Source organism: Spinacia oleracea, chromosome 1 (genome assembly GCF_020520425.1).
Source record: "Spinacia oleracea cultivar Varoflay chromosome 1, BTI_SOV_V1, whole genome shotgun sequence".
In the NCBI taxonomy this organism is placed as follows: domain Eukaryota; kingdom Viridiplantae; phylum Streptophyta; class Magnoliopsida; order Caryophyllales; family Amaranthaceae; genus Spinacia; species Spinacia oleracea.
This window is the reverse complement of record NC_079487.1, coordinates 83,297,872-83,369,960: the sequence shown is the minus strand read 5'-3', so window position 1 is coordinate 83,369,960 and position 72,089 is coordinate 83,297,872. Positions and strand designations below refer to the sequence as shown.

The following is a 72,089-nucleotide window of genomic DNA, read 5'->3' as shown; positions in this document are numbered from 1 at the left end:
ATGTGTTCATTTTGAAATATGTTGGGGGTGAAGTTGGTTTTGTGTTCATCGATGATTTCTTTGCTTAGGGACAAGCAAAGATCTAGCTTGGGGGAGTTTGATATGTGCGTTTTGTATAATATTTTCACCCCCGTCCCTTAGTACTTTTATGCGTCAAATGAGCTCCTAGGAGCCATTTTAGTACTAATCTGTGTATTTTAGTGTGCCGTGAGTTTCAGGAATACTTAGTGAGAAATTGGTCTTTTTAGGCCCGTTTCTTGATGATTTAGGCCACTACAGGATCCCGAGGGAGTTCGGGACGACTTTTGTCGACTTACGGGAACCCTAGATGTTCATGATCGAGCCCCGGAAGTTAGACTCGGTGTTGTAGACGAAGGGCGGATCACTTAGCCCTCCGCCCGGTGGATTGCCCCTCGCCCATCGGGCGAGCAAGCAGAGGAACAGTTCGTCCGAGGGCGCCCGACGGGCGGAGTTTCGCCCGGTGCCCACCGGGCGCCCATCAGAAGCAGCAGTAGCAGAAATCGCTCTCCGCCCGACGGGCGAGAGCCGCCCGACCGGGCGCGCGGAGAAGGTTTCCAGAAAGTTGCCCTACGCCCGTCGGGCAGCCCTGCGCCCGTCGGGCGGACTTCGAGCTTCTCGCCCGTCGGGCGGAGAACCGCCCGACCGGGCGACGACAACCCAAGGCGCTGTGCGCGCGCGTCCTTCTTTACTTTTTTCCGGTTTTTCCTTATGTTTTTAGGCTAAACTATAAATATAGCCTTTGTTAATTTAGTGGGGGACTTCATTATCTCACATCCTAGTATTAGCCACTTAGTTTTATCTCTCTAAGCTTAATTTTTCTCTCTAATTTTGTCCTAAACACTTAGTTTATTTTCAATCAAAAATTGAAGCTTTCATTTACCATTTTTCTTCAATTAGGTATTATTCCTTATTTCAATTCTTTGTTTAAGCTTTAATTATGTTTTCAATCATGCCAATTGCTTTGCTTATTGTTAATATGCTTGAGTAGTCTAATTTCTAGGGTTTGGGGATCCATGAATAACATGAAGGGACATTGAATAATTGTGATTGTTGGCATTGAAATTAATTCCTATTGATTGGTTATTATTACTATACAATTAGATTTGCGCAGGTTTAATTGTGGTAGTTTGGCAATATCAAGTTAAGATTCGAGAGATGCAATTTGATGTTTAGGCTTGTGTCAATAGGTGGAATTAGGATTAATACGTAGCGAGAGCCCGTTAATTCTAAGTCTATGATTAGTATCGATTCGAGAGAGCATGCTAGTCTAATTGATTGTTTTGTTGATTATTGTGATTGTTTATCGTCTTGGATTGTCATTTGTTGGTGAACCTATGCCCTAGATCCTTTAATTCCTGAATTCTTAATTGTGTAATTATCGTTCGTAGTCTTAGCATACAAACCAACCAATTCTTGTTTCCCAATAGTCTAATTTAGTTGATTAATAGTAGAAAAGAACATTGTTTCCCTGTGGATTCGATCCTGACTTCCCTTGCTACCTAGCTAGTGGACCTTAGGTTATTTTTGATTAGGTAATACGACTTTAGCCTGTCAGCGTACGCAACATCCGGGCGTGTACATATCATAGCATACATTATTGAACCAATCAATGATGCATACGGTATCCCATTCATTCGTCTACGCTCATCAAGTGTTTTTGGGCACTGAGTCTTGTTTAGAGTAATTCCATGAGACATGGGTAGGTAGCCTCGCTTGGAGTCTGCCATCTTGAACCTATCAAGTACTTTATTGATATAAGTGCTTTGACTAAGTCCAATCATTTTTTTTTTAGATCTATCTCTGTAAATCTTGATGCCCAATATGTACTATGCTTCTCCTAGATCCTTCATCGAAAAACATTTCCCAAGCCAAATCTTGACAGAGGTCAACATAGGAATGTCATTTCCGATAAGTAATATGTCATCGACATATAATACTAGGAAAGCAATTTTGCTCCCACTGACCTTCTTGTACACACAAGATTCGTCTGCGTTCTTGATGAAACCAAAGTCACTGACTGCTTCATCAAAACGTATATTCCAGCTCCTGGATGCCTGCTTCAATCCGTAGATTGATTTCTTTAGCTTGCATACCTTTTTAGATTCTTTGGATCCTCAAAACCTTCAGGCTGTGTCATAAACACAGTTTCTGTTAAAACGCCGTTTGAGAAAGCGGTTTTGACATCCATCTGCCATATTTCGTAATCGTAATATGCAGCGATTGCTAACATTATCCGAATAGACTTTAGCATTGCAACTGGTGAAAAGGTTTCATCGTAATCCACACCGTGGACTTGCCTGTAACCTTTTGCAACCAATCTAGCTTTGAAAACTTCAAGTTTCCCATCCTTGTCCTTTTTCAGTTTGAAAACCCATTTGCTTCCAATGGCTTGGTAGCCATCTGGCAAATCGACCAAATCCCATACTTGGTTTTCAGACATGGAGTCTAATTCAGATTGCATGGCTTCTTGCCGTTGCTTGGAGCTAGGGCTCGTCATAGCTTGCTTGTAAGTCGTAGGTTCATCACTTTCATGTAATAGAACATCATAGCTCTCGTTCGTCAAAATATCTAAGTACCTTTCCGTTTGAGATCTATATCTCTGCGATCTACGCGGGGTTACATCTCTAGATTGACCATGATTCTCACCAGATACTTCTAAAGATCTCTGAGTTTCATCTTGAATGTCATCTTGAGCATTCTCTAGAGTTTGTTGTTCGACTCGAATTTCTTCGAGGTCTACTTTTCTCCCACTTGTCATTTTGGAAATGTGATTCCTTTCCAAAAAGATACCATCTCGAGTAACAAACACTTTGTTCTCAGATGTATTGTAGAAGTAATACCCCTTTGTTTCCTTTGGATAGCCCACAAGGATACATTTGTCAGATTTTGGATGAAGTTTGTCTGAAATTAATCGCTTGACGTATACTTCACATCCCCAAATCTTAAGAAAAGACACATTTGGAGGCTTTCCAAACCATAACTCATATGGAGTCTTTTCAACAGCTTTAGACGGAGCTCTATTTATAGTGAGTGCAGCTGTATTTAGTGCATGTCCCCAAAATTCTATTGGAAGTTCGGCCTGACCCATCATTGACCTAACCATGTCTAGCAAGGTTCTGTTCCTCCGTTCCGACACACCGTTCCATTGTGGTGTTCCAGGAGGAGTTAATTCTGATAGAATTCCACATTCTTTCAGATGGTCATCAAATTTATAGCTCAGATATTCACCGCCTCTATCAGACCGCAGTGCTTTAATCTTCTTGCCTAATTGATTCTCTACTTCACTCTGAAATTCCTTGAATTCGTCAAAGGATTCAGACTTATGCTTCATTAGGTAGACATAACCATATCTACTGAAGTCATCAGTAAAAGTGATAAAGTAGCTGAAACCACCCCTAGCATTTGTACTCATTGGTCCACATACATCTGTATGGATTAAACCCAATAGTTCAGTTGCTCTTTCTCCAACTTTAGAGAAAGGTTACTTTGTCATTTTGCCAAGTAAACATGATTCGCACTTACCATAATCCTCTAAGTCAAATGGTTCTAGAATTCCTTCCTTTTGAAGTCTTTCCATGCGTTTCAAGTTAATATGGCCTAATCGACAATGCCACAGATAGGTGAGATCTGAATCATCCTTTTTGGCCTTTTTGGTATTTATGTTATAAACTTGTTTGTCGTGATCTAATAAATAAAGTCCATTGACTAATCTAGCAGATCCATAAAACATCTCTTTAAAATAAAACGAACAACTATTGTCTTTTATTAAAAAAGAAAATCCCTTAGCATCTAAGCAAGAAACAGAAATGATGTTTTTAGTAAGACTTGGAACATGGAAACACTCTTCCAGTTCCAAAACTAGCCCAGAGGGCAACGACAAATAATAAGTTCCTACAGCTAATGCAGCAATCCGTGCTCCATTTCCCACTGGTAGGTCGACTTCACCCTTGCTTAACTTTCTACTTCTTCTTAGTCCCTGTGGATTGGAACATAAGTGTGAGCCACAACCTGTATCTAATACCCAAGAAGTTGAATTAGCAAGTATACAGTCTATAACGAAAATACCTGAAGATGGAACGGATGTTCCATTCTTCTGATCTTCCTTAAGCTTTGGACATAAATGGCCTATTCCATCACAATAAAGACATCTTGATGTGGACTTGTCCTGCTTTGATTTAGCATTGCCCTTGGACTTTCCACTTTTCTTGAACGGTCTCCCTTTAGCCTTGAGTAAATCTTTGGCTTCGCAGTCCAGTATTATCTCAGCCTTTCTGACAAGGTGAACAAATTCTGCAACTGTTTCTTCTCTTGGTTCACTTAGGTATAGTTGCTTGAAGCGACCAAACCCACTGTGCAGTGAATTGAGCAAGATAGAGACTGCCATCCTTTCGCTTATTGGTGTTCCTAGCAGACTTAGGCGATCGAAATATGAAAGCATAAGATCCACATGGAACCTTAGTGGGACGCATACCCTTTGTTTAGTGCGAAGGAGCTGAACATGTGTTTCTTGGACCTCCACCGTATAACACCTGTTGGGAGAACTGACCTTTAGACCAGACATTGATTCAATCAAGTCATGGACGTTCAGGTCCCTGTCCTCCGTGCTTCCACGACAGATATCCCTCAGATTCTTGATGAGCGTAAAAGGTTCATAAGCTACAAACCTTCTAGCCCATTCATCAGGGATATTGTTCAGCATGAGACTCATAACCTTTTTGAGATCCGCATCCCAGGCGGAAAATCTTTCAGGGGTCATGTCTCTTGCATAGTATCTTGGCATGGGATGTAACAGTACATACTCAAGTCCATTGAGTCTGACTATTTCAACTAGCTTAGCTTCCCATTCAAGAAAATTTGTTAGGTTCAGCTTGACCATAAGCTTAGAACCCATGATGATGTTTGATTGTTGTTTTCCATAGTTAAAACTACAATTGAAAAGAATAAACAAATAAATAACCATTCACAGTTTCTCTTAATAAACTTAAATTCTAGCATACATGCATAATTCAATGTTCATTAAGCATTTTATTCAAGTTATGTGTTTCGGCAGGTGTGAATAAAATAATTCCAATACCCTAAAATCCATTGAAAAATTAAGCACATTACGTATTTAGACTCAATTCTAAAATCTTTTAGGTAAGCAAAAGCCTTTTGCTAATAGTCTAGAAACTACTCTTGGTGAAGGAAATAATGCCCTTGGTCCAAGTATGCATTCTATGTTAAGTCTAATAAATGCGGTTCAGTATTAATTAACAAGTTAATAATTCAGTGAGATCAAGTGAGCTGAATGCCTAGCTAGAGGCCGCTTCAGTTCAAGTGGAATTAATAATATTAATCCACAGCTTACTCTTGACTGAACCCGTAGGGTCACACAAATAGTACGTAAATGGATCAAGTATTTAATGGCATTAGATTCTCCATCTATGGATATTCGGAATCGACGGATCTTGGTTTCAGTGGGAGCTGAGATCGTCACAGGCAAGAAATGAATACTCCGGAAACGATGATATTGCCGGAAACGGAAATATGGATCGTATCGGAAATATAAATATTATCCAAGTCGTAGATGTTGCCGGAAACGGAAACATGGTACGTATCGGAAATGGAAATATTACCAGAATCGGAAATATTGCCGGAAACGGAAATATTGTCAGAATCGGAAATATTATCGGAATCGGAAATTGATTCCGGAATCGGAAATATTAAATATTGTTCGTATCGGAAATGAATTCCGGAACCGGGAATTTAATCGGAAGCGTATCGTACGAATTAGCATCGGACGAGGCCTGCCGGACGAAGGCCCCGCACGAAGTCGGGCCATCGCCCAGCAAGCCAAACGCGCGCCCAGCCAAGGCAGCGCCCAGGCCCACCGCAAGGCAGGCCCAGCGCGCCCCTAAGGCCATGGGCCTCGCTGCGTGGGCTGCTGCTCGCACGCACGCATGGGCGGCCCTCGTGGCTGCCGTGTGTGTGTGTGAGTTTGTGTTCATGCACGATTCCTAAAACTATTAGAATTAGTATATGATTAAATTCCTATTCCTAAAAGGATAAATTAATTAATTAGAGTTCTTATAGGATTCTAAGTTTAATTAATTCGTATCCTACTAGGATTCCAATTCCCTTTCCATAACTCTATAAATACGTGCCTAGGGTCACATATTTTCAGAGATCAATTCAAGTATTCAAAGTGAGTTTTGAGAGAAAAATTCAGCCACATTCCTTGCTCAATAGTGCCGAAAATTCTAGTACCTTAAGGGCGATTCTAGTTGGTCAATCTTAAGGCGGATCCGGACGTGCTGTGGACTATCTACGGAGGGACGACACTTGGAGTCCTAAAGACTTGTTCTTGTTCGGTTCGGGCGCAGCTAGGGAAGGCACGCAACAAAGAGTATGCATCTAAATTATGCTATATGATTATGTGTAAATAATATGTATTTCTGGCTAAATGGTTGTTTCCGCATGATTTATGAATTGTCATATGTATCATAACCTCACAGTGGTATCACGAGCCCCTTATTATTTTCATAATCTAAATTGCATGAACATGGTTAAATATTACAAATTTGCATGAATTAAAAGGGGTGATTAATTTTCGTAATTGTTAATTAATTGCAAATTGCGTTTATTTAATTATACGTACGCAGTTTTTCGGCAGATTCTTCGTTACTCATCCAAATCGAGTGATTTTTGTGTCAATTCCGCATGTAAAAGGCATTCTAAAATTTTGACAAAAATAGTTTTTTTCTGCCGAACCCAGAATTCTCAAATTCGAAGCCTAACTATGACTTTTCGAAGGTTTTAGTTTTTCGAATGCAAAATTTCGTAAATTTAAGATGTTAAATTAAATATTTGCGATTCTAGTTGATAAATCTTGAATTTTTGATTGACCTACTGTATATGTTTAACAAGTTTGAATGCCTAGCCTTGTTAATTATGCAATCTAATTTGTAATTATGATTAATTTGTTGAAAATTAGAATAATTTAGAATTAATTTGATTTTCATAATTAATTATAATTTAATTAGAAACCTATGATTAAAAACCACCATAAAAATTGTAAATTTATGATAAATTTTAAATTTTTATGACCTAGACTTGAATCCAAAACAATCGGAAATCAATTGAATAATAAATTTTTGATTTTTCGCCCTAAAATTATGAAATTAATATTATTTATTAATTTGTCATTAATTTTAAATATAAATTTTAAATTTTTATGCGATTCGTTCATATAACTTGCACGCACAAAGCAATGGACGCTTCGTGTTACCCTTAAGGGGTGTTGTATAGTGCGGGCATGCGACGACGAGCAAGGGAGCTCGTCGCCCGTGCGGCACGAATGCAATGAGCAAGGCATGGTGCACGAGCACAAGGCAGCAGCCCTGCCTTGTGTCGTGGGCCATGAGCTATGGACGAATGGGCATGGGCGAAAGGCGAGCCATGGCAGTCGCGTGTGGGCAGCAAGCGAGCTGCGCCACGACGCGCACTGCCTCGCGCAAGAGCGCGCAGCGAGCGCAAGCTCGCGTGCCACGAGCGCTGCGCCCAACGTTGATCGCGCGCGATGGCTTGCGCGCACAGCGAGCGATGTCGCGCGCACAGCGAGCAATGGCTCGCGCGCACAGCGAGCGATGTCGCGCGCACAGCGAGCGATGTCGCGCGCACAGCGAGCGATGTCGCGCGCACAGCGAGCGATGTCGCGCGCACAGCGAGCGATGTCGCGCGCACAGCGAGCGATGTCGCGCGCACATCGAGCAATGGCTCGCGCGTACAGCGAGCGATGTCGCGCGCACAGCGAGCAATGGATCGCGCGCACAGCGAGCGATGTCGCGCGCACAGCGAGCAATGGCTCGCGCGCACAGCGAGCGATGTCGCGCGCACAGCGAGCAATGGCTCGCGCGCACAGCAAGCAATGGCTCGCGCGCACAGCGAGCGAGGTCGCGCGCACAGCGAGCAATGGCTCGCGCGCACAGCGAGCAATGGCTCGCGCGCACAGCGAGCGATGGAGCGCGCGCAGCAAGCACCAAAGCGTGCGATGGCTTGCGATGGTAGATGCAGCAACTATGCGACGAGCGCATGGGCTGCGCGCACATGGCCAGCGATGGCTGTGTGCATGCGGCCCATGGGCGTGCGATGCGTAGGGTGTTTGCGTTACGATTAGGTCGTTTTGAATGTTTAATTTGAAAATTTTCAGTTTACGTAATTAATTTTAAAATTAATAATTTAAATTATTTTCTAGGATTTTAATTTTGAATATTGTAATTATAATAAATTTTATTTATTCTAATTATTTTACTAAAATTAAAATCATGAATTAATTTAAATACGACTGAAATTAAATTAAACTTTTTGGATTCAATTATAAATTTATATGAGCTTTAAATTTTAATTAAATTTGTATGTTTCCGGTTAGACTTGAAATACATTTTTATGTTTAAAATTAGTAAAGCATATGAATTTATTGGTTTAAGTGGGAGCCCTTTTAGTCATAAAACTCTTGATTAGGTCTACAAATCCTTAAGGTTAAAACAACTTGATTAGAATTAATAAGGACTGAATAATTGGTAGATTATTGGTGCCCTTGATTAATTGCTGCAAATGTTTACGTGATGCATAATGTGTTTTACTAACCAGCTATGTGGGCCATTCATGATAATGAATGGGTGAATGGTATATATTGTATATGTACTGTTTTGCAGGTTATGAAGTGACTAGTATGGCCCAAATAGGATAGAAAATATGGTCTGCGTACCATTAATTTGAATGTAATTGGTCTTAAGTACCAAAGTTATTTTTCAATTCAAATATGGTCTGCGTACCATCAAATAGTTGTAATTAGTTATAGCTTATCCTATTTGAAGAAAATGTGCCTCCCACGGAGATTTTCAAGACGGACTTTGAAGTCAAAGCTTCAAGATGAAGTCGGGCCATACTAGATCACATTTATCTTATGCATGTTTTAAGTTATTTATTGCTTTTAAATATGTCTTAAAATGCATGAGATCAAAAGCTTGATTATGTTGCATGATTAAGGATTTTAGTTCACTTAAAATCTAACCAACATAGTAAGAGCCTTAAGTTCCAAACTTAAAAATTGAGTTAAAAGGTGCCATGCCAAAATATACACTTGCTTGGATATCCTTTACATCAATCTAGTAATAGTTTTCGCTCAGCGAGGTGTTACTTATTGGTCCTAAAGGGGCAAGGTACACAAATAATTGTGAGTACATGTTAGTTTTGGTGAAACTCAACGATATAAGTAAGGAGTCCTTTTATGTCGTGGCAAAATCGATAGGTTTACCTAATAAGTTCTTAGACGTACCTATCAACCAAGAATAGTTTCTAGACTATTAGCAAAAGGCTTTTGCTTACCTAAGATATTCTAAGATTAAGTCGACAAACTGTGCTTAGTTCTTCAATGATTTTAGTATCTTGGAATCATTTTATTCACACCTTCCGGAACACATAACTTGAATAAAATGCTTAATAAACATTGAATTATGCATGTATGCTAGAATTTAAGTTTATTAAGAGAAACTGTGAATGGTTATTTATTTGTTTATTCTTTTCAATTGTAGTTTTAATATGGCAACCAACAATCAAAACATCATCATGGGTTCTGAGCTTATGGTCAAGCTGAACCTGGCAAATTTTCTTGAATGGGAAGCTAAGCTAGTTGAAATAGTCAAACTCAATGGACTTGAGTATGTACTGTCACATCCCATGCCAAGCTACTATGCCAGAGACATGACCCCTGAGAGATTTTACGCCTGGGATGCGGATCTCAAAAAGGTTATGAGTCTCATGCTGAACAATATCCCTGATGATTGGGCTAAAAGGTTTGTAGCTTATGAACCTTTTACGCTCATCAAGAATCTGAGGGATATCTGTCGTGGAAGTACGGAGGACAGGGACCTGAACGTCCATGAGTTGATTGAATCAACGTCTGGTCTAAAGGTTGGTTCTCCCAACAGGTGTTATAGGATGGAGGTCCAAGAAACACATGTTCAGCTCCTTCGCACTAAACAGAGGGTAGGCGTCCCACTGAGGTTCCATGTGGATCTTATGTGTTCATACTTTGATCGCCTAAGTCTACTAGGAACACCAATAAACGAAAGGATGGCAGTCTCTATCTTGCTCAATTCACTACAGAGTGGGTTTGGTCGCTTCAAGCAACTATACCTAAGTGAACCAAGAGAAGAAACAGTTGCAGAATTTGTTCACCTTGTCAGAAAGGCTGAAATAATACTGGACTGTGAAGCCAAAGATTTACTCAAGGCTAGAAGGAGACCGTTCAAGAAAGGTGGAAAGTCCAAGGGCAATGCTAAATCAAAGCAGGACAAGTCCACATCAAGCTGTCTTTATTGTGATGGAATAGGCCATTACAAAAGAGAATGTCCAAAGCTAAAGGAAGATCAGAAGATCGGAACAGTCGTTCCATCTTCAGGTATTTTCGTTATAGACTGTATACTTGCTAATTCAACTTCTTGGGTATTAGATACAGGTTGTGGCTCACACTTATGTTCCAATCCACAGGGACTAAGAAGAAGTAGAAAGTTAAGCAAGGGTGAAGTCGACCTACGAGTGGGAAATGGAGCACGGATTGCTGCATTAGCTGTAGGAACTTACTATTTGTCGTTGCCCTCCGGGCTAGTTTTGGAACTGGAAGAATGTTTCCATGTTCCAAGTCTTACTAAAAACATCATTTCAGTTTCTTGCTTAGATGCTAAGGGATTTTCCTTTTTAATAAAAGACAATAGTTGTTCGTTTTATTTTAAAGAGATGTTTTATGGATCTGCTAGATTAGTCAATGGACTTTATTTATTAGATCACGACAAACAAGTATATAACATAAATACCAAAAAGGCCAAAAAGGATGATTCAGATCTCACCTATCTGTGGCATTGTCGATTAGTCCATATAAACTTGAAACGCTTAGAAAGACTTCAAAAGGAAGGAATTCTAGAACCATTTGACTTAGAGGATTATGGTAAATGCGAATCATGTTTACTTGGCAAAATGACAAAGCAACCTTTCTCTAAAGTTGGAGAAAGAGCAAATGAACTATTGGGATTAATCCATACAGATGTATGTGGACCAATGAGTACAAATGCTAGAGGTGGTTTCAGCTACTTTGTCACTTTCACTGATGACTTCAGTAGGTATGGTTATGTCTACCTAATGAAGCATAAGTCTGAATCCTTTGACAAATTCAAGGAAATTCAGAGTGAAGTAGAGAATCAATTAGGCAAGAAGATTAAAGCACTGCGGTCTGATAGAGGCGGTGAATATCTGAGCTATGAATTTGATGAACATCTGAAAGAATGTGGAATTCTATCAGAATTGACTCCTCCTAGAACACCACAATGGAACGGTGTGTCGGAACAGAGGAACAGAACCTTGCTAGACATGGTCAGGTCAATGATGGGTCAGGCCGAACTTCCATTAGAATTTTGGGGACATGCACTAAATACAGCTGCACTCACTATAAATAGAGCTCCGTCTAAAGCTGTCGAAAAGACTCCATACGAATTATGGTTTGGAAAGCCTCCAAATGTGTCTTTTCTTAAGATTTGGGGATGTGAAGTATACGTCAAACGATTAATTTCAGACAAACTTAATCCAAAATCTGACAAATGTATCCTTGTGGGCTATCCAAAGGAAAAAAAGGGGTATTACTTCTACAATACATCTGAGAACAAAGTGTTTGTTGCTCGAGATGGTGTCTTTTTGGAGAAAGATCACATTTCCAAAATGACAAGTGGGAGAAAAGTAGACCTCGAAGAAATTCGAGTCGAACAACAAACTCTAGAGAATGCTCAAGATGACATTCAGGATGAAACTCAGAGATCTTTAGAAGAATCTGGTGAGAATCATGGTCAATCTAGAAATGTTACCCCGCGTAGATCGCAAAGATATAGATCTCAACCGGAAAGGTACTTAGGTATTTTGACGAACGAGAGCTATGACGTTCTATTACTTGAAAGTGATGAACCTGCGACTTACAAACAAGCTATGACGAGCCCTAGCTCCAAGCAATGGCAAGAAGCCATGCAATCTGAATTAGACTCCATGTCTGAAAACCAAGTATGGGATTTGGTCGATTTGCCAGATGGCTACCAAGCCATTGGAAGCAAATGGGTTTTCAAACTGAAAAAGGACAAGGATGGGAAACTTGAAGTTTTCAAAGCTAGATTGGTTGCAAAAGGTTACAGGCAAGTCCACGGTGTGGATTACGATGAAACCTTTTCACCAGTTGCAATGCTAAAATCTATTCGGATAATGTTAGCAATCGCTGCATATTACGATTACGAAATATGGCAGATGGATGTCAAAACTGCTTTCTTAAACGGCGTTTTAACAGAAACTGTGTTTATGACACAGCCTGAAGGTTTTGAGGATCCAAAGAATGCTAAAAAGGTATGCAAGCTAAAGAAATCAATCTACGGATTGAAGCAGGCATCCAGGAGCTGGAATATACGTTTTGATGAAGCAGTCAAGGACTTTGGTTTCATCAAGAACGCAGACGAATCTTGTGTATACAAGAAGGTCAGTGGGAGCAAAATTGCTTTCCTAGTATTATATGTCGACGACATATTGCTTATCGGAAATGACATTCCTATGTTGAACTCTGTCAAGATTTGGCTTGGGAAATGTTTTTCGATGAAGGATCTAGGAGAAGCACAGTACATATTGGGCATCAAGATTTACAGAGATAGATCTAAAAAGATGATTGGACTTAGTCAAAGCACTTATATCAATAAGGTGCTTGATAGGTTCAAGATGGCGGACTCCAAGCGAGGCTACCTACCCATGTCTCATGGAATGACTCTAAGCAAGACTCAGTGCCCAAAAACACTTGATGAGCGTAGACGAATGAATGGGATTCCATATGCATCATTGATTGGTTCAATAATGTATGCTATGATATGTACACGCCCGGATGTTGCGTACGCACTCAGTGCTACGAGCAGATACCAGTCAGACCCAGGAGAGGCGCATTGGACTGCTGCCAAGAACATTTTGAAGTACCTGAAAAGACACAAAGATGACTTCCTGGTCTATGGTGGAGATGATGAATTAATTGTTAAAAGCTATACGGACGCAAGTTTCCAAACCGACAAAGATGATTTCAGATCACAGTATGGGTTTGTCTTCTGCCTCAACGGAGGAGCAGTAAGCTGGAAAAGTGCTAAGCAAAGCACCATTGCGGATTCTACAACTGAAGCGGAGTACATTGCTGCACATGAAGCAGCAAAGGAAGCTATATGGCTAAGGAAGTTCATAGGTGAACTTGGTGTAGTCCCCTCCATTAAAGGACCAATAGCCCTATATTGTGATAATAACGGAGCTATTGCACAGGCAAAAGAGCAAAATTGGAACTGATGACAACATATCAGATCCATTAACTAAACCTCTGCCGCAGGCGAAGCACAACTCGCACACTGCAGCTTTGGGAATCAAGCATATTGGAGAATGGCTTTGATGTCTCTGTCTAATGTTTTAAAGTTTTAGAGTTTAAATCTTTGTAAAACATTATTGGTTAATCATTCACAATAAATGAAAAGAATTCATTTTTCCATTTAATTTGTGGTTTATTAAATGATGAGTCCCTTCAATTTGACGATATATTCAAGATAGACTGTCAGGACCAGTCCTGTGACTAAGAAATGTCTATCAAGTGAACTTGAATGTCAAAGGTTGAAAATGGTCCCTAGTCGGAGTTTTCTATAAAATTGGACGCATAGAAAACGTTAGACAACTAGAATGCAAGATGACTAGTAGTTCTGTTTCTTGAACTATGTGGACATGGCAATGTCATAATCATTTGCATAGATACTTACTTTGGGAAGACTAGTATCGGACAAGACCTATGAAACTTTACTGTAAGAGATGAAACTCTGTCATAAGTAAATTTCATTAAATTATTAGACACTAAATCCTCAATACCTGAGTGATTTGAGATTACTTGTTTGAGAACTGGTTGCTTTGACGTTGACCAACCGTCGCACCGTAAAAGGAGGCTATAAAGGCAACGCTCAGGTAATCACCTATCAAACGAAGTCTAATCTCAAGATCGCAAGATTGGGATTGTCCTCCCATAAATCGGGATGAGATGCTTAAAAGTTGTACAAGGCCACTCGGAGAGCTAGAAACTGTGAAATGCATGGCCGTGCTCGGATGAATCATAGGCTATGATTATCTGTTTATTTGATCAGTTGAACTCTGAAACCGAGGAACACCTCTGGACATAATAAGGATGACAACTCTTACCTTATGTTCAAGAGCAAGCATCGAGCGACAAAGGAATTAGGAAATGCACACTTGTCCCTAAGGACAAGTGGGAGACTGAAGGAAATAATGCCCTTGGTCCAAGTATGCATTCTATGTTAAGTCTAATAAATGTGGTTCAGTATTAATTAACAAGTTAATAATTCAGTGAGATCAAGTGAGCTGAATGCCTAGCTAGAGGCCGCTTCAGTTCAAGTGGAATTAATAATATTAATCCACAGCTTACTCTTGACTGAACCCGTAGGGTCACACAAATAGTACGTAAACGGATCAAGTATTTAATGGCATTAGATACTCAATCTATGGATATTCGGAATCGACGGATCTTGGTTTCAGTGGGAGCTGAGATCGTCACAGGCAAGAAATGAATACTCCGGAAACGATGATATTGCCGGAAACGGAAATATGGATCGTATCGGAAATATAAATATTATCCAAGTCGTAGATGTTGCCGGAAACGGAAACATGGTACGTATCGGAAAATATTATCGGAAATGGAAATATTACCAGAATCGGAAATATTGCCGGAAACGGAAATATTGTCAGAATCGGAAATATTATCGGAATCGGAAATTGATTCTGGAATCGGAAATATTAAATATTGTTCGTATCGGAAATGAATTCCGGAACCGGGAATTTAATCGGAAGCGTATCGTACGAATTAGCATCGGACGAGGCCTGCCGGACGAAGGCCCAGCACGAAGTCGGGCCATCGCCCAGCAAGCCAAATGCGCGCCCAGCCAAGGCAGCGCCCAGGCCCACCGCAAGGCAGGCCCAGTGCGCGCCTAAGGCCATGGGCCTCGCTGCGTGGGCTGCTGCTCGCACGCACGCATGGGCGACCCTCGTGGCTGCCGTGTGTGTGTGTGAGTTTGTGTTCATGCACGATTCCTAAAACTATTAGAATTAGTATATGATTAAATTCCTATTCCTAAAAGGATAAATTAATTAATTAGAGTTCTTATAGGATTCTAAATTTAATTAATTCGTATCCTACTAGGATTCCAATTCCCTTTCCATAACTCTATAAATACGTGCCTAGGGTCACATATTTTCAGAGATCAATTCAAGTATTCAAAGTTAGTTTTGAGAGAAAAATTCAGCCACATTCCTTGCTCAATAGTGCCGAAAATTCTAGTACCTTAAGGGCGATTCTAGTTGGTCAATCTTAAGGCGGATCCGGACGTGCTGTGGACTATCTACGGAGGGACGACACTTGGAGTCCTAAAGACTTGTTCTTGTTCGGTTCGGGCGCAGCTAGGGAAGGCACGCAACAAAGAGTATGCATCTAAATTATGCTATATGATTATGTGTAAATAATATGTATTCCTGGCTAAATGGTTGTTTCCGCATGATTTATGAATTGTCATATGTATCATAACCTCACACTTGGTTGATAGGTACGTCTAAGAACTTATTAGGTAAACCTATCGATTTTGCCACGACATAAAAGGACTCCTTACTTATATCGTTGAGTTTCACCAAAACTAACATGTAATCACAATTTATTTGTGTACCTTACCCCTTTAGGCCCAATAAGTAACACCTCGCTGAGCGAAAACTATTACTAGATTGATGTAAAGGATATCCAAGCAAGTGTTTATTTTGGCATGGCACCTTTTAACTCAATTTTTAAGTTTGGAACTTAAGGCTCTTACTATGTTGGTTAGATTTTAAGTGAACTAAAATCCTTAATCATGCAACATAATCAAGCCACAATCTCATGCATAATTAAGACATATTTAAAGCAATAAATAACTTAAAGCATGCATAAGATAAATGTGATCTAGTATGGCTCGACTTCATCTTGAAGCTTCAACTTCAAAGTCCGTCTGGAAAATGGTAACTTCGTCTTGAATTTCACCGTGGGAGGCGCCATTTTCTTCAAATAGGATAAGCTATAATTAAACTAATTACAACTATTTGATGGTACGCAGACCATATTTAAATTGAAAAACTAATTTGGTGCATTAGACCAATTACATTCAAATTAATGGTACGCAGGCCATATTTTCTATCCTATTTGGGCCATACTAGTCACTCCATAACCTGCAAAACAGTACATATACAATATATACCATTCACCCATTCATTATCATGAATGGCCCACATAGTTGGTTAGTAAAACACGTTATGCATCACATAAATATTTGCAGCAATTAATTAAGGGCACCAATAATCTACCAATTATTCAGTCCTTATTAATTCTAATCAAGTTGTTTAACCTTAAAAGATTTGTAGACCTAATCAAGAGTTTATGACTAAAAATGCTCCCACATAAACCAATAAATTCATATGCTTTACTAATTTTAAACATAAAAATGTATTTCTAGTCTAACCGGAAACATACAAATTTAATTAAAATTTAAAGCTCATATAAATTTATAATCGAATCCATTAATTTAATTTATTTCAGTTGAATTAAACGAATTTAAATTAATTCAAGATTTAATTTTAGTAAAATAATTAGTATAAATAAAATTTATAATAGTTATAATATTCAAAATTTAAATCCAAGAAAACAATTTAAATTACGATTTTTTTAAAAATTAATTAAAATCGTTTCCGAACTGAAAATTAAAAATTAAATTCAAAACCCATCAATCGGGTCAAGACGAGGCCATGGGCTTGCGCCCATGCCCCGTCGAGACCACGAGGCAGCATCGCCCCTCACGAGTGATCGCACAGCAAGGCACGAGCAGCTGCCACGCGCAAACGCAGCAAGCCGAGCCACGCTTGCGCGCAGCATCGCTCGCTGCTTCGTAGCGCAGCAGTTGCTTGGCGAGGCTGGGCGAGGCAGCGCTCGTTGCTGCGAGGCACCCCTCGCTGCCCGCGCGCGCACCTGCCTTACTCGCTCGGCTTGCTTCTTCGCCCATCCGCCCATGCATCATTGAGCACTCGACGCAAGGCAGGGCTGCTGCCTTGTGCTCGCGTGCTACTCGCCTTGCTGGCTGCATTCGTACCGCATGGGCGACGAGCTCCCTTGCTCGTCGTCGCATGCCCGCACTATACAACACCCCTTAAGGGTAACACGTAGCGTCCATTGCATTGTGCGTGCAAGTTTTATGAGCGAATTGCATAAAAATTAAAACTTTTATTTCCAAAATTAATGACAAATTAGTAAATCATATTAATTTCATAATTTTAGGGCGAAAAATCGAAAATTTATTAATTAATTAATTTCCGATAACATTGATTCAAATCTAGGTCATAAAAATTTAAAATTCAACACAAATTAACAATTTTTATAGTGGTTTTTAATCATTGGTACGTAATTAAATTATTAATTAATTATGAAAATCAAATTAATTCTAAATTATTCGAATTTCAACAAATTAATCATAATTAGAAATTAGGTTGTATAATTAACAAGGCTAGGCATTCAAACTTGTTAAACATATACTGTAGGTCAATCAAAAATTCAAGATTTATCAACAAGAATCGCAAATACTTAATTTAACATCTTAAATTTACAAACTTTTGCGTTCGAAAAACTAAAACCTCCGAAAAGTCATAGTTAGGCTTCGAATTTGGGAATTTTGGGTTCGGCCGAAAAAAAAAATTGTCAAAATTTCAGAATGCCTTTTACATGCGGAATTGACACAAAAATTACTCGATTTGGATGAGTAACGAAGAAACTGCCGAAAAACTGGGTACATATAATTAAATAAACGCAATTTGCAATTAATTAACAATTACGAAAATTAATCACCCCTTTTGCAAATTTGTAAAATTTAACCATGTTTATGCAATTTAGATTATGAAAATAATAAGAGGCTCGTGATACCACTGTTAGGTTATGATACATATGACAAAACATAAATCATGCGGAAAAACCATAAAGCCAGGAAGCATATTATTTACACATAATCATTTAGCATTGTTTAGATGCATACACTTTGTTGCGTGCCCTCCCTAGCTGCGCCCGAACCGAACAAGAACAAGTCTTTAGGACTCAAGTGTCGTCCCTCCGTAGATAGTCCACAGCACGTCCGGATCCGCCTTAAGCTTGACCAACTAGAATCGCCCTTAAGGTTGCTTAGGAATTTCGGCTATTTAGGTGCAAGTGTATGGCTGATTTTTCTTCAAAATCTTACCTTTAGAATACTTCAATTGTTTTTATAAATTATGACCCTATGCACCTATTTATAGAGGTATGGAAAAGGAATTATAATCCTACTAGGATTTGGATTTATTAATTAGAATCCAACTTGAACTCTAAATAATAAATTAATCTATAGGGATTAGGATTTAATCCGAATTCCGGTAGGATTAGGATTCGTTACGAACATGAGCATCGTATGGCCACGAACATCGCACCACCCGCGCAGGCCTTGCGGCCCACACGAGCAGTCGTTGCTCGCAGCCCAACAGCACGCTCAGCGTGCGCGTGCCAAGGCCTTGCTGGGCCTGGCCTTGCGCTGGGCCTGGCGAGGCTGTGGCAGCTCCATGTTGGGCGCTCGGCTTGCTGGGCGCGGGCCTGGCTTCGTGCTGGGCCTTCGTCTAGCAAGCCTCGTCCGATGCTAATGCGTACGATGCGCTTCCGATTAAATTCCCGGTTCTGGAATTCATTTCCGATACGAACAATATCTAATATTTCCGATTCCGGAATTAATTTCCGTTTCGAACAAATATTTAATATTTCCGTTTCCGGAATTATTTTCCGATTCCGATAATATTTCCGATTCTGACAATATTTCCGTTTCCGGCAATATTTCCGATTCCGGTAATATTTCAATTTCCAATAATATTTTCCGATACGTACCATGTTTCCATTTCCGGCAACATCTACGACTTGGATAATATTTATATTTCCGATACGATCCATATTTCCGTTTCCGGCAATATCATCGTTTCCGGAGTATTCATTTCTTGCTTGTGACGATCTTAGCTCCCACTGAAACCAAGATCCGTCGATTCCGAATATCCATAGATGGAGTATTTAATGCCATTAAATACTTGATCCGTTTACGTACTATTTGTGTGACCCTACGGGTTCAGTCAAGAGTAAGCTGTGGATTAATATCATTAATTCCACTTGAACTGAAGCGGCCTCTAGCTAGGCATTCAGCTCACTTGATCTCACTGAATTATTAACTTGTTAATTAATACTGAACCGCATTTATTAGACTTAATATTATATGCATACTTGGACCAAGGGCATTATTTCCTTCACAAAATCCCTGTCAGTTATTTTTTAAGATTAAAAGAAATGCATAACTCAAGTTGTAGCTTGTAAGTATTTCAAGAATGCATCAAACGATTTATTTGTCGATCTGTAGAATTTCAAGCAATGAATTTGGACAATTTTGCGCGCAATGGTAAAGCTTGCATATCCATAAAATAAAATATGGTTGTTGCGTTCAGGGGAAGGGGCCGGAGTTTTTAAACAGTAGACAAATAACAGTGCCGGCCTGGTCCAACCAAGTCTAGGCCCTGCTCAAATTGATTGTCTGGGCTAAAGGTCAAGGAAGCACCTGCTTATGGCTGAAAGCAAGAGTGATGAACAAAGCACAAGCTACAAGCTACCAGCTACCAACTCTCTACTGGAAATAATAGCAACAACAACTCCAATAGTGAGACCAGTCAAAACTACAAATTTAGCATTAAAATGATGACAAGAAAAAGGGAGGCGAACCTAGAAATGTCCATGGTCTATAACAACGAGACATGGATTCGGCAAAATCATCGCCATTAGCCCATGCCATCTGACAATTTATCAAGTTCCACCACACAAAGAGAGCTTAAATCTAAAAGGTAACACGAATTACACTGAACAAATCATATATTTCGAATACGAGCGAAATTTTTCAAATGCTGACAAAAACTATCTACCCATCCATGATCGATTTATCTCCCGAATGAGAAAAAAATTCAACATTTTCAAAAAATTTAGACCAATGTCAACCACAATATGCGATCGCTTAAACTACCCAAGGGAGAAATTTTGCGCCCATACCAAACTACCCACTTACTTTAACTTGCGCCACGAATAAAATTCCCAGCATTGTTGATTGAATTACAAAAGCCCCAAATATCAAAACTGAGATCCGATACAGACCAGTGGTTGTGAGTTGTGAAGCCAATGTTCCAAGAGGGATTGAATTCTAAGTATCTTTCAGTGATGCAGAGCAATATGAACCAGCCATAATACCCATTACAGCAGGAAAGAAAAGGCCAACCAATGCGCTGCACAGTCAGAGTGTAATCAGAATAGTATATCATACATCGATTCTTCAAATAAACAAGAAGTGCTAACCTAGAATGAGAGAAGGAGACAAGGGGGGAAGTTAATGATGGAATGACATGCGCGCAGAGCGATAAAAGTATCACTTCTTACACCAGTAAAATAAACACATGCCTTTAGGAGACAACGGCTTCAATGATACAAACTCAAATGCAAATCGTATAAATTGTGTCATCATAATCAATTACAAGCAACATTCTCTTATAATTTATCCCATTTTCCTAGCATCATTCAAAGATTCCAAACACAACCAATTCCATCATTATAACAATCAAAGTTTATATTTTCCAATAAAATTGTACAATTTCACTCTAAAACATTTAGTACTAAGAAACCTCATCAAAAGTTTCCCAGCTCATTATAAATTTAACCATTCAACAACGGATTCAAACATTTTAGAGGGACACTTACCATAATTTCTCCCCAAAATCGAACAAAATTTACAACAAATATGAAAAAAAATAGGAGTACATGACTACATACCTGAACAAATCCATCAACACCACCACCTTGCGGCCGCATCCCCCCACGGCCTGCCAAACGCTAAACCCTAATCAAACAAAAAAAATGAAATTAATTCAAATTACCCAACTTTGCAAATTGACGAAAAATAAACGATGTATATGAAAAACCACAAGTCAACTACGAATTTGATGCTATAACACTCCAATAAATTTAAAAAGTTAAGCTACTACAATGACATTCAACCCCAAAAAATGAAATGGCAAAAAATCAAGCATTTAACTAAATAAAAACGAAATCAAAAACAAAAAAAAGAGAGAAAATGGATTATGAAGATGAAGAAAGATGATCGGATTTGCCGATTTGGTGTGGAAAGAGGGGAGAGAAAGAAAATCAGTAGAATGAAGAGAGAAGAAAAAAGGCGAGGGATGGAGCAAACAAAAAAATGAGGGCAAAAGCGTACTAGCAGAGTGCATAAGGGTAAATCAGTCAAACCACTGTTCTTAAGAGAATTTTCATTTTTTCAAAGAAGGAAAGGGGCAATGCAGTCTTTTCACTGTTCCAAACATGGTGTTCTCACTTTTAGAAGGGTTTAGGATTTAATTTGGTTTCAGAGCTAAATTGTGTGTTTCAGTTCCAACAACACTTTAAATCCATATTTATTTGTATCTAAAATAAAAGTGCGATGGAATACAAACTGTGTTGGGGTATTTGCTAAAAGTTTCGGATGCCCTTCCTGATATGACAAGCTTTTGAAAAAGCGTCAGTCGCGCTTATGTCGATGACTCGAGGGAGGTTCGAATATTTGTTGTTTATTATTATTATTTGGGTTCATGTACTTGGATTTCCTACCTTTTTCTTTCTTCCGTGTTTATGATCAATTGATTGGTTTTTAATAGCGATCTACTATGATTTAATTCTCTATGATTGAACAACTAGATGGTCCAATTTTCGTAATTTTGTATCTAATTACGCTCTCCAACTTTTCGGATTAATTGATATATTTTTTTGCAAATTAATTGTTGAATTTAATTATTCTATTGTGCTTGGATTTTTTATGGTAGGGTAATGCCAAATTATCATGCTTGTATTATGAATTTTGTCTAATTTGGAGCTTTAATTCTTAGGACATGACACAAATGCAGGATTTGAGCTATTTATTTACCAAAAGATTAAATAATGTTGAGAGGATCGGGAGGATTGTTCGAGATAGAAGAAGGTAAATTTACTCATTTTTGCTTTTACTATTTTTTTTTTAATCTCAAACCAGTTAATCATGAAGTTACCACGAAGATTAATAGGTTGTTGATTTTTATTTAGTCACAGAATAGCTATCTAACAAATTTCAATGACGCGGCCAGATGCCCAAGTGGACGAAGGCACTGATCAAGGTGCTATTTTACACGCAGGATACTAATATGGAAGCGTCACACTTTGCTAATAGGCATGAAGTATTCCTCATTTTCTGAAAATTACTCTCTTATCCAAAATTTGTGTATTTAGGCTAATGTTCCATTTGTCGAGTATATATACGGGTGTATAAATTATAAAATTGCACAATGTCGTAGTTGTTTAAGATCAGTTGCAATTGTTAAACTACTAAGAACGATTATACACCACACGTGTGGATCTATTTTGATCTAAACATTTAGTATCATACGGAGTGCTATTTTAAACCTATGCACGTCCCGTGCAAGGCACGGGCCAGGAGACTAGTTTTGTTTTAAAATACTTCCCCCGTCCTAGAATGTTCTTTACGTTTAATTGGTATTTTGCACGCGATTTAACGACTAATTAATGTGCATTGAGATTCCTCTATTTTTTTATTTAAATGTTAACAAGAAAAATTACGTTTATTTATAATATTTTCACTTTTATTAAAACTGACATTGGGAAAATGGAAAAGATTTAATGTCCCAATGGAAAAATGTGACAGATTAAATACCCCAATGAATTTAAATGGTTTAAATAATCTTTGGCACCAATTTTGATAGAATATTAAAGCATTTATATGATACTATAAAGGCAAATTTGCCAAAAACAACATCTTATAACCTGCTTTTTTTTTGCGAGAAACAACCTTTTATTTTTTTTTGCGAAGAAATAACTTAAAGTAAAAAGAAATTGCGAGAGACAACCATTTTCCCTTTTCTGGCGTTGTCTACACATTTTCGGCCGACTCGCCGGTTTTGCTAACTTCATCCCTTTTCCCACCAATTTTTCCCCTTAAAACCAAAAAAAGAGCAAAAAAAACCCAAAAAGAACCCCTCAAACTTCCTTCTCTCACTGTTCTTCTTCCCCCAGCTACGAACTCCCTCTCTTCCTGCTCAAGAAATTCGCTGAAATTGCTGCTCCAAGATTGATTTTATCTCAATTCAACCATTCTCGACACTCTACATCTACAATTTGGTAAGTTTGGTTAATTAATTTTGTGTAATTGTAATGTAGGAAAGTTAAGGGTTTTTCCCAAATGTTTGAATTGAATCGAATTTCTAGCTGAAATTGCAGTAACATGGCTTCTATGAAGGTAGTGAGATGTGGATGTGGGTTTCATGTTGCTAAGAGGACTGCTTGGACTCATGAAAACCCGAGAAGAAAGTTTGTAGCTTGCAAATTCTACAATCCCAAAATTGGGCAAAAGGGTTGCAAAAATTTTGATTGGGTTGATGAAGGTATAGTTGATTGGCAAAGGGATGTACGTTACTAATGTGCTTGTTGCATAAAAGCATAGGATGTGAATTGATCTAGCCATCATGAGGAATATATTGACATGTATTGAGCAAGAGAAGGATACGCTACCTGAAGAGGTTGACAGGTTGAAGAAGAGAAAGGGCATGATGAAGGTTGATGGCGCCAAGAATGAATGGGGTTTGATAATTCTGATTTGGTTCAGAATAAGCTAGTGGGGGTGATTTATGTATGTGCAACTGTGTCTGTTGTAGTGAGCTTCACACTTATGAAGCTATTTGGGTAGATGATAGGATGATATGCACTTGGTGTGTTAGTCAAGTACGAAGCTAGGTTAATTAGGTGTAATTCTTCGTTGTATTGCCTTTTGGTGTGATGCCTTCTTTGTAATCACACCATTATGGTTTCTAATGAATGGAAAGTTTGCCTCATTATGTTTGTCACAATGAATTTGATTCATAATCCTTATCGTGTTTTATTGATTTTATTTTTCCATCAAAACTCATTGTTAAAGTGCTAAGTTCCACTAAACATGCTCGGTTTCACAACGTATTGTTAAAGTGTTCAGTTACACAAAACATGCTCGGTTCCACAACACATTTTACATTTCCATCAAAAAGCATTGTTAAAGTTCTCGACTCCGCTAAACATGTTCGATTTCACAAGATAAATTGAAAAAAAAATCCAAAAGGAGAGAAGTTACTAAAATAAGATCAATATATTACTTTGGAAATTTTGGTATTTACTACCTTAAAAATACACCACTTTTGTATTTACTACCTTATGAAATTTTTATTTTAAATTACAACCTTAAGCTTCTAATATTTTTTTATTTACTACCACTTTACAGTTTTCTCATTTAAAATTAAGATATCTATTTCGTTTCTTAATCGTTTAAAGTGATTCAAATTTCATTATTTTCTTTTTTCTATAGGGATTTCATTGAGAACGACATTTCAAAACAATTGTTTGATAATTCATAAATATTTTAAAATTTTACAAATAATATTTAATTCGTTTTACCTTTCACAAAATGTTAAAATAAAGATTCTTATGGAATCCTTACACATAAAAGATAAGAATGGGTTTTGAATCACTTAAAATGATTAAGAAACGAAATAGATGTCTCAATTTTAGAATGAGAATACTGTAAAGTGGTAGTAAATACAAAAAAAAGTAGAACTCTAAGGTAGTCATTTAAAAAAAAATCATAAGGTAATAAATATAAAAGTGGTGTATTTTTAAGGTAGTAAATACCAAAAAAATCATATTATTTTTCATGCCAAATATGCCAAATACTACATAAGTAGTGAAATTGATAAATGTTGACTCAAACATACCAAAGTTGACTAATGTTTAAAGAGCAAAATACAAGCAGCCACTTTGAATTCATTCACTACACACAATCAATGTACTATTATCTTTTATAAGAAGAACCATAACTTAACTAAATTAACTAAGTCCATCTAGCTACTAACTTTGAGTGACAGGAGGAGCATTATGTGAAGATTGCAACACATCTGCAGCATGGTTTGAAGGAGTAGCAACCACTATTTCAACATGAGCATTGGCTGAAATATCAGGTGGACCAGACATTGGACACTTGGGTTTGTAATGCCCAAGACCACCAAATATGCTGCACTTGTTCTGCCTCTTAGCTCTCTTGACATGCTGTTTGTCTTTAGCTTCTCCAGCTGCCTTTTTCTTCTTGTGTGTGCTAGGCCTACCAGACATGTTTATGTAAGGAGGAGGCAATGGACCTGGGTATGGTGTTACTTGCCATTGGCTCTGACCAAGCATACCTATAAAAGGTGGGGCATAAGACTTAACATAGGTAAGAACATGGTAAACATAGTAAGTATAGATTTCATGCCCCTTTTTTCTCCAATTTCATGTATTTTCATCGCCAAAAATTATTCATACCCCTTCACCTCCAATAAATTTCACGCCCCTCTATCTTTTAAATTTTCTATTAATTTTAAGTAATATAGTAGTTTACATTTCTATCTTCATTATTTTCTTAGTGAAACACGAAATGAAATACATTTACTCTTTTTTTATGATTGAAAAAATTAAACCCACCTTTAAAACATAACAAAAGCCGTGCATGACACAGGTGTCAACACTAGTTGTGTTTTACAAATGGCGCATTTTACTCCCTCGCTCTCATTTATGATCCGAAAAGTTCTCACAAAAATAGTCAACCGGAGCAAGTAAAATGAAACATGAGAACTTTAGCGTCCCAGCTGTTAAAAGAGTATTAATTTTGGCATCCCTGTAAGTAGTAATGCACTCGTCTTGAATTATTTTCTCGTCTAATTTTAGGTACTTTTTATTAGATTTAGCCGAGAATAACCTTTCCTATTTTATTTTCCTTATTAATATTGCACTATCTTTTAACTTTATATTAATAAAAAAAGTATACTAACACATGTTGGTGGAGAGCTCCGCAAGGTCGAGCCCCGAACAACATAATGTTTTGGGAGTGAATCAAATGTAAAACTTGCTTAGTTGGATTGGCTAACTTGTCAGTTTGATTTTTTTGACAGCCAAGATGTTGGGTTGATAATATTTTTATTTTATACTTCATATTTGATTACACTCCACTTACACGACCTGCGAAAAAAAAAATCATGTTAGCTAGCTAGCCTCACATAAGGTAATTATGTGTTTTCTTTGTTTTGAGGTAAGTTCACACTTGCTTTTTTACAATCTCTAATGCGTACTTTTGAATATTATTTAATTTAATTATTTATTAGTAAAATTATAAAAATTTATATTCGTAGAGCATTATTAATAGTTAATTAGGTAGTACCAATATTAGTTTTTCAACCTATAATATTTTCTACTTATAATATGGTATAATGGTTAGTAAGTTGCTTGAGTTTCTTTAACTCTTTTTATTTTATTTTATTCATACGTTTACAATCCAAATAGTTAAAAAACAACGTTTTCTATTTTTTCCAAGCTCATTAGCTTGATAGAGCTAATTTGTTTCTCTAGCTAATTTAACAAAAAAGTTAGTTAGTTGAAAGTTTTGAAAATTGCAAACAAGTCCCTAAATGAACCTATTAGGGTTGCTCTTAAAATACTCAGTGAGAATAGTCTAATAAGACCTCACGTGAACGTCTTTTTGCAATACAAATTTGCTTCCGTATATACGTAATAATACCCTGGATGGGTATCACAGTCGATTTTCAGCTTTTGGTTTTGAAAGTCATATGATTTGGATTGAGTAATGAAGTGAAAAATAGTCATACTTATAGTAATAATGTTGATTTTGAAAACTGACAACAAAAAAAACAGAAACTATCTTTTATGATTGCCATAAAACAAAAGACGATATTGAACGATCCCTAGATTTAGAAAGGGTGCAATTGCTGTTTTACCCTGCAGTAAAAATTACCCCGAGTTCCGAATCAAAGAAATTTGAATGATTTAAATTTATTTGGTTAAAATGTTCTAATTTTAGGAATGAATGGTATTTTTGTGAAAGAAAACAAAAGAATAATTCGTCGCTTACGTGAAGTCCGGCTAGAAGAAGAATCAAACTCAGCACAAAAAACTGATTCTTTTTCCAGAATTGCATTTTAATTCTCTTTTCTCTAGAAAGAAATTTATCGGGGCAAAGAATCCCAGGTTAGTAGAACAATTTTCTCACTCAATAGTTCATTCATTACTACACACTTTCTGTACTTTTCGTTTGTCAAATTTTCATTTACATCATTTTTTTTTGCAGATTAAAGGGCTTAATTCTACCCGCCAAACTCAGAAATTTCCAGAATTTATGTATTTCTTTTTATGGGTAAGTTTTCTACTGTAGGAATTTTCTTTTTTTGAGGTGGGTATTCTGGTTTGAAGTGTCGAAAGTTGAAATTGGACAGTTTTCGGGACAAATTTGATGTTGTAAAACTTGGGTAATTTCTCCTTTTAGGGTAGGATTTGAGTTTTATGCATTAATTTCGATCAAAAGGAAAATTTGTTAGAGTTGTATCAATGAATTGGATGAGTTTTTTGAGAGGGAAAGAGAATGAGCATTAAGCTACATTCCCCTTTTATTGGGACGCCCATTTGTAGCTCTTTTGATGGAAGAAAGGGTGGTAATCTTGTATATTTGAGACGGCGATGGCAGCTGGAGAGAAGAAGCTCTTCGAAATGTAGATGTTGGAGGAAGAATCATTTGCCACCAAATGGGGTTTGGTTTCCCCAAATATTATATGGGAAAATTGTGAAATTTCTGAAGGAGGATGACCTTGAATCGATAAATGGGGTGAGGGTTAATTACGTGAAAGAGCGTTTTTCGCGAGGTAAAGAATTGGTGAAGTCCTTATCCCCATTGTGGCAAGAAGGGCTGCTTCTTTTCCGTTGCTCGATTTTTGCTGCGGTGATATCTGGTGTGTGCTTGTTGCTGTGGTATGGCCGTGCCAAGGCTAAAGAATATGTTGAATTGAAGCTGCTGCCTTCTGTTTCTTCGGCACTAAGTGAATACATTCAGCGTGATATCAATTTTGGTAAGGTTCGACGGATTTCACCTTTAAGCATCACGTTGGAGTCGTCTTCTTTTGGGCCTCATTCAGAAGAATTCTCATGTGGTGAGGTTCCCACAATAAAGGTCCGGATTCATCCTTTTTCTAGCTTGAGGAGGGGAAAGGTTGTAATTGATGCGGTGTTGTCTCACCCAACATTGCTGGTTGCACAAAAGAAGGATTTTACTTGGCTGGGGATACCCTATACTGAAGGTAGTTTAACGAAGCATACTTCAACCGAAGAAGGAATTGATTCTCGTACGAGGACTCGAAGGGCTGCGAGAGAAGAAGCAGGTGTTCAGTGGGATAGAGAAAGAGATGATGGAGCTAAACAAGTTGCAGAGACAGGATACATTGTGCCTAATCATGGCTCTAGTTCTACTGAAGTTAATCCCGAGGCAAATACAAGGGGTTTAACCGAATCTATGAGTGAAAAGTCACACTTCTGTGGGGATGAAGGGATGCATAGGAGGGATCATCATTCCATGGATACGGGTGTTCCTTATGATGTGAAGCATGATGATTTGGAGAAGTCTTTTGGTGTAAAGGCTCCTAGATCAAGGCTCAAGTCCCTTTCCCAAATCATACTTGGTGCAACAATACCTAAATTTAAAAGGAAAGCCAATGGAAAAGATCTCTCTGTGTCTGGTGGTGCTGCTAAAAGAAGGATTCTTGAGCAAAGTGCTGCTGCGGCTGTCCTGTACTTTCAAAAGCTCAGACTTGAAGATTTTAATCAGTCTCTTAGCTCAGGTGGAGAATACTCTTCTCTAGCAAAAGGACATGATTTTACAACGCTAGCGACTAATCTCATTGAGATTGTCGATGCCAAAAGAGAGGAAGATGCTAATTATGTGATGCCTGAAGTGTTAACTCACAGCATGAGAAGCTCATATTCAAGAGATTATGTTGATGCTCCACATTTATCCTTTCCAATGGATGGAAAGATTGGAAATATGGCTGGCTCCGATTCATCTCATTCATCTAATCCTTTAGTGGATGATGCTGAAATGACCAGTGACAGATTACCACATATTGCTGATGTTGATGTCGCAGGAAAGGAGGATGCTACTGATCTGAGTAGCAAAGATCCAGAGAGTGTTGATGTCATAAGCAGAGATGAAAGTCCCTCAGGCAGGAAGCAAGACCAAATTTTTGAATCTATCAGAGGGACATCTTCTGATCAAGGGCATCTTGCATCGTTTGATCAAGGCTCTGTGCGTCAAGAAACTTCAATTGCGGGTAATGATCCCCAATCTGCATGGCATCTAAATTTGAAACCAAGCTCATCCTTATCCCCAGGAAACCTCAGCGAGAAGTTTTCTTATCTTGTGTCTGGTCCATTCCAGAAGTTGAAGAATGGTATGGGTCATAAGTTTGAGGATGTTGTCACAGAATTAGTTGAAGAAGTGGATGATTTCGGGACTGAAAGAATTGATAAGACACTACCAGTTACTCTCGATTCTGTTCATTTTAAAGGAGGAACTTTGATGCTGCTTGGATATGGAGATGCAGAACCCAGGTGCGACCTTTTCTATAGAAATGCTCCATATCATGGCTGGTTTACTTTTGAGAAGATTATATAATTGTTATATTGATGGATAATGTCTCAATGACTATTTGGTAGGATTGTACTCTGGTTTTTTTATTGCATATCCATTCTTGTGCCCTGTACCTCTGATGTCAACCTTCGTATGTTTTAAGTTGTTACTTGGTTTTTGAAATTAACATGCCTTTGACCAATTATCTGGGTTCAATTGGGTAGGTTCTATGGCTTCAGTAAGTGAATAATCCGTGATTTATCTTAGATTTACATTGTCTTTGATATCTTATACAATCCATGCTGTAAGGTTTTGGAGATAGATGTGCTGGAGCAGATACTTTAGAGGTAAGATAGAGAAGCGGTGCATATACCAGAATGTCTATGCAGGATGCAATAGCCATGCTTTTCAGATATATTTAGCTTCCCCTTAACTCTGAAGCACCATTTTCTAAATAGTTTCTGTAAAAATTTATCTTATTCTCTTCATTTAGGCTCTGACATCATGTCCTTGTGAGATTTTCACAACATCCTCCTCTTCTCTATTGCTCAGTATGGGCCTATAATAGTTTTGATAAAAAAATATGGGAAGAAAAACTAATCTGAATTTATGGGTTTTTTTAGCTTTCCCGTCCCATTTTGCTTTGTAGTTGGTGCAAATGCCAAAGGGTAGTACCAAGATATTACATACCTCGTATGCAATAGGGGGAGGAAAGTATGGATGTGGGATCTTAGGTACGCACTCACTCACTCTCAACGACCACGACCTTACTGATTACGTGGTAGCAGGATGTGACACCTTGTATTTGAGCTCGGATTCATTGTTAACGTGGCAAATTCTTCCGGTATCTATGATGACTTTGGCATATTCAGACCTCGAAACCATATGACGCTTCTGCTGTATGGTGGAATTTGTTGTTTAGTTTTTGATTCAACGTTTTGCTTTACTGTTTTCTGATTATGCTGTATATGCTTTCACTGGACATTTCCATTGTTGTTGTGCAGTTTTTGTCTTAATTTAAATTTGTGGCTTATCATAAAGACCAGCCCATTCCTGCCAATTTATGGGCCATAAAGTAAGAGATCAGGACCCCTTAAGATATACTAAAATATACCAGTGTATGAAAAAGAGCGCTTCAGCGCTAGGGAAAAACGCTTAATTAGTCCCAGGCGAAGCGTTTTGGAAGAAGCGCATCAAAGCGCATGAAGCGTGCTTTTCTACGCGTTATTGAAATTCTTTTTTCTGTTTTTATTTTATGTTGGAATCTTCTCTTTTTATGTTGTTACTGTTTTCTGGACCACACGCTTTTAATCCTTGACAACATAAAGTGGGCTGAGTCCAAAAGAAAAGGAAAAAGAAGAAAAGGAGAAGACAACATCTGGCAATGTTTATTAGTATATTTGTTTCCTAGTGTATCACTGCTTGATAAAGACTATGTTATATGCTCTACTTTTGTTAAAACAAAGAGTAATAAGGAAGCAAATCTGATGTTCATGTATTTTTGTGGTTTAAATACTCTATTTTAGTCAGATGTATATGCATAATAGTAAAGAAACCTTTAACTTTTAAAAAGTGCGCTTCACTTTGATGAGGCGCGCGCCTTACGCTTTGCGCCTCTAGGACTCTTATCGCTTTTTATACACTGACTTATACTAACATTTCTCTACGTTAAATATTTCAATATTTTTGGAGTATGTAACGCATTCTATCAACAAATTATTTTTAAACCCACATATATTTAAAGATGTCGTGAGCACTAGAGCTTAATTAGCTGTTAAGTTCATATGCCCTCTATAAAAATTATTCACCTTTTCGGTGGAAGAGTATGAAACTTGTTTGTGTTTTGGTGGAAGAATAGAACTGACACATGAAAAAAGGGGAGATTTATCCATCTAAATAGAAAAAAGGAGAATTAGTGGTGGAGGAGGATTGAACTCCGCACCTACACTTGAATTGACAATTTCTGATGTTGCTTCTTACAAGTTACCACTGAGCTAAAGAATGTTTTGTTTCAACTTTGTGTTTCTTTTGTTACAAGTATAAAACAAGTGCATGAGTATAGTTTTGGCCTTTTGGGCCTCCATCCCGCCTTTGGCCCTAGGCCATTGCACCTCTTGTCTAGGCCTAGGGCCGGGGCTGTTAAAGACTCTTGTATCGTTGGAGGGAGGTTTACTGATGTCCAGATTTTGTAAAAAGTATGCTGGCTTTAACACACCTTTTACATCTTTTGGCGCATCTAGAATTGGAGAAACGGCATGGTCTACCTCTTTGAATGAGGTTTTGTTGACGCACTAGGGATGAGATGTCTGTTATGTCTTATGATTGATTGTTTTTATACTTCTAAAATTTTTCAAATTTTCGTTGCTGGTTTGAACATTACCTCGGTGGTTTGTAATATGCACATATCAAAAAAACGTGCACACGTACTTTCCCCCCCATTTTTAATATATTCATTACAGCAAGAGCTGTTACACTAAGTTTGCCCATGCCAGATTTTTTAGGAGGCCCGTTCTTCAGATGTACTCAGCCATGCCCCTAAGAAAATAAGAATACCTCAGAGACCTTTTCCTGTCTTCTTTCTATTTGGTGAATAGTGTCTCCATAAATTGTTATCTTAACCTCTGTTTTCCTTTTCCTTAGGGAGATGGAGAATGTTGACGGGCATATAAAGTTTCAAAATCACTATAGTCGAGTACATGTGCAACTTAGTGGCAATTGTATGTTGTGGAGAACAGAGAAGGAAATTGATGATGGTGGCTGGTTATCAGCGGATGTTTTTGTTGATATTATCGAGCAAAAGTGGCATGCCAATCTGAAAGTTACTAACCTTTTTGTTCCGGTAAGGTACATGCTGACGTATATGCAAAGTCATAATACTCATTATTCAGTACATGCATCAGTATGTATTGAATGTTTACGACTTTATGTACTCCGTTTATATTTTTTACAGCTATTTGAAAGGATCCTAGAAATTCCAATTGCGTGGTCAGAAGGAAGAGCAAGTGGTGAGGTGCTTATCTGCCTTTTAATTACATTGGTTGCCTGTGCTTTTGATACATATTACTGGTGGTGGACCATCTTGCTTCTCGAGGAGAATAATACATTTATTTAGGCACTTCTCTTTCAGTAGTCCTTTAATGTCGTGACATACTACAATTCTGGTCAAATTGAACATCATACCATAAACCTGCTCAAATTAGATTGTATAAATTCTGTTGGCCGTCAAGTTTTTGACATAGACGGTGTAAGTGTGTAAGGTATAATTGTCTTTCATCCAAAAGGTAGCAGTGATTCTAGACCCAGAAAAACCGACTCTTCCCAATTATCTGATTTGAAGGCTTGAACAAAACTTATCCTTAACTAGGTCACTTTGTTTTGACTCAACTGAAATTGACCTGACCCTGAGCAGAAAGGAAGGTTAATATGACTAATATTGATTGAAAATTCATAGTAAGCTAGCTGGCGTTAAGCCCAATTATAACCCATAACAAAACATTTTATCAATCGAATATAAAATGAATTAAACTAACAGGAAATGTGCCCATTTGAACGACCTGTTTGCTAGGTTATTGTAGTTCCTTGCACCGTCGGTGGATCTACAGAAATGAACATGTTTTTAATAATACCCCCAGTCTTAAAGTGATTGTCTCAAAAAATAAAGGTCAATCATAAAATTTTCAAAATTTGACCAATATTAATCTTAAATTTATTCTGATCTAAAAAATGCAACTATACTCGTTGGGTTTTCTCAAAAAACAGATTCTGGACGTATTGAAAGTCATATCTCAACTCTCAACCAAATTAAGAGAGGTTGAGGACGGGAAAAATCCCATTACCAGGTTTAATTTTCTTTTTCTCTAATGTGGTGATTTGGAGTCTTGGACATGTGATCATTTAGACTAGAAAGTCAAAAGGTTCGTATTAGTGGGAGGTTTATCCTTCTGTATTTGTTTGTCATTTGTGACAAATTGAAAATGGTTTTTCAGGTCATTACACCTGTATGATAGATCTATAAGACAATGTCTCATGGTTCCTTTTGAAGATAGCATTTTAATGAAGGAAAACATTGTTTTTTTCTTTTTCCCCTGTGGTCTGATGGGTTGAAAATTTGATTGGTTGACAGTCTACTGTGAGGCATACTAGTGAACGAGTCTTAAAATTTAAAATATCGTTGTCATGGTCATGTAATGTCAACTTTTCCAGAGACTCTTCATGAAAAGGAGACAAGGGAAGGAGAGATCATAGATGAAAGATATGGGAGGCAGATATTTATTCTGTTTTTTTATTGATAGAAGATATTTGATTTATTAAGAAAGCTATACAAGGGGAGGCATGAAAGAGTTTATTGTCGGGAGCCTTCTTTGGTTACTTTATGGGAGTGAGTGGTGTGTTTAGATTTTCTTTGTGCTCATGCTTATGGGGTATTTCCTAACGTGTTCCTTTCTTTTGTATTGCGTAATTTGGGTTCCCATCTGCTGTATCATCTCTTTTTGTTTGCTACTGATATATTTTTTTTTATAAAAAAATGTCATCCAAATCTGTGAGTATTTCCCATTGCAATAATCGTGTATGTGATTCTATTTAAACAATCATTGTTTGATGCTGGTGTGGAGTAGTTGCTTCCCTTTTTATAACCAGTTTTCCTTTTGCAGGTCCACGTTTGCATGTCGACTGGGGAATCTTTCCCTAACCTTCATGGTCAGCTAGATGTCACTGGGTTGTCCTTCCAGATATTGGATGCCCCCTCATGGTTTTCCGTATGTCCTTCTTCCTGTTATTAATTTGTCTTGAGTTTTTCAATTTGGCTGCCTCCTCCCCCCGGAACTCTTATTTTATCCTATCACTAAATACTGTATTTTTTTTTTGTTTCTTCTTATATCATATGCATTTCTGTTTCTGAATGCGAGATTTTAATGATTTCTTATGTAGCTAGTGTCTTTTTGTCAATGATAATAATCAATGCTCCAGTGCACTATGAGTTGGCAGTAGGGCTCTTGTTTGTGTTTTTTTGTTACATCAGTCATTTTGCCAGTTTTTCTTTTATTTGCTACTTGTATGCCAAGAGTATGTTTAGCAAACACCAAGCATTTGGTTTTCACTACAATATTATATATTTTCTCTCTCCTCAACTAAGATAACACCAAGTATTTGGTCTTCCAAAATGTTTTCACGAAGTCATTTTCTCTCTTGGCCTCCATCTCTCTCTTTCTTTCTCTCTCCTCTCTCTTATTACTTTTTAGTACTCTGTATTTTTGTAGATTCTCTCTCCTCAAGTCCAACTGTCCAAGGCTCCAAGCATTTGTATGTTGCTAAACATGCTTTAAGGATAAAAATATACCCTCTTTCTGAACAAAAATGTCCACCTAGAAACTTGAAATTTGTGACTCATAATAATGACTGTCACAAATATTTAAATGTGACATCGTAATGTGATGTGTGAATAATGTGGAAACAAATAGGTCAAGCCTCAAGCGTAACGGACAAGGCATCATGTAAATGAATTCAATATAAGGAAATGGTGTGGTAGACCACGCAGACTATCATCTAAACATAGTCCGGAAAAACCCTCATAGAGAGGAAAATTAGAGAAGGAAGGTTACTAGACAAAAAAAGAAAATACAAGGGATAACAAAACATACATGAATAAATAAGGTTTGGTACTACTGCATAAAGAAAAGTTAGCCCTCTTCTAGAGTTCTAACCTTCAAGTCTTATTGAAGCTCTTCAGTCTTCATTACATATGGCAGAAAGAAGTGCGGTAGCATTTCCCTCTAAAGGCACTCCTGGTCCTAGATGTATTAGTACTGTGGAGTACATACACCCAACAAGAGAGGCGAACTGATCAAGGGTAGAAGATGGATGATAGATACTGCTTGTTTGACTAATGGCTTTTAGCTAGTTTTTTTATTGACTTTTGGGTTTTAGCTTTTTAACAACTAACACAAATTACGACCGCCTCAGTTGGAACCCCCTTATCCCTCAAAATCCCCAAACCACTTTTTCACTAACAGCCCTAATATCAATTATCTAAATACCATACCCCTGCGGGCTGCGTCCCTGCCTCAAACACCACCACCACTAGAGACACCCTAATATGTTGCCCATCATCACCAGAGAACACTAATTTAATACCGTCTACCACCAATCACCATGAACCAACAGGGAGAGACAAAGAGAAGAAAAAGGATCCCAACCGACCTGAAGTCAAAACCCACCGTAAATTCTACCTGCCAGTCGTTGGATGGACATATTCAACCTCTAGGACTACAAAGCTAGAGTTTTAGCGGGTCAAATTGGACCACCAAAGAAAAAAATCATGATCAGAGGGAAAGTGACAAAGCAGTAAGCTTGCGGTGGTGAATATGGTGCCGTTTGGATGAAGAGAGGTGACCCATTCCAGCAGCGATGTTAGAAGTGAATATGATGCTGTTTGGATGAACCAAAATTTTGAGGAAAATCATTGCTATGCCTCACATAAACTTAAAACCTTGCTCCTCAAAATCCCTTCCTAGAATACTTTCCCTTTACTCTATTCGAACCAAATGGCCCCTAAAAAGAATTTTTAAGGGGATGCTTCTAATCCAACTCACTAGTTAGTAATTCTCTCTCTAAATGTCATTCTCAGTCCTTTTTAGTTTTCCTTTCTTAAACTTCCACATCCCTTAGAACCTCCTTCTTTGTATACCTTAAGCGTTTCCTGAGATCATGACACACTTTGATTTCATTGTGAACCTAAATACCTGCCAACTGTCCATTCGACAATGTTGCCACCACTTCAAAACTTGCTGCTGAAAACTCTGGAATGACTAAATGGGTGATACACATGTTTAAGAACAAAATGGCATAGGGCCCAAATTGAACTGGTCAGGACTTTTAAGTAGTAAAAAGCTGATCAGAAACCACCTTGTCACCCACCAAACTTAGAATCTAGATCCATTCATGAGTGCAAAAGAACTGATCTAGCCTAGAGGCTAAAACACGGTCATCAAACCACTCACAATGTAAAGTGATTATCTTTGTGGGAAAATCAACAAGGTCACAATCACGAATCTGTGAATCAAAACCATTCATGTTACACTAAAGTCCCCATGAAGCAGCCATCAAGGGGAGCACACACCATTCCATAAGTCCCCAAGCCCATCAAATAGTTCGGACCCACTACCGGGTTAAGAAAGACCATAGAGAGACAACCAAGCACCCCTACCTGACAAGGCCGGGTCACATGTTTTGCAACTTATTGGATGCTATCCAAATCCCTTCTCTAAGAAAATTCTCAACACGTTTCGATGTAGTTGTAAATTTAAATGCTTTACACAGAACAACTGCTATATTGTGCTAGCAGGATCAAGGCCCATTATTTCCTTAAACATGGTATTTTCTCCATTTCATAATTTAGGGTGTTCAAGGCTGTAATGCACCACTAAGGAGAGTTGAAATCTAGAATTAGAGGAGGTTAGCTGACTTAAATACCATTCTTAATTATTTCATTAAATGGATTACGAGTTGCGTATCTTATGATTGCTTCAGTCTCAGAGGAAGGTTTGTATGAGTCTGTGTCTTACCCTATGAACTTCACTCTCAAATTACATTGTTTTCCTTCTTTATCCTTTTGATTTTGGTTGATGGGTAGTAAAAAAATTGAAACTCATTTCTACATTTTTTCGATGTTCTTTCCCAGGATATGTCAGCGAGTTTATGCTTTCGTGGTCAACGTGTATTTTTGCACAACGCTAATGGTTGGTTTGGGAGTGTTCCTTTGGAAGCTTCTGGAGATTTTGGCATTAATCCGGAGGAAGGAGAGTTCCATCTGATGTGCCAGGTATTATTCCAGTAATCCTGGAGAGCTGCACACTGGCTGCTTACAACTGTTTGAATGTGCATTAATTATTGATAAAAGTAGTGCTAAGTGGGAGGGTTTAAGTACTTCCCCTGTGCAGTCATTAGGAATGTGTATTTTATCTGTTTCCTATTGAGATGATATCATGGAGTAGCTCTTTGCCTTGGTTAACAGCATGTTATCCTGTTCTCTATTGCCTCATGTTACACTACAGTTAATTCAAACCAGAATTCTAATAGCATCTTCTGTTTGACCAGGTTCCTGGCGTTGAAGTAAATGCTCTTATGAAAACTTTCAAGATGAAGCCTTTAATATTCCCTGTAAGTGGATTGTCTCTTATGCTAGGTTATTTTTCTGCTGTTTTGGAGTCCTATGCTTTCTGGTATGAAGTTATGGATGCGGTGGCGTCAAACCTGATCTATCTGTATGATCAATTAATAAGATTCATAAGCTTTAGGTATAGTTTCTCTTGGAATTGGCAGATGTCGTCATACAGAAACCAAATCAGACTGAGCTTAGGTGACTTAATCTGAATCCAGCTGTTATTTTTTCGTTAGTGCAAAATTGTACTCCCCCAAACCATTGAAAAATTTCACATTTCCACTATTAACTTAGGGGACGTTCGGGATTGTTGCAAATTCCCGTTTTTCGTTTTTTTAAAAAGAAAAATAATCAAAACGCGTTCGTTGAAATTGTTGTATTAAACAACTTCCACTCAATATCGGCAAATTTAAAACGGAATTTCGAGAACCACTTTTTGTGGTTTTATTGTTTTTGTTATGGAAAACACGCATTCCTGACACACTCTCTCTCCTCTGAGTCGTACTATATCTCTACTAGTCTTATATGCACACGATGCATGCGAATATAAGAAACAGATTTGTGTTATTACATTTAAACCTGAAATAACATGGAAAAATATAATATAAATGCAATGCGTGTGAATATAAGAAGCATATAAGTTAGATAGAGCCGAACGCATATAAACAGATTGTTTAAAATGGTAATTTTTTTATTTATTTAAGGGGCTAGATTGATTAAAATGTTTCTCTGGGCTTTTCCTATTGGGTAGGTTGTCATTATATTCTCTATTCTATAAGTGTGGAGGGTATTTTAGTAATCCAAGGGGACACCAAAAGTGGATTTACTAAAATAACCTCACCTCTTCACTTATATAATAGAGATTTCTTTCAATTCCTTTTCCTTGTTCTTTTCAGTTTTCACCTTCTCTCTTTAAAATCTGGAACACTCTATTTTATTCCATCAACGGTGGCTTCTCCTAATTGCTCATCTCTTAGATCACAAACCTCCATTTCTAACCCCAAGCTTTTCTCTCTAAATTTCAGATAACTCGAAACATCCATCAATTGAATCAAACTCGTAATACCTCTATTCGTCCTTAAATCTCCACTGTTGGATTCAACATAAGATTTACGGAGTACAATTTTCTCATACCACAGAAATAAAAATTGGACTTTTACTTTGCACCACTTAAAATTTTTCTTTGGGGTTCTTGAATACAAAATTGCATCCGAGAGTGGTATTCGTCGACCTGGTTGTTGAGCAAATTGACTATACTTATGATCAAGTAGGATAGTTGATAATGAATTGATTAGGGGGAGCCAGCCAGGAGAAGTCTTTTGTTTCTCATTGCTCAAATCTACTTAGATGAATTTGAGCATGAAAGCAGGGGGGAAATGGAAGGGCTGCAATCACGCAGTAGTTGTGGAAAAGGAGGGGAAAGGAGGATTACTACGTATTTTCTTATGGTGGAGTGATTCTTTAATGTATATATTTTTTATGGATAGTGCCATTCTTAATAAAGTATGTCTCGGTTTTTTTCAGTTTTGAAAAAGTAAAACCAAAATCAGTTTTTTGTTTTTAAGAAACAAAAACAGGAAATCATAAACTATACCGAACAAGCCCTTAAGTATGAATTTTGTTCTCTAGTGAACTTTTCCTTTTATCTGCCCATCACTCCCAAGTTTTCAATCCTTTTTTTTCCCTTTTTCCTTACACTTTCTCTTACTTTTTCTCTCTACCCCCAACAAATATTTTATTATATTAATGACTATCCTTAATATTCGCAAAAGTGAAAATTTTAAAGACAGGAAGGATTAATTATTTTGTTTCTAAAAATTATTGGCTTCAAGTTTTTTTGGATTTTCTGTAACAAGTTTGGGTGTTTAGGGGGCACTTGGGATGAAAAAAACTGAAGCAAAGATTTCCTGAGCAACTGGATATAGGAGAATAAACTAAACTCTATCAATAACAAGAAAAAAGTAGCATTTTGGTTTTAGTTTGACACTTTGACCTTGGAAGCAAGTACTTGCTTTTCTGGTAATGACTCGTCTTGGTATTGGGTTTCTGGTTTACAGAAGGAACCTACAGATTTTTAGTCTTAGTTCCTGAATCCTGATATATGATTTTGTTTAGACTTATCAGAGCCTCAGAGGAGATATGTTAGGAACTGATCCTTGATAGTATGCTTGTATCATGTTCACTCGCAATGATGAGATGTCGGGATCATGTCCCAATACTTAATCTATAAGCAACGAGCTCATTGGTTTGTGAGCTCAAAGGTGCTCCCCTAAATCTTTTATATTCAAAGATGTTTGGTCCTTGTTTTTCTAGCATGGGAAATCCATTGGCTATGACTTGTTACCCTTGTTGCTTCTATATTAAACAAAAGAAATGTAAAACAGTATTACCTCCGTTTCTAAAAGATGTTCCTATTTGGCTTCACGGTTTTAAATTCATGTTTTGAGCATCAATATCTCCAAATACTGGAATTCATAATATAAGAAGATATAAAAAGTTGATATTTTGGAACTACACGTCGAGACAATCAAACAAGATCCAACAAGACTATGTTTTTTCTTATGTATTTGTCAAGACAGTATTTGATTCCATTTGAATAAGAATCTATTAAGATTCTAAATGGGAACAGCATAAAGGAACAGAGGTAGTATAATTGAATTTTTAAATGTGAGGAAGCAGGTTATATCCTAGCAATCTAATATTATAATGGAGACAACATATGAATTGAATATTAGTTGGCTGTATTATTACGCATATCTTTGTGATTAGTTGCTATTTTTGTTGGTCACATTTCTAGCCATCTTTTCTTTAACATGGATCTTCAAACTTTTAGATGACTGTGTTTGGTACTTTGGTTACAGTTGGCTGGATTTGTGACCGCCATCTTCAATTGTCAAGGCCCACTGGATGCTCCTATTTTTGTGGGCAGTGGAATGGCTACGAGAAAGATGGGTCCTTCAGCTTTTGATATTAGTGCATCATCTGCATCTGAAGCAGTAGCAAAAAGCAAAGATGCTGGCGCTGTGGCTGCAATTGATCATATCCCCTTTTCTTATTTATCAGCTAATTTCACCTTCAACACTGATAGTTGTGTAAGTGAATCTGAAAAGCCATGTTGGACATATTTGGAACAGTTACGATATAAAATCTTGTGCATAATTCTTCAGTGCGATCTGGTATTTTTATGTTTCTATATTAGACGGTCTCGAATGTTAGAGACACCAGTACGTTCATTGAATTTCTTGAGCTAGTTCCTTACCCTTCTATGTAATTACTTTACCTGTAGTCTGAAAATCCTTCATTTTTTTGGATCAATTATGCTTTGAATTTCAGGAAGTGTACTTTAGCAGTTCAGCAATGATATGAAACAATGGTGTTATAAGTTACTTTTTGGTAAATTATAATTATAACTATCTTTAAGGCCTCTAGGTATGTGTGATCTTTTTAATATTATTCCTTAGTTCTTCTATACTCGCACCATTTGGAGTTTCACGCTTACAATTGTGTAACTTTCACCATCAACATCTTTAATTTTCTTTTACGAAATATCTCAAGACAAATCTAATAAAGTCCCACATGATGATTGTTTTTCCTTACTTATAAACCACAAATATGATCAAAGGAGTGTGTGTGAATAGTGTAAAAGTCCAAATGGTTCATGTATTAAGAACGGAGGAAGTATAATGATGCTTGCAGCTTATCTGGCTTGATCCAAATAGGGTTAAATATCTTAGTGTTGTTTGACGTTCTAAGATGATTAAGTCTAGTTTTGTCATAATTATCTGTTCATTGGCATGAGTAATAGTGCATTTATTTTCTATTCTCAACATGTAGCTAGGCTTGCTTTCCTGGTTTAGTCTTTCTCTCTACTCATCAATTAAAATAAATCTAAATACCAGTGGCTGCAAATTTTTTTGTACAGATTGCAGACTTATATGGAATCCGGGCTAGCCTTGTGGATGGTGGAGAAATTCGAGGGGCTGGGAATGCTTGGATTTGTCCAGAGGTAATATATTGTTTGGGAATTATATATGGTTATTAACAAACAGGCTCCAGTTTTTCAGATAATTTCAACAAAAAATTTGAAGTTACAACTGGATTTTTTTTCAACTTATGAATGCAATGGACTGATTCAATGTCTCGCTTATCTATATTTTTCTTTTTATTTCTGCAAATAGTGGGTAAGTCAGTTGCCTTTCTGATCAAAACTCTGATGTAAATAGGGATATGCTCTGCAGTTGCAGGGGTATTGCTAATATCTGACCTATCCACGAGTACATTCCTTTTATTGCTATAGGAGGAAGCCTCAATACAGAAACAAGGGAATGGTTGTGTATGATTAGTGCTATAATGGTTCCGTTGAACTCTTCTTTTCTATATATTGCTCTAATTTTTTCATTAGTACTTTGAAGGTGGTGTGCTTTTTTAATTACCAAACAATTCCTTTAAGCGAAAGTCTTTTATGAGACGAATATACGATGTGTCAAAGGTAACTTTTGATGGGATATGGTGCGAGTTTTTGGATGATTTATTGGTGTTGTGGGGATGAGTGACTTTAAACAAGAATTAAGGTATGAAGTGACTTTTAACATGAATTATGGAAAGACTTGAGTTGTCTTTTTGTGAACACTGATCTCACCTAAGAACTTGCCTTCTTTTAATCCTTTTCCGTATCTTTGTATTAGGCTATATTCTTTGTGGCTCTTGAGTTTATCTTTGTTCGGTATTAGCTGGGTTTACCAGGTGAAGTAACAGACGTTCTTGTAGTTTGGAAGAGGAGGTTGGAGGATCAAAGGATTGTAAGAATGTGGAAGCTACTTTTGTCTAGATATTTTCTGTGTGCATGGAGGAGAGAAGCTGGCTGATTTTGAGGGGAATTGGCGAAAGCTTAGTCATACTAGGAGTTTGAGTTTTACTCTGAGGATCTTGTATACTTGGAGGCATCACTTGGGCTTGAGCATTAAGTACCTTTGTTATATTTACTTTGCAGATGAGAGTCATGAAACATGCACGATTCTATAAATTTTAGGAGCTTTGTCTAGTGTTCTTCAGTTTGAATAAGCACACCCTTTTCAAAGGTATTTCATAGAACTTACAAAAAAATTGGGGGTGCAAATTTACAATATGAGGGGCAAAATTTGGCACGAACATTCCAACGAAGACAGGTCCACTACAAAAGATCCTAACTTTCAATTAACTTGGAAAGGTCCCAACTTTGGTGGGTTCCTTTTAAAACGGCTGTCAACTTCAATTAACCTACTAATCTGGTAAAAAAAGTGCCACATGGCACATTTCATTTTCCCTTTTTTATTTTTATAAAAACTTAACTTAATTCCTTTCCCCCCCTCCTCCATTCTCCCCTCCCCCCATTTTCCCTTTAATTTATGTTAAATTTTGAAAAAATCAAAAGACAAATGAAAACGTACCACATGTCACGTTTGACTGGTTTAGCAGGTGATTTCTTGTTGAGGAGTGTTTATTTTTTTTTTTGGGGGGGGGGGGGGGGGGGGGAAGAGACCCTCCAAATTTTAGACTGTTCCAAACTAATTCAGAGTTGAGATTTTTTTAAGTTGGTCGACCAAAGTTAGAATTGGTTTTATGAATTATTCTTATTATAATTATTACTTGTTAAGTGCATCGCCATGCACAGCCCAATACATGCCCACAGCTCTACACACCTGACCCAGGCATGATATCCTCTTGCTGCTTTGTTCTAGCGTCTCAACTATCTTTGACATGCGGGAATATACTATTGTTTGGATTCTTGACCAGATTTGCTTATGGTTTAGTTTTTTAGCGATTTGCAAGAGCTGGTTGTTTTATAGGATATGTTCTGTAGAAGTTGTATAGGGTCTGAATTTGTGTGGATACAGTAGTTTACCTTGGTTTCCTTTGTCGACGATTTGTGTGGTTGAAAGTCTTGAAAGACCATATTGTATGTAATTCTTTTGAGGATAGCTTTGTTGTACCACTTTGTCATTTGCTGATAGAATTTTCTCCTATCTAAATAATCTATCATGTCTAAAATGGTTATTTTTCCGGGATATGTTCATTGATAGCTTATCTATGTTGGTGGCAGTTAACGAGGATTGGTAAAGTGGTGACTTTGAGATCCTTTGTTCGATGATTTGATGTTTCAGCATTTTCTAACTTTTTGTTCCCTTTGGAAACTTGAGTTGTTTGGCTTTTTACTACAAATGGCTTTTATTTATTAACAAACAAACAGGCTGAGGTAGATGAGACAGCATTAGATGTGAATTTCTCTGGAAGCTTATCCTTCAACAAGATTCTGCACCGATATTTATCTGGTTTCCTGGATCTGCTACCTATGAAATTGGGGGAACTGAAGGGAGAGACTAAAGTTTCTGGATCCCTTCTAAAACCGTAAGACTCTAGACGCTAGTCCCTAGGTTTTATTGTTGTAATTAGTGTGGTTCTGCAGCATCATCTGCGGAATTTCTGTTTATATTCTGTCATATATTGCTTGTGTACTTATGTGTCCTCATATCCAATTGTAGGAGATTTGATGTGAAATGGAACGCACCGAAAGCAGAGGGTTCATTTGTTGATGCCCGAGGAGATGTCATAATCTGCCATGACTATATTGCTGTTAATTCTTCATCAGTTGCTTTTGATTTATATACGAAATTGCTGATATATCATCCAGAAGAAAACTGGTTATGCGAAGAAGATGCCGGTTTGACGACTGCAAAAGCTTTTATCATGGAAGGACTTGAATTAGACTTGCGCATGCGTGGCTTTGAGTTTTTCAGTATGATCTCATCCTATCCATTTGATGCTCCAAGACCCGTGAATCTTAAAGCAACTGGAAGAATCAAGTTCCAAGGGCAGGTCACAAGTGCTTCAAATGTTTCTGACCAATCTGCTGATGATGGACGGAATGTTAGTGATAAGAATATGGATTGCCTCATAGGGGATGTTTCAGTCTCTGGTTTGAAGCTCAACCAATTGATATTGGCTCCTCAACTGGATGGGCATATGAGCTTTTCACGTGATCGTATCAAGGTAAGCTTTCACAGTACTAGAAACAAGATACCATCTTTGTATTAGTATTGTATCGACGCAGGAAAATTTTGTCTACAGTTCCTTGGATCTGTTTATCGCACCCATCTTGTGTATTCATTTTATATACCAGTGCACCCATTGAATGCCACTCATTTTAATTGTCTTTTTGTTTCATATTTATAGAAGGAACATTATGTTTTAGCAATACGCTTGAAACATAATACCCATGTGAGGTCGTCTGTGGTATGCACACCCATTCAAGTTCTGTGTGATCCTATTTTGTGACACATGAAACCTGTTTGGAGTAAATAAATCCTATATACTTATGTTAAAGTGGAGGAAGGTTAAAATTGGTTGTGCAAGAAACTGACAGGTTGCTTTTTTGTGACAGAAGACTTTTTGCTTTGATAATACAGGGAACATTTATATATCCATGTTGTGTAATATTAGTTTTCTACACACCTTATGGCTTCTATCTCTAGAAAAACTATGAAATGTAACTAATCATAGCCTAGTCGATACAATGAGAAAACCTTGTTGCTATAGATTGAAGAATTATGGAAATGAATTGATTTCTTGCTTTCCAGATAGCAGGTAATGGGAGGAGAGACAGTGAGGGGGGTAGGACGAGGGACGAGTAGTTGACACGTAGGAACATTTGTGGAGCCACATCACATCACATGGGTAGCTGAAAGTCGGAGTACAAAATAGCATGATCATTCAGATAATTTTAAGAAAGACTACCTTCATCGAATGAGTAATAATATATTTTATTGATGCATTTGGAAATATGAACTGAGGCCTTGATTTGTTTACCTTATAGGAAAAACAAGTTCAGGTAAACTCAGGAAACCTATGTTCAGATAAGTTTAGGAAAAACAAGTTCAAATTAGTTAAGTTCAGTTCGGAAAAATAAGGGGTTTCCAAGTTTAATTTACCACTAGAATAAGTTCTATGAAGTTTATGTAAGGTCATATAATTGAAAATCAGGTGAATTGAATTTGCAAATATATGTATTTACGTTTATGTGACTGCTGGTAGGCATGTGATTGATTTCAAAGGAATCGTGATTAAGTTTGTGGTGGTACAAATAGTTATATTTGTGCTCCATTTGTAGCTAGTTGTCCAAGTAGGAACTTAAGTTTCTGTAACCGGATGTCATATATCTTCAGCCATGAGAACTATTCGAGTTAATGTTTTAAATACCTAACAGTTTTAAAATAATGCTGCAATAAAGCATTGTTCCATGTCTCATAATTAGTCACCAATATAACTATTCTGAGTATTTGATATTTTTTCTATTCAGCTGGATGCTACGGGTAGACCAGATGAAAGTCTTTCTTTGGAGATGATAGGTCTATTACATCACTCAGTTGAAAAAGCACAAGGAAAATTGTTATCATTTTCTCTGCAAAAAGGACAACTGAAAGCGAATATTTGCTATCAACCAGCAGTTTCGGCTAATCTAGAGGCATACCCTCTCATCACTTTTGCTTCTATTCTTTGTCACCTTTTGAGCGCATTTTTTTCAAAGTTTTTAAAGAAACGTAAGCAATTGACGTACGTATGTGATCATGTGTAGATTCGTCACTTGCCACTTGATGAATTAGAGCTTGCTTCACTCAGAGGAACTATGCAGAGGGTGAGTTATTGTCTTCCTTGTTACAGCTTATAAAGTACTAAATTCTCACAACTTTAATAAGCCGGAGAAGGGGAAAATGACAGTCTTTTATTTTATTTTTTCCTTCTTTGTGTACTGCATTGCCTCAACTTTTATACAGCCTAAGAGAATTAGTGGGAATAAGAGTCAGCGCTAAATCAGTGCTTTGGATTGATTGAACCTTATCCAAATTCAAACTCAAACCATAAAAGGTTATGTTATTTTGTGATTCTATTTGCATGGTTTTATCTTTCCATTCTGAAAGAAAAAGACCATTACCTGATTCTTTGAACCGAGAAGTAAGAAAGAGGCCTATTGAGCCTCTGCCTCAAATAGAAATCTGCTCTGACATATATCATTGGCCACTGCTTTAAGCTTATTTATGCTCATACTTCAAATACTACTAAATATCAAATTGTGATACTTCAAATGACTACAATTTGTTTCGAATTGGTTTAGGTACAATAAATGCTGATATTTTATGAACCCAAAAGGTCAAACAGACCTACTTCTTTTACTGTGGGGTGGGTTGGAGAAGGGAGGGGTACCTTGTCATATGTAAGAAAATTGTAGAGAGATTGAATAGCTTGTCATTGCTATATAGAAGTTTGTGAAAGATTGATGGAGATGAAAAGGAAACATAGACTTTTTTAACCTTACATTTCCTAGTAAAATAGACTAGGGTTAAGTAGTAGGACTGCAGGAGATCCTCTGTTGTTTTAAAAACACTTGGTTTTATGGTAAAAGAGGATTAATAATATTTTGTGGAACTTATATATAGACTGGACGTTAGTTTTGCATTTGAGTTGTTTTTCTAGCTTCACTTTGGACACTTGCTATTGTGGCATTGTTGGGTTTAACTGATGTAGCATGATTTGGCATGATTTTTTTTATCAGCTTGACATCGTCTCTTTCTTTATATTTGATTATGAAAAACCCCTGCATTTCGTTTTTCAGATTTGGCTTTAATGAAGGTCTGGTACTGGATTATATGTTCACTAATTCACTTTGTATATTTCTCTTCTGATGTCAATTTGAGATGTAATACTCTTCTAGTAGTGCTATTCTTATTACTTAATTAGGAAAAAGAGGATCAAATTTGCTATTGAGCCATCAGCTAGCTTGACCTATTTCAGATTTTGGCTCTCTCTGTTTTGGTCTTTTTTTGAGTGATAAAAGAATTTAGGACGCCAAAGAGGTGTCTTATTTGAAAAAAATTAGGGATGTGAGCAAATAATAATCATTTCCGTAGTCCTATCATGCAATTAATTATCCAGAAAATCAAGCAAAGCATTTTCTGTTCAGTGTGAACTGTCAAGATCTAGGCTTGAGGCCTTGAGTTATATGAAATTCTCCGAAGGAAAGAAATTAATCCTTTTTATGAGAAGAAAATTTGGTAAAAGAACCTGTTGGTTCTTTCATGATTATATTTTTTCTTATAGTGATTGTTAAATCACAGTGTCTACCTTTGTCTCCTTCAGGCTGAAGTTCAACTGAATTTTCAAAAGAGGAGGGGATTTGGAGTTCTTTCAGTGTTACGGCCAAAATTCAGTGGAGTACTAGGTGAAGCCTTGGACGTTGCTGTCAGATGGAGCGGAGATGTTGTGAGTTCCTAAACTGATATCTTTTTAGTTATAGTACCAAGACTGTCAACTATGCATCATGGAATAATATGTTTGTTAATGTTTTTACGTCACTTTTCCTTTACATTTTTTTTGGTGATGCTTGGTTGAGTATAAAGAAGGAAAATTTTCATTAGTCTTTTGGCATGGAGATATAGATAAAGTTGCCCATTAAGCTAAGATAATAATTCATTAGGTCTAAATTTCCCCTGTTAAAAGCCTGTATTACTTCTACCTCTATAACATTATCAGTATACTGTACTCAATGAAGCCAAGTAAACTTTGAATCCTTGAAAAAGGAAAGTGAAAGGTTTTAAGGACATAATATAGTTATAACGTGGAAGTTTATTGGGCAGTGGAGTAAGAGCACATGGGACCTATTGGGCCCTTGTTTTGATTCTCTGTTTCCACGACCATGAACTGTAACTAATAATTTGAATTTGCTGGTTGTAGATTACTGTCGAGAAAACTGTCTTGGAACAAAGCTACAGCCGTTATGAGCTTCAAGGTGAATATGTTTTGCCTGGCACACGAGATCGAAAGTTAAATCCTGAGCAAAGTGGCGACTTTTTCAGCAGGGCCATGGCCGGGCATTTGGGTAGTGTTATGTCTTCAATGGGTCGATGGCGAGTGAGACTTGAAGTACCTCAAGCAGAAGCTGCTGAAATGCTTCCACTTGCAAGGCTCCTTTCTCGGAGTACTGACCCTGCTGTTCGCTCCAGATCAAAGGTTATATTTTATAACCTAACCTGAGGCAAAGCTAGAACTGGTTTTTTCCGTAATTTAGCTTCATACTGTATTCAACCATTGGCTAAAGCTTGATGTGCATTTTTATATTTTAGTAGAGCCAAAAGATTCGTTACTCTTTGGCTTCGATCAAGATGGACTTACTAACATGATATATTAAACTATTATGGTGCATTCTTATTAGTAGGTCAGTAGCTGGTCATTGCGGTTTATAGTAAGCGTCAATTGGTGTTGGAGGTTGAAGCGTCAATAGGAAAACAAAATGACATGATCCGGACACCTCATATACAAACTAGTGACTTACGGCTAGGTAGGGGTGGGATGCTGAAAATTGGATGCTATGCGTTTTACATTCATTCCACCTTTTACGGAGGTAGCTTCTTTCAATGGGGCCGGGGGGGGGGGGGAGCTAGCCGGTCTGTTGGAACAACCTTTACATTTATCTTAGATTGCTCAAAGTTGACATGCCCTGATGCATGCCCTGCCCTGAAACAATTTAATAGAAGCATGCTTATTGCAGGGCCCTGTAATATCAAGTTCCGCAGCCATTTCATTGCAAAACCACGCCTAGATTCCCTATTTGGTCTTATCCTGTTATATTTTGCTTCTAATGGATGTGATCCTTTCCACATGAGGTATCCGTGAAAAAGCTTGGTTGTTTCCAGCTATAAATTGGAGCTTGGAAGAGTACCTAGTTTCTGGCTTTGTATTTATCAGTTTACAATGGACTAAGTAAAAATAGCTCGTTACATACTAAATACTCGTTCTGTCGCGGATAACGAGACAGCAGAAAACCACCTCTTATCCTGCTATTGGCTCTCTTTAGAGGCATAGAGGTATTGTGACTTTGGTCCAATGAAAACGATCTGTTGCAATTTTGTGGTCAGGGTGCATACTTCGGAAATCCTATCAGATATGGGCAGGAGTGTTGTTAGACTACGCAACTATGACCCACTAGGATAATGGCCTTTTATTGATATGGTAGTGGGTGGAATCCTTTTTAAATCATAAGATTTCTGCATCAGTATAGATGATACTACAGAATCTAGCTTTCGAGTTGATTTGCACTTTAGTATCTATTTGCATTTCTAATGTTGCATGTAATCCCCTTAAATTTCACTTTCTATCATACATTCACATGTCCCCTTCTATCTAATGCGTAATTTATAATACCAATGTATTTGTTGTGTGCTTTACATTCACTCAGTTGTTTCTGAACTTGTGTGTTACTAGTAGGAGCGTCATGGAGTCCAAAATCACAAACTTTCTGCGTTTTTCAATTTTGTAACAAGCACTGATATGGTCAAAGTAATATCCTCTCTTTCAAAATGTATCTGCAGGATCTCTTTATGAAAAGTTTGCATTCAGTGGGTTTAAATACAGGAAATCTTCAAGAGCTGCTTGAGGTAAGTCTGTCCTTCAAAATTTGCACCAGTTTTCCTCGAGGTAAAAACTAGTCAACAGTATAAATTAGGCTGTTGTATGTGTATGCTTTTTAATACTAATTTGCGAACATGCTCGATGTCAGTTTTGTGCAAATGTAAAGTAGTTCTATTACGTAAATGATTTTTGTTTCTCTTTAATTCTCAATACCGTGTTCATAAATACTGTGTTAAAATTTCCTTCTGTGTTTATTTCTTTCACTAACCGAATCTAATGCAGGATCAGTTGGAATTTTCAGGTGATAAGAAGGCATTATATAACTTCATCTGACGAAGTTATACCTGAAGATCTAAGTCTACCAGGTTTATCAGAACTCAAAGGTCACTGGCATGGATCTCTTGATGCAAGTGGTGGCGGCAATGGTGATACAGTGGTAGGTTACTTGTAAACCCTTTCTGCAAGTTACTCGCAATGTCATGTGTTGTATTGTCTTGTGCTTCTTGACAGTGAAATTCAGTGTTTTTGAGTATTGATGTAGATTTTCTCAGGTTGGATGGAATTTTTATTTTTCTGTTGCCTGTAGAGATCTTTTTAGAGCAGCAGCAATTGTTGCGATTTCTAGATAGTTGGAGCTACAAGCTAAATTGACTATCATGTTGAACTGTTGTCATTATAACCTGTGTTTTATAAAAGCTATTTCTAGCTTGCATTGGTACCTAGAAGGCTTGAATAGTATAGGCCATAATATTTAGAAATATGTGATGCTTTCTTTCTACGATGAGTATAAAGTTTATCATTGCATAACAATACAACAAGTCTTGTTAATGTTTTTGATCCAGAATATTCCTTTTCTTGGAAAAGAGTATCCCGTATGGGTCTGGAAGCAGCCTTTTGTTTAGATTATTTGGAGGGTAAAAGTACATACAGGTGGGCCTGCTCAAACCTCAGTACATTACCATTAATGATATCCATATTGCTTGGTGGTGGTGGCTACAGTATACTAATTCAATCCTGTAAACAGTTATTGTCCCGAAATGTGGAGGATAAAAGTAGAACAAAACTGTTGAGTTCAGCACATCCCTACTATATTCATATATGCTAAAAAAAAGCTGGATAAATCTTTGTGGGGGGGGGGGGGGGTGTTGGCGGCGGTATATATACTTCCTCCGTTCCACAATAGATGCATCGTTTCTCATTTGCGCACTATTCATCAATCAACTTTGACAATTATTTTTTCACAGTTGTGTAAGAAAAAACATAGTCAAGTGAGATCTTGTTAAATTCGTATTAATGCAAGGATTCCAAATATCAAATTTTTACTTATACGCGTTTAGAGATATTAATGTTCAAAGAAGCGTATTGGCATACGTGCAAATAGAAATGATGCATCCTTTGCGGAACGAGGAAGTAAGAAATAAGAAAGCGGAGTGTCTAGTGTCTCCAGACCTTTTTTTTTCTTTACTTCTCTTTGTGGAATTTGGGCAAGTTGAACGTTGCATGGTTGTTCAGTCTAACACTACCTTTTGGTTATGAGTGCTTTATATTTCAGTTTAATTTTCCATGTTTAATGTATAATTTTGTGGTGTTGTATCAACCTAAACATATACCTGCAGTGTCACATTAGACTTAGAGGTGTTGCATGTTGATAACCTAATCTACTTTACAGGCAGAATTCGATTTCCGCGGGGATGACTGGGAATGGGGAGCTTATGAAACACAGCGAGTTCAAGCAATTGGTGCTTACAGCAATGATGGTGGTTTACGCCTTGAGAAGATTTTCATCCAGAAGGATAATGCCACCGTTCATGCAGATGGAACGTTGTTGGGACCCAAGACAAATCTTCATTTTGCAGTTCTGAATTTTCCCGTTAGTTTAGTGCCTATGCTTGTGCAGGTTATTGAATCTTCAACCACTGCTGCAATTGTTTCATTAAGACAACTTTTAGCACCAGTGAAAGGGACACTTCACATGGAGGGGGATCTACGAGGAAACCTCTTGAAACCAGAGTGTGATGTTCAAGTAAGGCTCCTGGATGGTGCTATTGGTGGTATAGATCTTGGTCGAGCAGAAGTAGTTGCTTCCTTGACCTCTGGAAGTCGTTTTCTATTCAACGCCAAGTTCGAACCTGTTGTTCAAAATGGCCATGTTCATGTTCAAGGAAGCATTCCAGTAACATTTGTACACAATGGTGTTTCCAAAGAAGAAGATACAGCTACTAGTGGTGGAAGATCAATCTGGAGTCCTGGTTGGATTAAAAACAGAGGCAGAGAGTCTGATGATGGTGATGCAGAAAAGAAAGCTTCAAGGGACAGAAATGAAGATGCTTGGGATATCCAGCTAGCTGAAAGTTTAAGGGGACTGAACTGGAACTTATTAGATGCTGGAGAAGTCAGAGTTGATGCTGATATAAAGGATGGGGGCATGATGTTATTAACTGCTTTGTCTCCTTATGCTGACTGGCTTCATGGCAATGCAGAAATCATGCTTCAGGTTTGTTTCTTGTATCTTTCTTTCCTCATTACTTGTCAGCGCAAATAAAGGATACAACAATGTGAAAGTAATTTGTAATTTGCATCTCTAATGTATGTTATCTGTTTCAAATAACTAGGTGAGAGGTACCGTTGAACAACCCGAGCTTGATGGATCTGCAACTTTCCATAGGGCTTCAGTATCTTCGCCTGTACTTCGTAAACCTATTACAAACTTAGGAGGTAGAGTTCTTGTAAAATCGAATAGGTTATACATAAGCTCCTTGGAAAGTAGAGTTAGCAGACGAGGGAAGCTACTGCTCAAAGGGAGCCTTCCTCTTACCTCGGCTGAAGCTTCCCCTGATGATAAGATTGACCTGAAATGTGAAGACCTTGAAGTAAGGGCTAAAAATCTACTAAGGTGGGTACCTGTTACCTCTTTGGTTGTGAACAGTTTTGCATGTGATTTTCTAAGGTCTATAGATAAAGATCACTTTGTTGTATAGCACTATGAATTATATTGGTTTTCTAGTGTACTCAGATACTTAATTAAAATCCTAAACCTCAAAAAAAAAAAAAAATCGTTAAACCGGAAAGGAACCAAACTGGCTTCTCCAAGTACGTAAGCTTCAGTCTCCTCCTACGACTGACCTTTTTTATTTGACTTACAGTGGACAGGTTGACACTCAATTGCAAATAACTGGATCGATATTGCAACCTAGTGTTTCCGGGAAGATAAAATTGAGTCATGGAGAAGCATATCTACCACATGATAAGGGTAGCGGAGCTGCTCCTTTCAATAGATTGCCATCTAATCAAACAAGTCTCCCAAAGGACACTTATAATCGGATGGTTGCTGCAAGATATGTTTCACGCTTTTTTGACTCAGAACCTGCTACCTCAACCTCAAGGTTCTTGCACGAGTTGCAACCCTCAGGTAGTTATTACCTCTATGCGAAACCCTAGCTGGCATGATAGCCGAACCTAGGCCTCTGTTGCTTGCTTTTTAGTTATTCTGTCATATCCTTTTTTCCCCCCTTAGTTAGACTCATTTTCTCATTTACCTCAAGCATTGACAGGAAAACAGACCGAAGTTGGGAAGCAAACAGAACAAGTGAGCAAAAAACCACAAGTAGATCTACAATTGATCAACTTGAAGCTTGTTCTTGGACCAGAATTGAGAATAGTCTATCCTTTGATATTGAATTTTGCTGTGAGCGGGGAGGTAGAGCTGAATGGTGTTGCACATCCTAAACTAATTAAACCTAAAGGAGTTCTTACATTCGAGAATGGTGATGTTAATCTCGTTGCAACACAGGTAGAGGCCAATCCTTTTCTGATGTCTATCTAGCTACAGTCTGCGAGTTTTCTCATGTATTCATTTCAAAATTCAGGTCAGACTTAAAAGAGAGCATTTAAATGTTGCAAAATTTGAGCCTGATAACGGCTTGGATCCGACCTTGGACCTAGCTCTGGTTGGTTCAGAGTGGCAATTCAGGATTCAGGGTAGAGCTAGCAATTGGCACGAAAAATTGGTTGTAACCTCTACACGCTCCGTTGAGCAGGATGTTCTCTCTCCTACTGAGGTACTGTTTGCATGTTTGATTGGGTTTCTTACATTGGATTTGATTATCTGTGTTCTTTTTCTTTTTTATCCAATATTGTTGATACATAAAATCTTATGCAGTTGTGCACTCTCATCGAACTATCGAAGGGATGGGGAATGATTTCTTATTCTGCTTGTAGTATACTCTGAATTGTTAATATGAACACATCCTTGTAGCCTCGTCAGTTCTACTTCAGCAGCTTTTGTAGTACTGGATCCGCAATAAATAATTTCTATACCTATTAATATGTGCGTACCTGCATAAATCATTAAATCATAATCTAGGAAAACTGACACTGGATAACTTATTGCACGGCTCTGCTAAGTGAAGCATGTTTTATCGTTAATGCATGTCCTGCACCTGCAGTAAGATGCAGCCTATTAAAAGGAATTGAGGTATTATCGATGTTGGTCTGTCGGTCCTTACTCCCCCATATCTATTAATATGTGCATACCTGCATAAAACATAATCTAGGAAAACCGAAACTGGATAACTTTCTGTTCGGCCCTTCAAAGTGAAGGTTATTGCATTTCCTGTCCCTGAATAGGATGCAACCTGTTTAAAGGTATCCAGGTATGGTCGATGTTGGTTTGTTGGTCCATTAGTTCTCAGAGTACTCAATACATTCAGCTTTTCTGGGTATGGTCCTGGAGCAATTTCTAATTTTCTATGACATGAAATATTTCCTTTTTATCCCCCTCGTTAGCCTTGTTGGTGATATAAAGAAACTTTCACGAAATTACCAATTTGGTCATCTCATTTTTTTTTTTTTTTGCTGCCTGTTCTGGAAGAGTCAAGTAATTATAAGCATATTGACTACATTGAACCCAAACATTTTTATTGGTGATGCAATATCCAACCTGAAATGATTGTAATAGCCTGACATTTCTTGCATGTTTGAAATAAAATGTGTAGGCTGCTAGAGTATTTGAAAGTCAACTAGCAGAGTCAATATTGGAAGGTGATGGGCAGCTTGCACTAAAGAAACTTGCAACTGCTACACTCGAAACACTAATGCCAAGAATAGAGGGAAAGGGTGAATTCGGGCATGCGAGATGGAGACTTGTTTATGCACCGCAAATCCCTAGTCTTCTGTCTGTTGATCCAACTGTCGATCCTCTCAAGTCTCTGGCAAGCAATATATCATTTGGCACTGAAGTTGAAGTTCAACTTGGCAAAAGACTACAGGTTATTATTTCTGGCAAATCTTTTCTACTTTTCATTTCCCGCTTTTCTCCTACAGTATCTTATGAAAATACTTTCCCTTTTCAGGCTTCGATTGTCAGACAAATGAAGGACTCAGAGATGGCAATGCAGTGGACATTGATATACCAGCTTACTAGCCGTTTAAGGGTGCTGCTTCAATCTGCACCCTCCCAACGTCTTCTTTTTGAATATTCAACTACATCACAAGATTAGCTTGTTCACTTGCCAGCTTTTTCAACTATGGTTAGTTTTCTTTTCCGCTGGAAACGCCTTCTTGAATCCAGTCATAAACGGAAGATTGAAAATAGGACTGCATCGGGTAGGAATTGCATATTGTACATAAACAACATCCGTTTTTGTTCTCTAAAATGAGATCCTTGTTCATAGGTGTTTCATTGTAGTTTTTTTTTTTTTTTTTTTTGGGAGGGAGGTGGAAACGGGTTAGGACAAATGCATAGTATATTATTTTGTATGTTACTAAATAGGAATTTTGTAAATATGAATATCATTCATTTAATTGATTGTTACAAAGAACATATTACATGTTTGGAAGCCAGGGTGGAGCTTCTGAGAGTCTACGCGTCTTAGCTTGTGGCATTTATAACCTAAATGAAAATGTATAATTGCTAGCTAACGGAGGATTGAACAGATGAGTAGGATGACGATTCTATAAGGTCCTCTATGTGCTAAAAGAATCAGATGAATATAATTGTTTTAAGGTTAACTAATGATTGGTTTTGGACCTACCTTCATGAAATGACTAAGAGATCCTATACCGGGTCAGGTATAATCTGGTGCACCTTAGATAGTGAGGTAACTTGTGACCCGTTTTAATCAAATTAAAACCTCAGCATCCATCCTACATTGATCGAGTCGAGTTCAAATTGCTCAAACTCGATTAACATCAACCCCTGTTCATTCCCATGTTTTATTACAAAGTTATAAATTCTATACCTATACTTTCGAGTGATTTCCGGCTAAAATACTTTTGAAATTTTCAAAACATTTCCCTTTTTTTTAATATGAATTCCCAATCTACCGTCCACGTTGACAACAATTAATACAAATTAATTTTTTTTAGTCCTATGCTAAACCTGAATTGGTGGTTTAATAGAGAAATAAAACCGTCAACTCAATTTACAACCAAAGTTCTGCTATTCACTTTCAGCCCCTTTCCAAGGTAGGTGGTAGCCCTTCTGCAGTGCGAGAAATTGGAGCAGAACTTTGACTTACTTCCCTCTGCTCCCACTTCAATTAGCAAGGATATGATATTGGTAAGTTTTGAAGCATTCTTTTTCAATAATTCATACCTGCTGAGTGCTGATGCATCAATCCCCCAACTCAATTAGCATTTCATACCACAATCATTCATCAATTATAAAGAATGAAAATACTGCTCAATTTATCGCCGCTAAATAAGCTGTGGGACAGGGGCTTCTCTCGGGAGGCGAGGATGGAGGTAGGAGGTGGCTGGTGAGGGGTGACGGACCGACGGTAGGTGGTGGCTGGTGGGTGAGAAGCGGCAAAGGGGTTAGATACTGTGCGAATAACGAAGTTGCTCTGTTTTTCTTTATTACTTCGTATTATTCAATTATTTAAATTCTGCCTCGTAGTTCGTGAAAGCAGGAAAGATATACTTTCTCAGTTTCATAAATATAGCACCTAAGAAAAATGGTAGTTATGTGAAATCTTATTAGATATATATCAATATATATTTTCTAAATATAATTTTTTTATAATCTTAACTTATATCTAATTCGAGATATTAAGAGTCAAAATATGCGTTGGAAAAAGTAAAGTACCATGGTGTAATATTTATGGAACGAAGGAAGTAATAATAATAATTGGAGAAAAACAATTTTGTGTGTAATGGAGATTATTCAAGTTAATTGTAAAAGGGAATTCCTAAAAGAAGGATCCCGTTGTTACAAAAAAAAATCAGAAGGATCCAAAATTAATACTTCCTTCATTGTTTTTTAGATGTGGCAATTATTTAAGCACGTTTACCAATGCACAATTACAAACATTAATATCTTCTATTAGGGATAAGAAAAAATATTTCATGAGATACCCCCGAGGTTTAAGTTTATTCACCAGGTACCCTCGTTGTTTCAGTAATCCACCAGGTACCCCTCAGGTTTCATTTTCTCGCATGACTTAACCTTGCCGTTAAGTGGCCGTTAGAAACTTTTTTTCACCAGGTACCCTTGTAATTTATTTCACCAGGTACCCCTGAGGTTTCATAGATTTTCACCAGGTACCCTTATGTTTTTATGGTAATTGCACCAGATACCCCAGCTCACCAACGGCTAAAAAAACTAGCCGTTGGTGAGCCTTCTCTATTTAAAGGGGGAGCATCAGCAACTCTTCACTACAACTTTCTGTTCTTCCCATTAACCAACTCATATTTTCCCTATTTCCCAACTCACTTTCAAATGAGCTCATATTCTCAATCTCAATCTTCCTCTACAACGTATGAATCCTCATACGTTGTAGTTCCAAACAAAACATGCAACATATGTGGGAAAAAATTTGCAATAAGAAGTTCTGAAACAATGAAAAATCCTCAAAAACTATATTACAAGTGTGACTTATGTGACAACTTCAAGTGGTGCAAGGGAAGCATTGAGCAACCACTGCCAATGAGAAACAACAAAGGTAGCACAAAGGAAGGAGAAATTGAAGAAAATAGAAGCTTGAATGAAGAAATTCACCAAATGAAGAAGAAACTCGAGCAACAAAAGAAATTAATGCATGGAGCTATAAAAAATGGCATTCTAATGTTTTTTATTCTAGTATCATGTTTACCTCTTTTTCTCAGTTTAGGGGGTCTACCTGATGCTCTCTTCATGGGTGGTGGGAGGATAATAGAAAGGTCAAAAGAAGGCCATTGGGTTGGGTCAGGCATGGGGTGCATGTGCTCTGAGTAAGTTAACTTGTATGCTTGCCCTTTGAAGTAGTGAGACACAAAATCAGTAGCCTCAAGTCTTTGGTGGTAAATAACCCTAAGGCCATGTCTGCAAGGTATGCCAGATATTTGCCATACTCCACAACCACAAGTCCTTGCATCTAACTTAATAGGGTATTTGACAGCCCCCTCTTTCACTTCATATTCCCCTCCCACAGCAGCTGTTACAGAACAAAACCTAGACTGTTGACTCCTCTCTTCTAATACCCCAGCAGCATATTCAGTCAATTGGTTTGGTCCCATTTCTATAGCCTTGCCAAATCTAGACCCAATCTTCTTCATACACCAACTCCCAGCCTCTATTAGATCCAAGCATCCAAGCACAAACAAAATAAAGCAGCAAAACAGAAAATGTATTAATAAAAAGGACAGGGGTGGTGTAAAACATATGCAACCACAGTGTAAAAAGCAGTAAAGATAGAACATTTACCTTCCATCAGAGTGTACACTGGCATGTCTCTAAAAGGCTTGGTACAAGCGTTGAAAGATTCAACAAAATTGGTGGTGTTGTGATCATAAACCACTTGTGGTTCAAACTTGTGCCTTGACCACTGCTTTGGCACTTGGGACAGATAATCAACAACCTTTGGATCAATTTTGGCAATCTTCTCCGTTGCCTTGTTGTACACATATGGGTTGTATGCATTTGCAGCAACCCAGAAAGACTTATGGACTTATGGAATGCAGTTCCATACCAGCCAGTTTTTTTTAAAAAAAGTAGCCGTTGGTGAGCAGGGGTATCTGGTGAAATTACCATAAAACATAAGGATACCTGGTGAAAAACTAAGAAACCTCAGGGGTACCTGGTGAAATAAATTACGAGGGTACCTGGTGAAAAAAAGTTTCTAACGGCCACTTAACGGCAGGGTTAAGTCATGCGAGAAAATGAAACCTGAGGGGTACCTGGTGGATTACTGAAACAACGAGGGTACCTGGTGAATAAACTTAAACCTCGGGGGTATCTCATGAAAAACCCGTATTTAAAAAATATTTATTGAGACGAATCTAATAAGACCCTACACAACTATGTATTTTCTTAAATATAAATCACAAGAGGAAATCAAAGGAACTTGTGTATCATCCTTTTGTTAAGGCCTTATTTCAGGCGGCTTGTATGCATAATGAATTTTCCATTGTCAAACTAAACAATGAGAGTCCCGAGGTGATCGAGACATATAACAAGCATGACTCGCTTGTTTATGGAGCAAATTTGCGGAGGTGCAACTCACATCAAGAAGGGAGGAGAAAAGATAATGTGGTGGCTACTTGCTCATTTTATGACAAGATGCTCCGGGTTTGGATCCCTGAGGAGAAAAATGAGTTTTTAAGTCTCACATTGACATATGAAAACGAATGAAGCAGAATGTTGGTATAAAGAGAAAGGTGCGAGCAATGAGAAATTCATACCTTTCTCGAGGAAGTATTTTCGGATATCAGATATGTGCTTGCAAATACATATCATAGCAAAAGACAAAATAGAAAAACGGACAAAAAAGAAATTAAATGGTACTTTTTAAAACAAAAATGGTAGTTTTTTTTACCGAATGGTACTATTTTTTACAGAATAATACTTTTTTTTTACAGAATGGTACTTCCTATTTTGTCTTTTAGCTATTTGTCTTTTAGCTGATATGTGTGTTTCCACACATATCTGATATGCGAAAAAACAACCTCTACCTTTCTCGGCCTTTTTGGGTAAGGTTTAGTGTAGTATCATCTAGGGCTTTTTTTAACTATCTAGAACAACAAGAATTCCGAAGCTTTTACCAAAGTTCCGAAGAATCCCTAAGTCTTCACCCCTGAATTCTTCCGAAAAAGTTATGCGTTCTCTGAGTTCCGAAATATAGAAAATGACGACTCACACATCTGGACTCTCCGTCGCATTGCTAAGTTTCGGAGCGGACAACCTGTAGTTAGAGATGGCAAGTGGGTCGATTTGACGCAGCCCACCCTGACACAGTCTATAGTGGGTCACGTGGGTCGGACACAATGATGACCCATGACACAACCCGCCCAACCCGGATATATTTTGTGTTGTGGGTCGAATTTTTTCAACACAACCCATTCCGACCCACCTATCGGATTCGAAAAAACCCGACACGGCACACCCGACTCACCCAACCCTACACACGAACCCAACCCATACAACACACGAACCCAACCCGCGAAACTCACCCAGATTTAAACAATTTTGTATGTTTAAAATGCTAATAAATTCTAATTTTATTGTGTAAATACACATTAACCACATTTATGTGAGTAAGTGTATAAAATAAAATTTGATTAATTTAAGTTCATACAAAATTTGTACTCCGTAACATTTTAACACTTTATTAATCGTCCAAACCCACCTGTCCCAAAGCAGTTCCTAAAACTCATGTAAACCCACCAAACCTATCTGACCCATCAGAATCACATATGTCGTAACCCACGAAGCCCATCAGACCCACCGACCCACACAACCGGCAACCCACCTCGACCCACGACCCAGGTAACCCACGACCCATCATATATTGTATCCATTTTTCCGACACAGCCAAGAACTTGACCCACCCAAGTTTAACTGAGGTGAGTCGTGTGTCAATCATTCCCGACCCACGACCCACCAAACCCACCCACGACCCACCAAACCCGTCACGTTGGTCCTCTCTAACTGTAGTTGTTTCAATAAAGACAAATGGATTAAGTTCATGGGAGTTTTTGCTTTATTTTTTTATTTTTTTATTTTTTTATTTTTTTAATTTTATACAGCAGTAATTATGAAATTTATTGTACTTAACACACTTGGTAATAATAGTTGTTAAATGTGTTAACCCCATTTTGGTTTTGGCAAAGACTCTTGCAACCGTATGACTAAAATTTTTGAGCAGTTGGTAAGTTTAATGGTTATTCTTAGTGAGGATGAGTTGATGTTCACCTCGAAGACTATGATTTTGAGTTTTTGACAAGATGACGGATATCATATATTCCGTATCATAGTAATTTCATGTAACATAGATTTTAAGATTTATAATAAGACGAAGTATGTGGAATTATATTATTTTAAATTTTTGAATGTAATAATAATAGGGGTGCTAAATGCAGCCCGATTTTACTTGGCGTAATATTTTTACTCTCATTTTTTTCATTCTAAAAAAAGTGTAACCCTCACTACTATTATTTTTTCTCAACCTTTTTTGATATTATTTTGGTTCAAATAAATAGATTTTTTTAGTGTCACGTGTATCTAATCAAATTAGAATACATATTTTTATTATATTGCAATGGACGATTTTTTTGATAAGGAAGACCTCGGAATTGTGGTAATTTTTTTTTTTCCTGTTTTTACGAGCCTTTTCATGCAATTCGTATCAAATAAATACTTCTATTTTGCACACATTGAACGTAATATAGTTAACTATTTCGTACAAATTGAACAAAATATAATTAACCATTTCGTACAAATTGAACATAATAGAACTTAATATTCCGTACAAATTGAACAAAGTATAGTTAACCATTTTGTATAGATTGATCATAACAGAAAATTCCGTACAAATTGAACAAAATATACCACTTTGTACAGATTGAACATAACAGAACTAAGTATTTCGTACAAGTTGAACAAGTATAATTAACCACTATATACAGAATACTTAGTTATGTTATTTACAATCTGTATGAAATGGTTAATTATATTTTGTTCAATCTATACGAAATAGTTAATTATATTTTGTTCAATATGTACAAAATATAAGTATCTATTTCATACAAATTGCATGAAAAAGCTCAAATAAACAAGAAAAAAAAAAGAAAATTACCTCAATTTCAAGATCTTCCAAGTCACAAAAAAAAGTCGTCCATTGCCATCAAAATATGTATTCTGATTTGATTAGATACACCGCATACACGTGACACTAACAAATCAAATTTGTAATCACATTTGTTTGAACCAAAATAATATAAAAAAGTTGAGATTAAATAATAAAACCGGGGGTTAGGAATTTTTGAATGAAAAATGAAAGTAAAAGGGTTGCGTCAAGTAAAATCACGCTTCCTTTAGAATATATAGTTATTTCACGTTTGTTTATTTTCTAAAACAAATTCAATGATATTTTTTCTTCTATAAAAAAAATCATATTGTATCCCTTTAATTTTAATAATATATGACAAACCTAATTAAATACGAAGTATGTATTTTGATTGCAAATTTTAAATTTAGTTTTTACCAATTACATTATATTTTTTCAGTTACTTTAAAAAAAATACTTCGTACAATTTAATCAATTTACATTTTCTGTAAATATATTTTTAGTTTTCTATGTTGTCAATGGTCCGTGCATTAGCACTGACACACACTAGATTATGTTGGAAACTAAAAATCCCTTGCCAACATCTATAGAGAACTCAAAGGCTCTCGTTGGAAAGTTTTATTGAATCATCAAAACCATAGATCATGTCCGGCCTATACCACACAAATATACCCCTGAACACTATACCCCTGAACACTATATAGCTTATTAGAGTGAGTTTATCACCCCAAGCTTGCACAACTAGGGTTTTTTAGTTAGTATGAATCTAATCAAGCGCTAAAAACATCTTATGCGGACCTTTTTAGGCGTTTCAAAATCACTTAGACGCACTTTTAAAAACTAAAGTCTCTTCCTTATCAACCGAGTACTAATGAAGCACTGAAAATATTACATTGCATCTTCTAAACTGGAACCTTGTTCAACTTTGATGCGAGCTTTTCCAAATTTAGTGGCAGCTTTTCCAGATTCTCTAGCTTTCAATTTTTCCAGCTTTATTGACAACTTTTCTTTCTCTTTTTCTTCTAGATACATCTTATCTGCTTCATCAAGTTTTTTTGCAAAAGCTTTATATTATGTGATATTGATGAACGGCATTTATGTCGCTCTAAGCTTAGGTTTTCTTATTATTTTATTATGATTTTTGTGAGTTTTAGGTAGTTTTTATGCCATTTGTATGTTCTTATTCCACTTTGATGCTTTATAGGAAAATATTGAAGAAATGTGCAAGAAGCAGCCCTGTGCGATCGCACAGGAATTTTGTGCGCTCGCACAGTGAAGAAGAGGAGACATTGAAGGCAAAGAAAGGTCGTGCGACCGAGCTACAGAGTGCGTTCGCACCAAGTGGGTAAAAACTTTCAGCAGCTCCCCGTTTTTGCATGCGCTCGCACGGAAATCCATGCGCTCGCACCAGATTCTTGTGCGCACACACAGCAGAGCCATGTGACCACACAAGAAATGCTGAAGAATTTGGCTAAGTTTGGTATGTACGATCGCACAGAAATTTCGTGTGCTCATAGACACGAAGGAATTGATTCGTCACTCTGTGTGGTCTCATAGAATTTTTGTGCGCCCACACTCATTAATCTCATTCGTTCGCACAGGGGTTTGTGCGTTCGCACACTGATGCGGGTTGGCCTATTTTCGTGATTTGAAATTCTATTTCGGGAAACATATGAATACTTTTTTTTCATTTTATTATGGAGAATTAGTTTTTGGGTTAGTTTTTAAAAAAAAGCTTAGAATTAGTTTTCAGATTTTATGCTTTGAATTCTAGAGAGAGAATCCTTGTTTCAAACACTTTCAAGTTCAATTCAAGTTCAATTCAAGTTTGCTTTCAAGATTCTTCAAGCTTTGAGTAATTTATCTTCACTTCAATCCTTTCAAATTTTGCTTTAGTTTATTTAATTGCTTTCATAATTGAATTTTGGATTTGCTTTATAATTTGATTTCAATAGAATTCTTGGAATTTCTAGCTTGATTACTTGTTTGCTTGCAATTTCGTTAATTCTTTTCAATCATGATGATTCTTAGCATAATTTCAATTGTTCCATTAATGAGTAGTGAGTAGTTAATTGTTAGGGTTAGAGGTGATATTTTGGGAATGATTGGGGATGTAGAGTTAATATGTAGAAATGATGATGTGATTAAATTGTGATTTGCAATTTTGGAATTCCATGTTTGATTGGTTTAGTAGTTCCAAATACTAGGCTAGTCATTATAATTGGAGCTTTCTTCATGGACTTGTCAAGAAATTGAGGGCCTATGAGTGAATTTGAAGTGGCTAGTTGATTTAGTTTCCCAACCTAATTCTAGGGTGACGCGAAAGCGTATCATTAGAGTTAGAATTGGCAAGGTTCGCTAACCGAGTGGGGTGCAGAACCATAATTGTTGGTTGCTTCCATGATTGAATTTCCTTACAGTGTCATGATTGCATTGCATCTCATTTTCTCCAATTTACCCAAGTTTATCCCCGATACCCTAATTCCTTCCATAATTGTTGCATAATTAGCTTAATTTCCCTACTTGTGACTCATACTTTTGAATTAGTTTCTAAACTAGCTTGGTGCATAAACTCAAAAACGAACCGTTCTCTTGGGACGATACCTTAGCTTACCACTATAATACATATAGTGTGTTGGTCTAGGATGTTACAAATATTGTTTGGTAGGTTTATTCCGATTCAACGACACGGAAAAAGCCTCATCAAAATGGCGTCGTTGCCGGGGAGCGGTTGTTGTTCTTGAGTTTAGTATAATCGAGTCTAGTTTAACCAAAAATACCAAAAATATTTAGTTATTGCTTTAGTTTTCTTTTCATTGCTCACGGTTGGTTTGAGTTTGTATGCAAGATAGGGGGAGAACTCGTCATAGGCCTATCTACCCTCTCGACCTAGGGTTAGAGAGGACTTTGCGGAGCTTGAGACGAATCCGAACCCGTTCATCGAGCTACAATCGGTTTGATCCTTTGAGTGTAGTACCGAATCAAGATCTATCAAGTCCAACCATTTATAGAATGGCTCTTCCGGTTAAGAATTTGGGCATACCGGGAGCCTTTGAGGCAACTTCTGGCATACAAGCCCCGACCACTAATGCCAAAAACTTTGAGATAAGGCCCGCGCTGATTACCTTGGTTCAAAGTCACCCGTTTTGCGGAAAAACTAGTGAATCGCCGCATGAACATTTGAAACAATTTGAACATTATTGCGATACTATTAAGCACAACGGGGTGACTTCCGAATATGTTAGGTTGAAGCTATTCCGGTTTTCTCTATTGGGGCGAGAAAGTGATTGGCTTGACAAGGAGGTCAAGCCAAATTCACTAAGGACTTGGAACGAAGTGACAAGTGCATTCCTTAGTAAGTTCTACTCGCATGGGAAGACGGCGGAGTATCGGCACAAAATTCAATCCTTTGAGCAAAAGCGTGATGAATCCTTATTTGAGGCTTGGGATCGATTTAAGGAATACCAAAGGGAGTGTCCTCATCACGGAATACCTAAGTGGCTCCTCCTACAAACTTTCTACTTGGGACTTATCCCAACCTCCAAAACAAGTCTTGATGCGGGGGCGGGTGGTCCAATCATGAATAAGACGGAGGACCAAATCGAAGAGATAATAGAAGATGTCGTGCAAAACTACCAAGCATGGCATGTGGAGACTAGGAATTATGATAGCAAGGGGAAGTATGAAGATGGCAAGGGTTCGACTTTCTCTTTGGAGCAAGCCAATATCATTGAAAAGCTTAGCTCAAGACTTGAGAAGCTTAAGAGTGCTCCGAGTCAACCACCATCTCCATCAACAATTCCTCCACCATCGGCCACCCTTCTCACTAAGGGGAAGGGAAAGGTTAGTTCCTACAACAGAATGCTTCTTGATACATCTTTTTGTGATATTTGTGGTGAGCATGGTCACTTCCCTAGCATGTGTCATTTATTGCATAATGTCTCATATGTTGAACATGGCTCTCCTTATGAGAAAGACTTTGATGTGGAATATGCAAATGCTATGAAGGAGAGGCCTAGATATGATGGTCCCCCGAACCAAAACTTTAATAGACAAGCACCTAGAGGCCTTCCTATGCATGCTTATCAAGGTGGATCCTACCAAGGCCAAGGCCAAGGCCAAGGCTGTAACACCCAGACAATTCCCTTTTTCTAAAATAACCCTTTTTATAAATGTAACTATAGAGAATTATCAAAGTATTATCGCCCGTGTCAAAACGTAACGGCTTATTCAGAATTTTGCAGCGGAAAACATAAAAATAACTTTTAGGTTTATAAATGATCGATTACATATTAAGTCCCAAAAACCAATTAACGGGAATAAGGAAATACGAACAGTACGACAAATTTCAAGTCCAACTTAACAAACCAAATCACTTAACAAAACAAATCTAAATACAAGCTCTCTAACCCCGAACCCAATGATGCATCATCTTCAAACCTGTAGATGGGCAACGCTTATTGATCCTTAGAGACTGCTCACCAAAGATGGGTCATCACAGGATCAATAAGGCATATCCATGATCAACACACACAAACAAAGCACGTAATCAGCAAAGCTGAGTACTACATACTAAAACAATAATAATCCTAACATGATACTATTAAACGAACAATCCTAACATGATATTAATGAACATAAATAAGGGCAGACAAAGCATGATAATTTGACGACCATACTTAACTAGACTAGGCAAGACTTATAACAATAATATTATTTTAGTTGAAATAGACAATGGACCGAGTTGTCCAACCCGAAGTCTTCACTAGGGAAGACGAGGTACGGGCGCGACTCCGTAACCTCAGTGACCTGTGATATCGAGGAACGTTTGAATAAAAATAGAACACGGTGATCAATCCGGTCCCAGAAAAGGCCATGGGCTACCACCATGAACCCCAACTCCTGTTTGTCCGTCACTTCAGACGTGCACAGTCTAAAGCTATTGCTATTCAGTTTCACTTTACATGATTTACAGATTAAAACTCTGTTATGACTCAACAATCACATAAGTCATACAATCAACGATTATTCACAACTGTTTTTATCTTGGAATTAAGCAAGTGATCACAAAGGCATCAAGCATGACTCATTCCAATTAAATCCAACCTTTCCTTTAATACTGATCAACCCCTCTATATGGGTATAAGGTTTCAACTTACTAAACAAGGTCCTCGATCCTCATAAAGTAGTGAAAAGCTAAAAGGGAACAACGATCAATCGACCTGAATCAATATATACAAAATAATCTAGTGTTCCCAACCAACATGTTTGCATCAATCATCCATACTAACATGTTATAATTCTCATAACGAAATGTATGCTCAATATGTCCATCCAACAATATTAAACATGCAAATTCAACATGACCAACTTCATCAACAATATCAACATGACCAAGTTCAACAACAATCTCAACATGACCAAGTTCACCAACAATTTCAACACAACCAAGTTCATCAACGATTTCAACATGGTTTCAACAAATAACACATATTCCAAGCACACAGGTATGTACGTACCTTGTGTAAACAAACTGATAGGCCACTTTAACAATTTCAAAAGTCGCCTAAAGAGAATTCTCTGCCTAAAACAACCAACAAGTAATCCCAATCAATTTCTAATCATTGGCAACCATAATAAAGCATTCTAAATGCATCCTAAACATATTTAGAACCTTCCCCGATATCAAAACTTAAACATTTTGTTTCCTAGCATCATACTTATTGAACTAGTGATTGAAATTCGTTGAAAACTTTTTGCAAACATCGTACTTTAAATTTTCAACAATATAAATTCATTTAAAAATTTCACCAAGGTCAATCTACGTTCCTAATACATCAAAGTAATAAATTTAATAATCCATACCCAACCTACCATGATTTACAATCATAAAAACCTTGAATTTCATACTTTAAATAATCAAAAATTAATATTTCAATGTAATTAGATAATCTGAAAAATAAACATATTATTTGAACATAATATAAAATTCTGAAATTCTAATTAAATTATAAAAATCATAAATTTATTAAATCAACGCATAAATTAAATTAACAAAATATACTTAAAATAATTAGTTTACTTGGGGTTTAAGAAAATAACCAATTCAAGAGGGAGAGGGGAGTGCTGGCCGGCGGACAGGGTGGCGCGGCTATGCGAGGTGTTGGCTGTGACCGGAGGACGGCGGTTGCAGCCGGCACAAACAAAACACGAATGAGTGCCATGAACGAAACAGAAATAAAAAGAAAGAGAACGAAATACAAAGAAGAAGGAAGGATGGACGAACTACCGTGCAGCGGCGGCGACCCTTTCGCGGCGGCGACGAAGCTCGAGGCTGCGGTCGGCGAGGGAGGCTCACGAATTGGTGCTGCGTGAAAACTTAAACAAGAGGGAAGTAATGGTGAGGGAGGACGAAAATCAAGAACGAAACAAAAAGAAGGGGAACGAAGAAGGAGATCGAAGGGTTACCGGCGTTAGGGATCGCCGGTGGCTGTGGCGGCTGGGACGACGACGTGGAGAGCAAGGCAGAGGAGAGGAAACGGCTGAGAGGGATGAGGGTTTGCTGTACGTGAGTTTGAAGGGAGGAATGAATGGCTTGCTTGGGTTTCATGTGAATTAGAGTAAGGGGAGGGTTTGAGTTTTGGGTTTTAATGTTGGGATTTCCCAGGTGAGCTAGAATTAGGATTTAGCTTTTATGATTCGAATCCAAAACTGAATAGGATCGTTTTCTAAATTCGATCAATTTTTCGTAATTCAAATTCTTTTCAACTTAAAATTCTAAAATCATTTTCGATTTCGTAAATCGTTGAAAATATTAAAATATAATAAATACATATACGTTAATTATATATTTATTTTCAAAATTCATAAATTCTTATTTAAATATATTAAATATACGTTAAAATATATAAACAAAATGTATAAAATTACGGGGGATTACAAAGGCCAAGGAGGAGGGTTTGATAATCAAGGTCGGGGTAACTATAGGGCGCAAGGCTATCAAGGCCAAGCTTCCTATGGTCAACCCCATGGCCTAGGTAATCAAACTCAATACAATCAAGGTAGTTATAACCCAAACCACCAAGGTGGAGGGGGTTACAACTACCAATATGGGAAAATATAGGGGAGCTTCTAGTGGGGGCTATCCATTGAATTCGGGAAGCCAATACGGTAATTCCCAATATCCTCCTCCCAGATTCAATGCGCCTAGGACCTATGGCAATCAATTTCCACCTAATTAATCCTACCGGATTTGGCAATGCTCCTCCACCGCTCCCGCCTACCAAGTCTAATCTTGAGGCTCTCACACTACAAAAAAACGCGGCACATTGTGACGATTTTTGGGACAAATTGCGACGCTCTAAAGTGTCGCTATTTCACATAGCGACGCTTCGGGAGAGAGTCGCTATTTTCATTGCCGCTATTTACCGACGCTTTAGAGAGTCACAATTTGCAAAATATCGATGTATTTCGTCGCCGCTATTTGAAATATAGGGACTCTATAGATAGTCGCAATATTTAGACTGTAAAAAGCGTCACTATTTGCACGCATATAGACACATTTATCCGCCACTATAAACTATATAGAGACGCTTTAGACACCCGAAATATTTAGACTCTTATAAGAGTCCCCATACGTTTATTTTCGTGCGAGTTCTCCTTATTCCCTCCAAAATAATTTAGACCTTTTAAAGCGTCACAATTTGCATCATATTATTTTTCATATATACATAATAATTTAGACACTTTGGAGCGTCACAATTTGCATTATATTTTTTTCATATATATATATATATATATATATATATATATATATATATATATATATATATATATATATATATATATATATATATATATATATATATATATATCAATTAATCTAAAATCATGAATTATCTATAAAAAATGTATATCGACCATAGATAACATAATCAAATACAAGTATTAACTTACTACGTACATTATCTTAAAGCAATATATATAAACGTCATGCTATGATTCATATATACTTAGCGATAACGTAGTAAATTTAGAAAAAGAGATAAAAATCATCTATATATTAAATTAATTCGCAGAGTCTAGTCAAACTGAAATAAAAGCGACATTTTAAAATAAAAATAACTTTCTAACTAGCATTATCATTTTTTCTACAAGATAATCCAAAACTAAATAAAAACAACTTCATGGCTACGAACAAACTAATTACCAAGTAAACCTATCTTTATGCTAGCTTAGCTTCAAGATAACTTCATCTCTTGATCTACATTTTACTATTAGCACTTGAATCATCAATAATCTGCAAAGAAAAGTTAATGTCAAATATATATGAAATATGATGAACATTCCATAAAATTAAGGGAAAATTAACAGTCATCGTTGTGGAATTTTCAAATGTCAGCTGATTCAATAACCAAAGACGATATAACACAATAGTAAAAGTAGAATCGGTAGTAATGGAAATTTTACGGGAGAAGGCAAACCTCCGCAGGTGTCAGATCCCTTCCTGATGAACATGGAATGGAAATCTGAAATATAAAAATAAAGAAGTAAAGATGACCGTTTGTGACACAAACATAAAGAAAATCATCTCAAATAATCGGCATACATTATTTGGAGATCCAATTCAGTAAAGAATCGGCATACATTATGCCCTTGTTCGAGAATCATGATAATTTGTGAAAAATGTAGCTTCAGCCGTGTCCAACACAGACATAGTGTATTAGAGGTCCAACTCCGCCAATTTCCTCATACTTAAACAGTTCTGCATGTCTAAGATAATACCACACATTACCATGTCTGATAAGTGATAATCCTAGCCAGCTGACAAAATGTTTCTTCAATTTAGACAAGAGCACCAACGTCTAATACAGGGATCTAACCTCTGCCATTCTCCATAAATTTTACCTATATTCATGATGCTCATACACATGTCCTGATTACCCGACTAACTTAGCTACCAAGGCACAAGAGCACAACATAGACATGTTTCTAGGAAAACAACACTGGCAATGTTCTCAAATTTGGTAACTTCAACACTTTGAGCAGTCATATCCATTCCACCCATAATCATGTTCCAATACCCTGACTGTTAGTCAAACAAAGCAAAACTTCGATTCGACATGTTCTCACTTGACATCATAAAATTCGCCAAGCAAACATATTTTTGAACATAAGAATAACTTATTTAACCGGCTAAAAACAGATCCAATTACAAAACAATCACCCTTTAGAAGCACTACTGGAAGCCAGTTTCTGTATACAACATAAACTCGATTCTCCCAAAAAAGATCGAAACTTTGATAGAGTGCATTGACTAGACTGTAAGATATGTGCAGGGAGCTTAACAGAGGTGAGACACATTCCATGTTTGATTTTTATACAAGCATTAAGGGTCAACGATTCTCCCCCCTCCCTTAAAGACCCCCTGATGAGACTTCTAAGAGATCCCAAAACCAACCAGTTGTCATGCCAAATAGATGTTTTGTACCCATTCTCTGCTCCCCACTGAATAGAATTCTAGAATACAGACGAAGTTGAGCCCTTATTACCTATCGCTATCACCAAGTGGTTGAATACAGACCAAGTTGAATGTCATGCCTTTTCTGATCAAGTTCATTTCAAATGTATTATTTTATTTTTGTTCTTTAGTTTGTGATACATTGGTTTCTTTGTTGCGTCTTGTTT

General features: G+C 37.3%; 2 protein-coding genes and 1 non-coding gene across 6 annotated transcripts; 1 reads left to right on the top strand and 2 right to left on the bottom strand.

Annotated features, from left to right (window-relative positions):
• Nucleotides 1-27,180: 27,180 nt before the first annotated feature.
• Nucleotides 27,181-57,352, top strand: LOC110800002 (protein TIC236, chloroplastic). 4 transcript variants are annotated; one of them, XR_002536523.2, is made up of 26 exons: nt 27,181-27,340; nt 27,441-29,746; nt 32,406-32,604; nt 32,716-32,775; nt 34,418-34,522; nt 37,444-37,584; nt 37,860-37,922; nt 40,785-41,015; nt 41,846-41,929; nt 44,150-44,307; nt 44,442-44,949; nt 46,256-46,420; nt 46,532-46,591; nt 48,091-48,213; nt 48,685-48,960; nt 50,319-50,384; nt 50,660-50,794; nt 52,028-52,852; nt 52,971-53,251; nt 53,502-53,767; nt 53,901-54,148; nt 54,225-54,416; nt 55,353-55,625; nt 55,710-55,886; nt 56,812-56,917; nt 57,075-57,352. XR_002536523.2 is itself a non-coding variant. In XM_022005295.2 (25 exons), the coding sequence occupies exons 2-24, from the start codon at nt 27,732-27,734 to the stop codon at nt 55,854-55,856; spliced, it is 6,621 nt and encodes a 2,206-aa protein (XP_021860987.1). In that variant the 5' UTR covers nt 27,181-27,340; nt 27,441-27,731; the 3' UTR covers nt 55,857-55,886; nt 56,812-57,044. The 4 variants fall into 4 exon arrangements, 3 of the variants coding, with proteins under 3 accessions (XP_021860987.1, XP_021860988.1, XP_021860986.1); XM_022005295.2 differs by lacking the exon at nt 57,075-57,352 and having other exon boundaries at nt 56,812-57,044; XM_022005296.2 differs by lacking the exons at nt 56,812-56,917; nt 57,075-57,352 and having other exon boundaries at nt 53,910-54,148; nt 55,710-56,179.
• A 462-nt stretch (nt 57,353-57,814) lies between these two features.
• Nucleotides 57,815-59,602, bottom strand: LOC110789616 (uncharacterized). Its single transcript, XM_021994317.2, has 2 exons — nt 59,042-59,602; nt 57,815-58,910 (listed from the first exon to the last, which is right to left on the bottom strand). The coding sequence occupies exons 1-2, from the start codon at nt 59,064-59,066 to the stop codon at nt 58,354-58,356; spliced, it is 582 nt and encodes a 193-aa protein (XP_021850009.2). The 5' UTR covers nt 59,067-59,602; the 3' UTR covers nt 57,815-58,353.
• Nucleotides 59,603-65,787: 6,185 nt separating this feature from the next.
• Nucleotides 65,788-65,893, bottom strand: LOC130466482 (small nucleolar RNA R71). Its single transcript, XR_008926707.1, has one exon. It is a non-coding gene; the product is annotated as a small nucleolar RNA R71 (small nucleolar RNA).
• Between the last annotated feature and the right edge of the window lie 6,196 nt (nt 65,894-72,089).

Coding starts and splice junctions, on each gene's coding strand:
- LOC110800002 (XM_022005295.2), top strand. CDS start 27,732: ATGAGCATTAAGCTACATTCCCCTTTTATTGGGACGCCCATTTGTAGC. Junction 50,385..50,659: donor ATCTTCAAGAGCTGCTTGAG/GTAAGTCTGTCC, acceptor TGGAATTTTCAG/GTGATAAGAAGGCATTATAT. Junction 54,417..55,352: donor ATGTTCTCTCTCCTACTGAG/GTACTGTTTGCA, acceptor TAAAATGTGTAG/GCTGCTAGAGTATTTGAAAG.
- LOC110789616 (XM_021994317.2), bottom strand. CDS start 59,066: ATGCCAGTGTACACTCTGATGGAAG. Junction 58,911..59,041: donor AGTGTACACTCTGATGGAAG/GTAAATGTTCTA, acceptor TGGATCTAATAG/AGGCTGGGAGTTGGTGTATG.